The following is a 67,552-nucleotide window of genomic DNA, read 5'->3' as shown; positions in this document are numbered from 1 at the left end:
TATAATATGGGCATTTAGCACTAGTGTCTATGGGAGTTTATTTGCAGGTATGCAACCTATAAAGAATAACAAAGATGGCCGTTTCGCGCATGCGCTGTGCCCCGGCAGTGGTCTTTTCAGTGGGCGGAAACTACGGGGAGGGGGAAAAAGTGTTTTAAAGGTATCAACAAGGGTTTTTTCCGTAACGGATTCTCCCAAATCGTAAGGGAGCAGTAGGCTATCACCCGATTACAACAATTGCTAGTTGAAAAGGGGGGGGGGGGCATTTTGAGCTGAAAAGTAGCTGAAACTCAATTTATTGTCGCTGGGGGCGCTCTACAGCTTAGCAGGGGCAAAAAAACCCACTATTTTCGGGCTTCATATCGACTCGGATAATATTTTTCTTCATTTTTTTCTTCAAATATTGACTTGGTGATTATTCTGCTTGTCCTGAATGTGGTTTTGTGTTAAAATCTAAAAGTTGCCTGCTATTAAAGGGTGCACAACGGAATCGATCCGCCAAGCGCATGAATAAAAGTTATACCTCAAAATATTTATATTAGAGAGTTCTGAGCGCCGAAAATTGGGAATTGAAAAGATATGGTAATGAACCTCTGGCCCGGACTTGGGGCTTCAATTCTGAGCATTTTCGATGCTATTGGGCTCAAAAGTGGCGCTATTTTGCCATGTTGTGGAGGGATCGTTTTCAAGATGGCTACTTTTCCGCTTATGGGAAAATAGGGGTCGTCTTCTTTGGGTGAAAATATCTCGAAAGTCAATGGTTCAACCCACCAAAAATGAAAAGAAAACGAAAGATGACATGTTGATTATCATTTTCTGTGCAGCTTGAATACCTGTGAGAGTTTTGAGTATTTTTCAAAGAATTTTGAAGTATGGGCATTTAGCACTAGTGTCTATGGGAGTTATTTGCAGGTATGCACCCTATAAAGAATAACAAAGATGGCCGTTTCGCGCATGCGCTGTGCCCCGGCAGTGGTCTTTTCAGTGGGCGGAACTACGGGGAGGGGGAAAAAAGTGTTTTAAAGGTATCAACAAGGGTTTTTTCCGTAACGGATTCTCCCAAATCGTAAGGGAGCAGAGTAGGCTATCACCCGATTACAACAATTGCTAGTTGAAAAGGGGGGGGGGGCATTTTGAGCTGAAAAGTAGCTGAAACTCAATTTATTGTCGCTGGGGCGCTCTACAGCTTAGCAGGGGCAAAAAAAACCCACTATTTTCGGGCTTCATATCGACCTCGGATAATATTTTTCTTTCATTTTTTCTTCAAAATATTGACTTTGTGATATTCTGCTTGTCCTGAATGTGGTTTTGTGGTTAAAATCTAAAAGTTGCCTGCTATTATAAAGAATAACGAAGATGGCCGTTTCGCGCATGCGCTGTGCCCCGGCAGTGGTCTTTCAGTGGGCGGAAACTACGGGGAGGGGGAAAAAGTGTTTTAAAGGTATCAACAAGGGTTTTTTCCGTAACGGATTCTCCCAAATCGTAAGGGAGCAGTAGGCTATCACCCGATTACAACAATTGCTAGTTGAAAAGGGGGGGGGGGGGCATTTTGAGCTGAAAAGTAGCTGAAACTCAATTTATGTCGCTGGGGGCGCTCTACAGCTTAGCAGGGGCAAAAAAACCCACTATTTTCGGGCTTCATATCGACCTCGGATAATATTTTCTTTCATTTTTCTTCAAAATATTGACTTTGGTGATATTCTGCTTGTCCTGAATGTGGTTTTGTGTGTTAAAATCTAAAAGTTGCCTGCTATTAAAAAGAATAACAAAGATGGCCGTTTCGCGCATGCGCTGTGCCCCGGCAGTGGTCTTTTCAGTGGGCGGAAACTACGGGGAGGGGAAAAAGTGTTTTAAAGGTATCAACAAGGGTTTTTTCCGTAACGGATTCTCCCAAATCGTAAGGGAGCAGTAGGCTATCACCCGATTACAACAATTGCTAGTTGAAAAGGGGGGGGGGGGGCATTTTGAGCTGAAAAGTAGCTGAAACTCAATTTATTGTCGCTGGGGGCGCTCTACAGCTTAGCAGGGGCAAAAAAACCCACTATTTCGGGCTTCATATCGACCTCGGATAATATTTTTCTTTCATTTTTTTCTTCAAAATATTGACTTTGGTGATATTCTGCTTGTCCTGAATGTGGTTTTGTGTTAAAATCTAAAAGTTGCCTGCTATTATAAAGAATAACGAAGATGGCCGTTTCGCGCATGCGCTGTGCCCGGCAGTGGTCTTTTCAGTGGGCGGAAACTACGGGGAGGGGGAAAAAGTGTTTTAAAGGTATCAACAAGGGTTTTTTCCGTAACGGATTCTCCAAATCGTAAGGGAGCAGTAGGCTATCACCCGATTACAACAATTGCTAGTTGAAAGGGGGGGGGGGGACATTTTGAGCTGAAAAGTAGCTGAAACTCAATTTATTGTCGCTGGGGGCGCTCTACAGCTTAGCAGGGGCAAAAAAACCCACTATTTTCGGGCTTCATATCGACCTCGGATAAATTTTTCTTTCATTTTTTTCTTCAAAATATTGACTTTGGTGATATTCTGCTTGTCCTGAATGTGGTTTTGTGTTAAAATCTAAAAGTTGCCTGCTATTAAAAGAATAACAAAGATGGCCGTTTCGCGCATGCGCTGTGCCCCGGCAGTGGTCTTTTCAGTGGGCGGAAACTACGGGGAGGGGGAAAAAGTGTTTTAAAGGTATCAACAAGGGTTTTTTCCGTAACGGATTCTCCCAAATCGTAAGGGAGCAGTAGGCTATCACCGATTACAACAATTGCTAGTTGAAAAGGGGGGGGGGGGCATTTTGAGCTGAAAAGTAGCTGAAACTCAATTTATTGTCGCTGGGGGCGCTCTACAGCTTAGCAGGGGCAAAAAAACCCACTATTTTCGGGCTTCATATCGACCTCGGATAATATTTTTCTTTCATTTTTTTCTTCAAAATATTGACTTTGGTGATATTCTGCTTGTCCTGAATGTGGTTTTGTGTTAAAATCTAAAAGTTGCCTGCTATTAAAAAGAATAACAAAGATGGCCGTTTCGCGCATGCGCTGTGCCCCGGCAGTGGTCTTTTCAGTGGGCGGAAACTACGGGGAGGGGGAAAAAAGTGTTTTAAAGGTATCAACAAGGGTTTTTTCCGTAACGGATTCTCCAAATCGTAAGGGAGCAGTAGGCTATCACCCGATTACAACAATTGCTAGTTGAAAAGGGGGGGGGGCATTTTGAGCTGAAAAGTAGCTGAAACTCAATTTATTGTCGCTGGGGGCGCTCTACAGCTTAGCAGGGGCAAAAAAACCCCACTATTTTCGGGCTTCATATCGACCTCGGATAATATTTTTCTTTCATTTTTTTCTTCAAAATATTGACTTTGGTGATATTCTGCTTGTCCTGAATGTGGTTTTGTGTTAAAATAAAAAGTTGCCTGCTATTAAAGGGTGCACACCGGTAAATCGATCCGCCAAGCTCATGAAAAAAGTTATACCTCAAAATATTCTATTTAGAGAGTTCAGCTGAGGCCGTAAATTGGGGAATTGAAAAGATATGGTAATGAAACTCTGGCCGGACTTGGGGCTCCAATTCTGAGCATTTTCGATGCTATTGGCTCAAAAGTGGGCGCTATTTTGCCATGTTGTGGAGGGATCGTTTTCAAGATGGCTACTTTTCCGCTTATGGGAAAATAGGGGTCGTCTTCTTTGGGTGAAAATATCTCGAAAAGTCAATGGTCAACCCACCAAAATTCAAAAGAAAACGAAAGATGACATGTTGTTGATTATCTTTTTCTTGTGCAGCTTGAATACCTGTGAGAGTTTGAGTATTTTTCAAAGAATTTTGAAGTATGGGCATTTAGCACTAGTGTCTATGGGAGTTTATTTGCAGGTATGCACCTATAAAGAATAACAAAGATGGCCGTTTCGCGCATGCGCTGTGCCCCGGCAGTGGTCTTTTCAGTGGGCGGAAACTACGGGGAGGGGGAAAAGTGTTTTAAAGGTATCAACAAGGGTTTTTTCCGTAACGGATTCTCCCAAATCGTAAGGGAGCAGTAGGCTATCACCCGATTACAACAATTGCTAGTGAAAAAGGGGGGGGGGGCATTTTGAGCTGAAAAGTAGCTGAAACTCAATTTATTGTCGCTGGGGGCGCTCTACAGCTTAGCAGGGGCAAAAAAAACCCACTATTTTCGGGCTTCATATCGACCTCGGATAATTTTTTTCTTTCATTTTTTTCTTCAAAATATTGACTTTGGTGATATTTCTGCTTGTCCTGAATGTGGTTTTGTGTAAAATCTAAAAGTTGCCTGCTATTAAAGGGTGCACACCGGTAAATCGATCCGCCAAGCTCATGAATAAAAGTTATACCCTCAAAATATTCTATATTAGAGAGTTCTGAGCGCCGTAAAATTGGGGAATTGAAAAGATATGGTAATGAACCTCTGGCCCGGACTTGGGGCTTCCAATTCTGAGCATTTTCGATGCTATTGGGCTCAAAAGTGGCGCTATTTTGCCATGTTGGGAGATCGTTTTTCAAGATGGCTACTTTTCCGCTTATGGGAAAATAGGGGTCGTCTTCTTGGGTGAAAATATCTCGAAAAGTCAATGGTCAACCCACCAAAAATTGAAAAGAAACGAAAGATGACATGTTGATTATCATTTTTCTGTGCAGCTTGAATACCTGTGAGAGTTTTGAGTATTTTTCAAAGAATTTTGAAGTATGGGCATTTAGCACTAGTGTCTATGGGAGTTTATTTGCAGGTATGCACCCTATAAAGAATAACAAAGATGGCCGTTTCGCGCATGCGCTGTGCCCCGGCAGTGGTCTTTTCAGTGGGCGGAAACTACGGGGAGGGGGAAAAAGTGTTTTAAAGGTATCAACAAGGGTTTTTTCCGTAACGGATTCTCCCAAATCGTAAGGGAGCAGTAGGCTATCACCCGATTACAACAATTGCTAGTTGAAAAAGGGGGGGGGGGCATTTTGAGCTGAAAAGTAGCTGAAACTCAATTTATTGTCGCTGGGGCGCTCTACAGCTTAGCAGGGGCAAAAAAACCCACTATTTTCGGGCTTCATATCGACCTCGGATAATATTTTTCTTTCATTTTTTTCTTCAAAATATTGACTTTGGTGATATTCTGCTTGTCCTGAATGTGGTTTTGTGTTAAAATCTAAAAGTTGCCTGCTATTATAAAGAATAACGAAGATGGCCGTTTCGCGCATGCGCTGTGCCCGGCAGTGGTCTTTTCAGTGGGCGGAAACTACGGGGAGGGGAAAAAGTGTTTTAAAGGTATCAACAAGGGTTTTTTCCGTAACGGATTCTCCCAAATCGTAAGGGAGCAGTAGGCTATCACCCGATTACAACAATTGCTAGTTGAAAAGGGGGGGGGGGGCATTTTGAGCTGAAAAGTAGCTGAAACTCAATTTATTGTCGCTGGGGGCGCTCTACAGCTTAGCAGGGGCAAAAAAACCACTATTCTCGGGCTTCATATCGACCTCGGATAATATTTTTCTTTCATTTTTTTCTTCAAAATATTGACTTTGGTGATATTCTGCTTGTCCTGAATGTGGTTTTGTGTTAAAATCTAAAAGTTGCCTGCTATTAAAAAGAATAACAAAGATGGCCGTTTCGCGCATGCGCTGTGCCCCGGCAGTGGTCTTTTCAGTGGGCGGAAACTACGGGGAGGGGGAAAAAGTGTTTTTAAAGGTATCAACAAGGGTTTTTTCCGTAACGGATTCTCCCAAATCGTAAGGGAGCAGTAGGCTATCACCCGATTACAACAATTGCTAGTTGAAAAGGGGGGGGGGGGCATTTTGAGCTGAAAAGTAGCTGAAACTCAATTTATTGTCGCTGGGGGCGCTCTACAGCTTAGTAGGGGCAAAAAAACCCACTATTTTCGGGCTTCATATCGACCTCGGATAATATTTTTCTTCATTTTTTTCTTCAAAATATTGACTTTGGTGATATTCTGCTTGTCCTGAATGTGGTTTTGTGTTAAAATCTAAAAGTTGCCTGCTATTATAAAGAATAACGAAGATGGCCGTTTCGCGCATGCGCTGTGCCCCGGCAGTGGTCTTTTCAGTGGGCGGAAACTACGGGGAGGGGGAAAAAGTGTTTTAAAGGTATCAACAAGGGTTTTTTCCGTAACGGATTCTCCCAAATCGTAAGGGAGCAGTAGGCTATCACCCGATTACAACAATTGCTAGTTGAAAAGGGGGGGGGGGGGACATTTTGAGCTGAAAAGTAGCTGAAACTCAATTTATTGTCGCTGGGGGCGCTCTACAGCTTAGCAGGGGCAAAAAAACCCACTATTTTCGGGCTTCATATCGACCTCGGATAATATTTTTCTTTCATTTTTTTCTTCAAAATATTGACTTTGGTGATATTCTGCTTGTCCTGAATGTGGTTTTGTGTTAAAATCTAAAAGTTGCCTGCTATTAAAAAGAATAACAAAGATGGCCGTTTCGCGCATGCGCTGTGCCCCGGCAGTGGTCTTTTCAGTGGGCGGAAACTACGGGGAGGGGGAAAAAGTGTTTTAAAGGTATCAACAAGGGTTTTTTCCGTAACGGATTCTCCCAAATCGTAAGGGAGCAGTAGGCTATCACCCGATTACAACAATTGCTAGTTGAAAAGGGGGGGGGGGGGGCATTTTGAGCTGAAAAGTAGCTGAAACTCAATTTATTGTCGCTGGGGGCGCTCTACAGCTTAGCAGGGGCAAAAAAACCCACTATTTTCGGGCTTCATATCGACCTCGGATAATATTTTTCTTTCATTTTTTTCTTCAAAATATTGACTTTGGTGATATTCTGCTTGTCCTGAATGTGGTTTTGTGTTAAAATCTAAAAGTTGCCTGCTATTAAAAAGAATAACAAAGATGGCCGTTTCGCGCATGCGCTGTGCCCCGGCAGTGGTCTTTTCAGTGGGCGGAAACTACGGGGAGGGGGAAAAAGTGTTTTAAAGGTATCAACAAGGGTTTTTTCCGTAACGGATTCTCCCAAATCGTAAGGGAGCAGTAGGCTATCACCCGATTACAACAATTGCTAGTTGAAAAGGGGGGGGGGCATTTTGAGCTGAAAAGTAGCTGAAACTCAATTTATTGTCGCTGGGGGCGCTCTACAGCTTAGCAGGGGCAAAAAAACCCACTATTTTCGGGCTTCATATCGACCTCGGATAATATTTTTCTTTCATTTTTTTCTTCAAAATATTGACTTTGGTGATATTCTGCTTGTCCTGAATGTGGTTTTGTGTTAAAATCTAAAAGTTGCCTGCTATTAAAGGGTGCACACCGGTAAATCGATCCGCCAAGCTCATGAATAAAAGTTATACCCTCAAAATATTCTATATTAGAGAGTTCTGAGCGCCGTAAAATTGGGGAATTGAAAAGATATGGTAATGAACCTCTGGCCCGGACTTGGGGCTTCCAATTCTGAGCATTTTCGATGCTATTGGGCTCAAAAGTGGCGCTATTTTGCCATGTTGTGGAGGGATCGTTTTTCAAGATGGCTACTTTTCCGCTTATGGGAAAATAGGGGTCGTCTTCTTTGGGTGAAAATATCTCGAAAAGTCAATGGTCAACCCACCAAAAATTGAAAAGAAAACGAAAGATGACATGTTGATTATCATTTTTCTGTGCAGCTTGAATACCTGTGAGAGTTTTGAGTATTTTTCAAAGAATTTTGAAGTATGGGCATTTAGCACTAGTGTCTATGGGAGTTTATTTGCAGGTATGCACCCTATAAAGAATAACAAAGATGGCCGTTTCGCGCATGCGCTGTGCCCCGGCAGTGGTCTTTTCAGTGGGCGGAAACTACGGGGAGGGGGAAAAAGTGTTTTAAAGGTATCAACAAGGGTTTTTTCCGTAACGGATTCTCCCAAATCGTAAGGGAGCAGTAGGCTATCACCCGATTACAACAATTGCTAGTTGAAAAAGGGGGGGGGGGGGGCATTTTGAGCTGAAAAGTAGCTGAAACTCAATTTATTGTCGCTGGGGCGCTCTACAGCTTAGCAGGGGCAAAAAAACCCACTATTTTCGGGCTTCATATCGACCTCGGATAATATTTTTCTTTCATTTTTTTCTTCAAAATATTGACTTTGGTGATATTCTGCTTGTCCTGAATGTGGTTTTGTGTTAAAATCTAAAAGTTGCCTGCTATTATAAAGAATAACGAAGATGGCCGTTTCGCGCATGCGCTGTGCCCGGCAGTGGTCTTTTCAGTGGGCGGAAACTACGGGGAGGGGGAAAAAGTGTTTTAAAGGTATCAACAAGGGTTTTTTCCGTAACGGATTCTCCCAAATCGTAAGGGAGCAGTAGGCTATCACCCGATTACAACAATTGCTAGTTGAAAAGGGGGGGGGGGGGCATTTTGAGCTGAAAAGTAGCTGAAACTCAATTTATTGTCGCTGGGGGCGCTCTACAGCTTAGCAGGGGCAAAAAACCCACTATTTTCGGGCTTCATATCGACCTCGGATAATATTTTTCTTTCATTTTTTTCTTCAAAATATTGACTTTGGTGATATTCTGCTTGTCCTGAATGTGGTTTTGTGTTAAAATCTAAAAGTTGCCTGCTATTAAAAAGAATAACAAAGATGGCCGTTTCGCGCATGCGCTGTGCCCCGGCAGTGGTCTTTTCAGTGGGCGGAAACTACGGGGAGGGGAAAAAGTGTTTTAAAGGTATCAACAAGGGTTTTTCCGTAACGGATTCTCCCAAATCGTAAGGGAGCAGTAGGCTATCACCCGATTACAACAATTGCTAGTTGAAAAGGGGGGGGGGGCATTTTGAGCTGAAAAGTAGCTGAAACTCAATTTATTGTCGCTGGGGCGCTCTACAGCTTAGTAGGGGCAAAAAAACCCACTATTTTCGGGCTTCATATCGACCTCGGATAATTTTTTCTTTCATTTTTTTCTTCAAAATATTGACTTTGGTGATATTCTGCTTGTCCTGAATGTGGTTTTGTGTTAAAATCTAAAAGTTGCCTGCTATTATAAAGAATAACGAAGATGGCCGTTTCGCGCATGCGCTGTGCCCCGGCAGTGGTCTTTTCAGTGGGCGGAAACTACGGGGAGGGGAAAAAAGTGTTTTAAAGGTATCAACAAGGGTTTTTTCCGTAACGGATTCTCCCAAATCGTAAGGGAGCAGTAGGCTATCACCCGATTACAACAATTGCTAGTTGAAAAGGGGGGGGGGGACATTTTGAGCTGAAAAGTAGCTGAAACTCAATTTATTGTCGCTGGGGCGCTCTACAGCTTAGCAGGGGCAAAAAAAACCCACTATTTTCGGGCTTCATATCGACCTCGGATAATATTTTTCTTTCATTTTTTTCTTCAAAATATTGACTTTGGTGATATTCTGCTTGTCCTGAATGTGGTTTTGTGTTAAAATCTAAAAGTTGCCTGCTATTAAAAAGAATAACAAAGATGGCCGTTTCGCGCATGCGCTGTGCCCGGCAGTGGTCTTTTCAGTGGGCGGAAACTACGGGGAGGGGGAAAAAAGTGTTTTAAAGGTATCAACAAGGGTTTTTCCGTAACGGATTCTCCCAAATCGTAAGGGAGCAGTAGGCTATCACCCGATTACAACAATTGCTAGTTGAAAAGGGGGGGGGGGGGCATTTTGAGCTGAAAAGTAGCTGAAACTCAATTTATTGTCGCTGGGGGCGCTCTACAGCTTAGCAGGGGCAAAAAAACCCACTATTTTCGGGCTTCATATCGACCTCGGATAATATTTTTCTTTCATTTTTTTCTTCAAAATATTGACTTTGGTGATATTCTGCTTGTCCTGAATGTGGTTTTGTGTTAAAATCTAAAAGTTGCCTGCTATTAAAAAGAATAACAAAGATGGCCGTTTCGCGCATGCGCTGTGCCCCGGCAGTGGTCTTTTCAGTGGGCGGAAACTACGGGGAGGGGGAAAAAGTGTTTTAAAGGTATCAACAAGGGTTTTTTCCGTAACGGATTCTCCCAAATCGTAAGGGAGCAGTAGGCTATCACCCGATTACAACAATTGCTAGTTGAAAAGGGGGGGGGGGGCATTTTGAGCTGAAAAGTAGCTGAAACTCAATTTATTGTCGCTGGGGGCGCTCTACAGCTTAGCAGGGGCAAAAAAACCCACTATTTTCGGGCTTCATATCGACCTCGGATAATATTTTTCTTTCATTTTTTTCTTCAAAATATTGACTTTGGTGATATTCTGCTTGTCCTGAATGTGGTTTTGTGTTAAAATCTAAAAGTTGCCTGCTATTAAAAAGAATAACAAAGATGGCCGTTTCGCGCATGCGCTGTGCCCCGGCAGTGGTCTTTTCAGTGGGCGGAAACTACGGGGAGGGGGAAAAAGTGTTTTAAAGGTATCAACAAGGGTTTTTTCCGTAACGGATTCTCCCAAATCGTAAGGGAGCAGTAGGCTATCACCCGATTACAACAATTGCTAGTTGAAAAGGGGGGGGGCATTTTGAGCTGAAAAGTAGCTGAAACTCAATTTATTGTCGCTGGGGGCGCTCTACAGCTTAGCAGGGGCAAAAAAACCCACTATTTTCGGGCTTCATATCGACCTCGGATAATATTTTTCTTTCATTTTTTTCTTCAAAATATTGACTTTGGTGATATTCTGCTTGTCCTGAATGTGGTTTTGTGTTAAAATCTAAAAGTTGCCTGCTATTAAAAAGAATAACAAAGATGGCCGTTTCGCGCATGCGCTGTGCCCCGGCAGTGGTCTTTTCAGTGGGCGGAAACTACGGGGAGGGGGAAAAGTGTTTTTAAAGGTATCAACAAGGGTTTTTTCCGTAACGGATTCTCCCAAATCGTAAGGGAGCAGTAGGCTATCACCCGATTACAACAATTGCTAGTTGAAAAGGGGGGGGGGGCATTTTGAGCTGAAAAGTAGCTGAAACTCAATTTATTGTCGCTGGGGGCGCTCTACAGCTTAGTAGGGGCAAAAAAACCACTATTTTCGGGCTTCATATCGACCTCGGATAATATTTTTCTTTCATTTTTTTCTTCAAAATATTGACTTTGGTGATATTCTGCTTGTCCTGAATGTGGTTTTGTGTTAAAATCTAAAAGTTGCCTGCTATTAAAGGGTGCACACCGGTAAATCGATCCGCCAAGCTCATGAATAAAAGTTATACCCTCAAAATATTCTATATTAGAGAGTTCTGAGCGCCGTAAAATTGGGGAATTGAAAAGATATGGTAATGAACCTCTGGCCCGGACTTGGGGCTTCCAATTCTGAGCATTTTCGATGCTATTGGGCTCAAAAGTGGCGCTATTTTGCCATGTTGTGGAGGGATCGTTTTTCAAGATGGCTACTTTTCCGCTTATGGGAAAATAGGGGTCGTCTTCTTTGGGTGAAAATATCTCGAAAAGTCAATGGTCAACCCACCAAAAATTGAAAAGAAAACGAAAGATGACATGTTGATTATCATTTTTCTGTGCAGCTTGAATACCTGTGAGAGTTTTGAGTATTTTTCAAAGAATTTTGAAGTATGGGCATTTAGCACTAGTGTCTATGGGAGTTTATTTGCAGGTATGCACCCCTCAACACTACGTAAACGAGATTGTATAATTATGACGCCGTTAATTGTGAAGAGCGCCACCTGTTGTTTGGTTATCCGATATCAACATTATGGATACTGTAGCGGTAGGCTAGGCCTGTACAACAGGTAAGTCTGGACTATTTACTTGTCAAAATTCAACTTCCTTTCGGCGTACTGGAAAGATTCCCATATCTGGACTTTACTCATTTCTCCCTTCAGTGATTTATGCCACAATTCCGGTTTAAAATGTCCAAAATATATGGATTTAGCAGGGAAATTTGTTACCAATGAATTCAACAGCACCGCCATGACCGCTGTATTTCAACATGTTCAAGTTGCAGTGAATCTTTATTGATTCATTTTATTTCATTAACAGCTTTGAAAATGGAGTTGAGGCCAGACAGACAGGGGGCATAGGACTGCATATTTGCTCTCAGGTCATTTTATCTAATGCATTTAATGTTAGACACTATTCGTTTTTGAACTTTTCTCCAAAAACCTGAAAATATTTTTGCCAATCACCCTCTACTAGGCTCTAGTAATATTCAAGACCAAAAGTGTTTAGAATTATTTTTGACCATTCTCTTTATTTGGTGAACAATTTTGACCATCGTCTGACAAGAGGCATTTGCATGTTGATATTAGTGCTCGGCATCAAATTACGTCAGGAATCGACCACTAGTCTCGCCCCAACTTGCTCATAGTTGTTTCTGTGGCATGGTTAAGCTGTATTTGTCCTTTTTAGGGGAAAAAAGTAGTGCAGGTGGGAAAATTATCAGAAAAACTAAGATGACATTTTTGTATGTTTACGTTTCTAGAGTTACTTCTACAGCGACGATAGGTTCAACTACAACTATGCGCAGGCCAAAGCCACAGCAGGCAACTACAAGGAAGCAGAGGAGGTACATGTAGGTTGGACTCCCGGACCCAATTTTTGTTGTTGCGCCCTCAATAGTTGGCCAGTCATGGCGCAGTGACTCGTCATGGGGCCTGAACTAGTCATGGTGCCTTTCATTTGCAAACATCAAAAACCCAAACTGCCAAGTTATTATGAAATACCTGACTGTTAGGGAATAATAGTCTCAAGCATCCTGTGAAATCACGGCACCTGGTGTGCTGTTATTTCTAAGAAAAGTGGAATTTTGTATCAATTTCCACCGATGGTCGGCCCTGTTTGAGAGAGAAGCTCAACTTTCTGTCTGTTCTCATCCATATACTGTTGCCGTATACTTAGATGTAGAACAAAAAGATATTGCAATAGCTTGTTTTCCCACGTGCTGCATCTCTTTGGAATTCCTTGCCTGGTGCTTATTTCCCTCCAACCTATGATCTGTCCTGATTCAAGAGGAGTGTGGAGTGCTGTGGCCTCGTGGTTAAGGGCGTTGGATTCATGGTCTGCGGATAAAGCTGCAGGTTGTGGGTTCGAGTCCAGCCTGGGGTCATGGTGCGTGTGCCCTTGGGCAAGGCACTTTGTCACTCATTGCTTCTCCCCACCCAGGAGTAATAGGCTCTCAGCTTTGGTCCAAAAAATGGGCCACCGGTACCAGACGATTGAAAAGAGCAATGCTCATAGCGATTTTTGAAAGGCACATCTAGAGTTGGAGAATGTGTGATAGCTTTGCAGTGTGAGTGGTGGCAGTGTTATCACTTTTGATTTATGTCTTCAAAATTGCCGTCAATATGCTTGAACCGGATAAATTGGATGTTGTAACAGGCATGTTTTGGCTGCCATTTAAAAAAAAAAAAAAAAGTGATAGCACCCAAAAAGCTGCCACCGCTGCAATGCTGTCACATATTTTCCGACTAGAGGGGTGCATACCTTGCCAAAAATCACAATGAGCATTATTCCCCTCATTTGATACTGACCAAACCCCCACACTGATGGCTTATAAGTGGGTGCCTATGAGGGCAGAGATGGTGTGGTTGATTTAGCTGCTTTGCTCCGACTTGTAGCCCTGTATATCTGGAGTGGCTTTTAGCCTTGTTCAGGGCAAATAGGCATAAAAAAACAAGTCTAAAACCCGGATGGGGATCTTTCTGTGCCTCCTAGACCACTGTTTTGGTGGGAACACTTGGTTTTACCATGATTTAATTGGAGTGGGTTTCGTTTCTCTTGTTTTGCAGATTTTTGTGCTCATTCAGAGTGAGAAGATCAAGAATGACTACACGTGTCTCTGGTTGGCAAGATGCTGTGAGTATTACCGTCAATTGTGAATGACGTTTCCTCTTCCAACTTCCAAGTTGCTAATTATGAGAATGAATCCACCTGTTCAGCCTCAACTCATAATGTATTGACCACTCACAATTGTGACTGCACAACCAAATGTCCAACTAAAGTCACGACACGTCGCGTGCATGCATTTCATGTACTGCTGGAAAATCCAGAGTGGCATTAGGGAGATGCACATGTTGCCCATGTGTGAGGTAGACTGAAGGGTCTCTAACAATGACATAACCAGCATGCAATCATCGCCCTGATCGTATATTAAGGATGTGACTTTGCGTTTCATTTTGTAAACGTTAAGCAAATATTTTAAGAACCGTTTTAAACGTTTAGCCATTGACAGTGGCTTTTGCCTACCCATTATGTCTGATCTGCAGACCGGCGTGATTGACATGATAAATCAACAATGGTTGACATAGTAAATAGCAGGCAGTCGTTGATAAAGTAAAAATGTAACTACGTGTTCCCCAAATGTAATCAAGTACTACGGTGCTTCTAAGGTTTTGTAAATTAAGTAGGTTTGAAAACAACGTTAATTATTGTGCTATGTGTGGTTGTCTCCAAGGAAGATTGCGTGAACGGAGGTTCCGTTTGTATAATTCGGGTTTAGTTTAAATGTTTTGAAAAATTTGTAAGCGGATTTAAAGTTTTTTTGTTTAAACGTGTAACATCACATGTTAATCATATACTTGCCATGTTGGATTTGTTCTATCACATTTTAAGCAGATTGTACGACAGAAATTTGCTACATTGAACATCCCTCTTGGCTCCCAAATATTGTACACAGTTACATTGAGCATTGCTGGCCGAAAATTGCTGAAACGAGCATCCACTGAACGAACATCTTTTGTGGACCCCAATGTGTTTTCTTACAGCAGTATCCTATGTATTTATAACCTTTCTTTGTGTTGTTTTCGTTGTTCAGGCATCGTGAATCGTAAGGCCAGACTAGCCTGGGAGTTGTACCTTAAGATGGAGACGTCTGGCGAATCGTTCAGCCTGCTGTAGCTCATTGCCAACGACGGCTACAAAGTAAAACATCATCCCCTATTTTTGTCCGTTGTATGTTTGGTCAAGATTTTGGCATTAGCCCCAAATTAGTATCTAGTCACTCAATCTAAACCTGCAGCCGATTTCACAAAACACATTTGTCACTTCGTCAAAACCCAAATCGTAGAGGAAATGTCAATCTAAATATAACACACTTGTAAAAAAGAATGCACATATCCAGACGCCACTTCAGCCGTTGTGTACAAAGTCTATGGCGAGTCAAGAAAACTTTCCAAGTATTTCTGAACAAAATTGGAAATGTTTCTGCAGATTCGTGTTTGTGAAACATTTTTGCATGACTCATCTTTATTGAGATGATGTGTGAAGACAAAAGTGGCGTCTGATTGCAACATTGTTTTCACGTGTAAAATCAACGAGAATATACGAACCCCCGTCAAAAAAGAAAAAAAGAAAGATTTGTTGCACATTTACGACTTTGTGTCATTATAGCTTGAATAATGAAGGATGCACTTTTGTGTCACAAACTTTGGTAAGCATGTAGAGGGCATCATAAAATATTAGAATAGCCAAAAATCCCAAACTGCTTAAAAATATTGATTTGGGACAAATTCATCACTTTGTCAACACTGTGGCGATATGATCGAAAAGTTCAGGTTTGTCATTCGGAATTCTGATTTTTTTGCTCGACTTCAAAATATAATTGTCACGGTCTCTCGATCCTCAAATCTCATCTTTTCTATCGGTAGATGGCCAGTTCTACTATGCGACCAAGGCTTTCGGTGTCCTGGAAAGATTGGACCCCAATCCTGAATACTGGGAAGGCAAGCGAGGGGCATGCGTGGGCGTATTCCAGCAGATCATAGCTGGTCATGAACCAAGGTGGGTGTCATCTCTGTCAATCAGCAGTGCACACTGACCAATTAGATCTCAACCTTGGTCAGGTGACCACAGTACATCAATCAAACAGTGCGTACTGACCAATTACATCTCAATAAGTACAGTATATCACTCCGGTGCTCTACCAACTGAGCTATCCAGCCCAATGTTGGCGGTTCCCTAATTGTCAATGTTTCTGTCAAAGGGGCGCTAGTCAGAAGCCCTCAACCCGCATATGCCATGCAGCCGGGGATCACGCCCAAAGTCACGATGCAGACCTGGGAAATATCAAACGGGGATCACTCAGAGAGGATACGGCTTTTTATTACAAATTTTCATGAATACTTTTCAGCTTCTTAGCCCTCTAGTTCAACTTCATTGATCTTTATGGATTTTTCCTTTGTCCCCATATTCTAAAAACAGCTTTCATTTTCACTATTAGGTTTTGCCCTTCACTGACGTATAAACACTGTATACTCAGTGCGTTACCTCCCGAGTGAAATTTGGAAAAAATCACTCGGTTGGGACTCGAACCCATGACCTCCTGCTTGTTAGTGCAGACGTCTTAACCACTGGACCATCAAGCTTACAGAATTGGTTGCCTGGCCAGCCAACCAACCCCGTAAGCTCCATGGTCGAGTCATGGGTTCGAATCCCACCCAAGTGATTATTTTTCCAACTTTCACTCGGGAGGTAACACACTGAGTATACAGTGTTTATACATCGGTGAAGGGCAAATCCTAATATTGATTGACATCGCCTCGACGCAAAGTCCATCTTGTTAATAGCTTTCATTTTCATGTGCACAAAACCCAGTGAAGTTCAAGCCACTAGATTTTTGTCATTTTTTTTCCTCTACAGAGAAACACTGCAAGACATCCTCCAAATCTTGCGCAACACCGGTAACCCACAGGTGGAATACATCATCCGTGTCATGAAGAAGTGGGCCAAGGACAACAGGGCACCAGTTTCCTGAGGTGGTCCCTATCCTATAGTCTTGAGATTGTTTAAATTTGTACATTCCAAAAACCCCTGCTTGCAAAGGGATTTTCCAAAAATAAATAATGGAACGATACTGTTGATTAATTTAAGAGTGATTTAATTGTTCTTAACATTGGGAAATTTGTCTTGGAATATTTCTCTATTTAGCTTTGGCAAGGTGGTTATGCAGGAGAAAACAACAGTTCTGGAGAGAGGCTGGACTCTCATGGCATAAACAAAGTAGGCTTGCCTAGTTAAGCTGGACTCAGTAACTCAGTCAGTGACTCAGTCAGTGACTAGCTCGGTCAACAACTCAGTGACTCGATCAGCGACTCAGTGATTAAGTCAGATTCAGTCAGTGACTCAGTCAGTGACTTGGTCAGCGACTCAGCGACTCTGTTAGTGAATCACTCAGTGACTCATTGAGTGACTCAGTGGCTCAGTCATCTACTCAGTGACTCAGTGATTCACTCAGTGACTCAGTGACTTGGTCAGTGACTCATTGCGCGGTCAGTGACTCGGTCAGTCAGTGATAATAGTGACTGACTCGATCAGTTAATACTCAGTGACTCGGTCAGACAGTCAGTCAGGCAGCATTGAAATGTTCATCATAATTATGAATCTTCACGTCACAAATGTTGCTTACATGTAGGACAACTCTGCAAGTTTGTTTTCTTGGAGTTTCTGGGGCCTGTTTAGAGACAAGCCAACGGCATGAGAATGGGCCAGGAATGGTTATTCAAGGAGGGGGGTAGTCATCTGTACGTAATGTAATTATACTAATTAATGGTTTAATTATATTGATATAAATATACATGTACAAGTTTTCAGAGCACGTTTATCAGGTAATTAGGGTGTAAGGTCCAGAAGGCATGAAACAAATTGAAGATGAGTGATTTGAACTGGGCCCAATTTCATAGCGCTGCTAAGCACACAATTTCTGCCAGCAGAGCCTCTCCGTCTATCTATCACATTGTCAATACTATATTTTTTTCATGTACAATATTGGGAAAGAATGTTGCAACCTGATGCTTCTTTTTCTTCATATCATCTCAATGAAGTCATTCATTGCAAAAATGATGACTATGATAAAACATGAATCTGGGACTGAGAAATACTTAAGAGAAAATTTTCTTGACGCTCCATAGACTTTGCACACAACCGCTGAAGTGGCGTCAGGTTGCAACATTCTTTTCCAATATTGTGTGATATTCTGACTTCATTTCTTTATTTCATCTGTAAAAACATAAATGTTTACTGCCTTTCTTTAAAGGGAAGATACAACATTTGCAAACATCACAAAACGAAATGATCAAATTATCGCGAAATACCTTACTGGATTGTTGGGGAATGACAGTCTAAAGCATCCTGTAAAATTGTGGCTCCTGATGTGCTGACATTTTAAAGAAAATGGTACTTTTCCAACGCTGGTCAGCCGACAAGCATTGGAGAAAACTGGCTATTTTTCAAAAATTTCTCCCAATTTTTTATAATTAGTTATTCCGCATTTTCTTTGCAATTGATTATACACCTGTGAAGAGGTATAAGTCTGCTAGACTGATTCTCTGACCTTACAATTCCCCAAAGTCTATTAATTGCTCCGTTTTATCTTATAAGTGGGGTCACCAGACTGCAAATACATGACTGGTTTTCTTGGCTTTTCCAGCATCTACAAGCCCAAACGTGAAAAAAGTCATTTTAACAATATTTGCTAAAACATACTAATCCTCCAAATCCATTTATTTCTGAAAATTGCAGCAAAAGCAAATGTTGTACAAATTTAAGTCCGATAAATCTTATCTTGCAGTGTAAATATTGTGTAGGTGAATTTTAAAAGTAAATGTGTACTTAAAATATTGTTGAATGCTGTGCATAGTTCTTTGAATAAAGGGATATTAAATCATCACAATAAATAAAAGTGAAAAAAATACCTGTTTGTTATTGATTTGTTTGTTTTCTTGGTAGTTTGTTTGGGATTCTGAAAACAAAACTTCAGTTCATTTAAAAGATAAGTTCAGTAAATTTATGTTTGGGCATGGGGATATAAAAAGTTGGGAAGGTGACAAAAAAAAGAATAATATAATTATGGTGGGACTCGAACCTGAGTCGCCTGATTGAGAGTCCTACGCCGGTCCACAAGACCATTAACGCACTCAAATGTTATACTAGTTCTGCTTAATTACAATTGTAAGATAGGCTTATCGTGGCTTTTCACGTTGACGCCCATGCACGCTTAGACGTAAAACACAGTCTGACGATGTAAAACATTCGTTAGATTTTGGGTGTAGCTGTTCTAATTGATCTAAATTTAATTGGAAAAGGGTAAAGGGTGTCAACTGAACTAAAATCCTGAAATTCAATGAAATAAAACTCGTACAATCCTTGGTTTCAGTACGAAACACACGTGTTCAACGGATGCAGAGAAGCCTATTTCTTTTGTTAAATTCCTTTGTTGAATCTGGCGTTAACAATAAAATGTTTCCATTGAGGGAAAAGGATTAAACGCCGCGATCTTTTTTCACGCTTGAGTGCATCTGAATGGGGAATATTGAAGCGGAAAATCACGATTTACAGCACTTAGGGAGCATTTTATCCCACATAATGATACTTTTTGAAGAGGAAATTGCATACTGAATACATCTATAGTTTTAAAATGCAAAAATTCGCCGTATTTAAAAAGTCGAGGAAAATTTTTGGAAAAATTTCACCAAAACTTTCCTCATCCTAACGTAGGCGGCGCTATATATATATTTCATTCTCAGTGCGTGCATTGTTAGCGCGATAGCCGCCGCCCGATCTGTGTATCACCCGTTTACCCAATCTTATCCTAGCATCACAATTTCAATTTATCTCACGAATAAAAGTTGAATAGGTCTACAACTAAAACAATTGATAATAAAGGTCAGTGAAAAAAATGCAATCCAAATAAAAGTCAACTTTAATGGAACAAAAGAGACGCGTATAAGGATATTAATAAAAGGGCCCCGGTATATACACATGAGCAAGAGGGAGGCGGGATTTGTGTGTGTGTGTGTCGTTTGAGATGGGGGGAGGGGGAACAAGCGAAATAAATATATTAAAAGTCGTAATAAAAGGGCTATAAACTGTACATGTATACAAAACAGGCAGTCAGCCCCGCCCCCATCCCCTTGCAATGCGATACACACACGATAATGCGCTAGCCAACTCTGCATACGGTGCACGTGCGAGAATGAAATATATATAGCGCCGCCTACGTTAGGATGAGGAAAGTTTTGGTGAAATTTTTCCAAAAAAATTACCTCGACTTTTTAAATACGGCGAAATTTTGAATTTTGAAACTACAGTTGTATTCAATATGCAATTTCCTCTTCAAAAAGTATCATTATGTGGGATAAAATGCTGCCTAAGTGCTGTAAATCGTGATTTTCCGCTTCAATATTCCCCATTCAGAGGCACTCAAGCGTGAAAAAAGATCTCGGCGTTTAATCCTTTCGCCTCAATGGAAACATTTTATTGTTAACGCAAGATTCAACAAAGGAATTTAACAAAAGAAATAGGCTTCTCTGCATCCGTTGAACACGTGTGTTTCGTACTGAAACCAAGGATTGTACGAGTTTTATTTCATTGAATTTCAGGATTTTAGTTCAGTTGACACCCTTTACCCTTTTCCAATTAAATTTAGATCAATTAGAACAGCTACACCCAAAATCAAACGAATGTTTAACATCGTCAGACTGTGTTTTACGTCTAAGCGTGCATGGGCGTCAACGTGAAAAGCCACGATAAGCCTATCTTACAGTTAATTAAGTAGAACTGGTTGAGCATTTGAGTGCGTTAATGGTCTTGTGGACCGGCGTAGGACTCCCAATCAGGCGACTCAGGTTCGAGTCCCACATTATTTTATTGTTACTTAATTTTCTTCCCTTTTTTTTTTTTTTTACATTCCCGAGACATAAATTGACTGAACTTATGTTAGAAAAATGGAAGTGTTGTTTTCAGAATAAAATATAATTAAAAATATAAATATTCTTTTTGTTTAATTGTTTATTCCTCCATGATTGGATCAAGAAATTCAAAACTATGGGAGAGACAAGTTTGGAAATAACACAGTGTTTCCTGAAAAGCAGTTGAAATTTTATTTCTTTCAACTCCAAAGTAACAGTCTACATGTACATGAATTTAACTTAACACAGAGTTATCACTGACTATGGTATTATTCTTGAACTAGTTGCAGAGCATTTTGTTACACAAACTAAAACAATCATATTTAACCAAAACATTTCACGCATGTCAGTACTGCATGCGTACAGTTTTACAAACCAAAGCGCTCAAGATACTGGCGATCTTGAGTCAACTTTCATGACAAAAAGCAATGCAATCGGTTTCGAGAAGATAACTCAAGAAGTACTTAGTGCATTAAATTGAAATATTGCATAACGATTCAACCTGATATATGTATCAAATCTCTTGAATTTGGATATCAATTGTTGACCAATAATAAAAATATACACAAGACAATGTGGCATGTAAGCGCGCAAAATACCAGGCGAATTTGAGTCAATGTTTATGGAACAAAAACAACACACTCGTTGTTGAGACGACTTTTCAAGAAATGCTTGTTGTATTGGACTGAAATCAAATCTCCTGATAAGTTATCATAAACAACACATCACTTGCGAATTTGGAGAGAAACCGTCAAAAATATAATTAATATACTCCGGAAATGTAGTGTGTTAAAGAACTAGCTTGCTACAAATAACTGGAGATTTTAGTCAACTTTCATGACACAAAAACAACTCGGTTTCCAGAAGATAACTCAAGAAATACATATTTGCATGAAATCGACATTTAATAAATTGATTAAACATACAGATGATTGAACAAATCTGTTGAATTTAGTGAGGAATCGTCAAACCGAGAGCGTTTTTGTGTCATGAACTTGAGGCATGGTTTTTCGTGTTGACAATACTTTTGTACTTACGTACACAGTACAGTGGTGACCAATAGCGCGCCCTCTTGTGAAAGAAAAAAAAATGACATAAATTGGCGGGATTTTCTCCGTGTTTCCCCAGTACATTATTTTGGTTATATTGTTTTTATTGTCGGACGATCCCACTCCAAATTCAACAGATTTGTGATATATGTTACCTTTAATCACAATACGAAATATCGATTCAATGCAACACGCATTTCTTGAGTTATCGTCTGGAAAACGAGTGTGTTGTTTTTGAACTATGAAAGTTGCATTCCTGCTTTCAGTTTAAAGACAGAACATTCTTTACGATGGTGACCACTATTTGTGTAGCGCGCCCTCTCTTGAAAGAAAATTAAGTTTAGTTAAATTTGGCAATTTTTTCTCCGTTTTTGACATAAATCGGTAAAATAAATTCTAATCTTAGAATTAAGTGTAGAAATTGAGTATTTTTGTGTTGATTTACGCTGGTCGTCTCACCGAAAGTTCATTATTTTCGTTTGCAGATATTTCATTTTATTGGCCTTGTTTAAGTAAAAAAGAATCAGTTTAACCCCTAGCATTTGCTTTTGTTTATAATTTTGGGTAAAAACGGGAATAGTGAAACTTGGGACTTTCCACAAGTTTGAATTTGGTGTTAAAATAAACAAACTGAGGTTATGACCTTCGTTCATAAATGGAAATACATGTAGGTTATTTCAATTTCACTGGAAGGCAACGATCCCACCCAGCAAAAATAATAAACTGATCCACTTAAACCCCGCCCCATGATATTCTGACCAACACAGCCGTGATTTAATGTGGTCTGACACGCGTGCATTTGCGTACGACGCGCGCGTCTTGAACACGCATTGCAGCATTGGTTGAGTGGGTCACGCGTTGCTAGTGTTCACATGGCAGTGGGCGCGGCTTAATGACTCGGTTTGCTACATCCACGATCACCATTTACAATGGAATTTATTTCCATTTACAAGTTCGATTTGAAATTCAAAAAAATAAAGGGAATTTCTCCTTTGTAATGATCCACAAAGTTTAATCAATTTTCAACTGAAGAAACCCAATAGTTTCCAATATCATACAACAAATTAAAATCAATAATTAAAATTACAAAATGAAAATGTTTCCAGATGGTTTTCTCTGAAACCTTCGCATTTTTACAGGTGCTTCCAAAACCCATTCAAATCCAACAGGGTGCAGTTGACCAATGAACTGACTAGGAAGTCGAGAACTAGTGTTAGCCATTACAAGAGTCCTCCAAAACCAGCGTCAAATTGGGACGAGCCAATCCATGTACAACATGAAAACAAAATCTGGACAATTCCTTTTCTTAATTTTCATTTTCATATTAGGGTCACATCAAATGAAAAAATAAATAAATAAAAACATGAAAAAGAAGTAGTCAACAAAATACTAAAATGAAACATAAACACTCAAATTAGTCGACCACACATTAATTTCTAATATTGGATTCTCATTGTTTCAAGTCACTATGTAACATTTTTGATGTAAGAGACAATACATGTAAAGTACACATGTACAAAATTATTTACTACGTAACCACGCTGACAATTATATGAATCTTCGAGAATGAAAAATTGGACATGTTTACAAAGAAGATTTAACTGTCACTGAAATTATTATTGAAACCCAACAAATCTCAACAGATTTTTGTTGAAGGACACATTAGGGTTCGAATCCAGCTGCTGGCCATATGCTGTGTCCTTGGGCAAGCCACTTTACCCCACTTGCCTCTCTCCACCCAGGAGTATAAATGGTTCCAGCATTAGCTGGGGAGTAACCTGAGATGGACTAGCATCCCATCCAGGGGGAGTAGAAATATTCTTGTTTCATGCTACTGAAACTGGAGATAAATGCCAGCCTGATGGGCCACATTGGCTTGTGACAGACTGAACTTACATCAAGGTACATGCATCATGAGTAGTTATGCATAATTGTTAGGAACTTACAAGTTAGGGATCTCTTATACACGCACACCTTGCAGAAAAACTGCAAAAACATTCTTACTTTTAAGTTCGACAAATCACTCTGTCGCCCACTAAAAGTAGGCACCAGATCATTCAGAGTGAAAAAAAAATACACTTAGATTGAAAAAAAAAGTTTGAATAGATTTTTCTCTGTTAGAGTCTCAGGTGTAAAGAAAAGAAAAGAAATTTCACTCCGAGAGAAATATGGGAAAGACTGTTGCATCCTGATGTCATTTTTTCCTCATATATTATCTCAATGAATTAGTCACTGCAAAAATGTCGAAAAGACATGAATCTGGGACTGAGAAACGTGAGTCCAATTTTGTTAGAAAGTGGTCTTAGACTCTCCATAGACTTTGTGCATAGCCAAAGAAGTAGCGTCTGGATACTGCATTCTTTCCAAAAGCGTACCATTACTACTACCTTGGGTTTTCATCTCGGGTTTAACACGTTTTCTCACAAATGCCATCCAGAAAAGGAAAAATAGGGATTGATTTCCCTACTGCCTTTATACATTGAGTGTCAACTGTACATAAAGTTCAGGGATATAACTACACAAGTAAAAAAAAAAGATACTAGTAAAATAAAGACCATCAATCTCGACTTGAGACAGTTTTAGCTTCAACGCAAAATATAAAGTACTTTTCCTATTAAGACAAACAAATCAATGCAAGATTGAACTGGCAACTCTCAAATGAAATGCCCAAAGTTCAACCCTGTCTAGTCGACTCAAAAGTTTGCTCTATAATCTCTGAAATCTGGACATCTATGATAACTTTCCCACTCTTTTCCCTATCAGACATTGTAGTGTGAACCATTCTCCACAGCTAAGTTCTGTACAAAAATAGGTTATTTATTTATATATGATACATAAACTACGTCTACCGAAACAGAAAACAATTCTAATTTTCTCTACGATTGAAAAAAACAAACACCACAATGATCAGTTGCTTAAGATTTCCATTATAAAATAGATAAAAGGTACGCAAGAATTATTTTAGCTCCATTTATACATAATATTCAAGTAATGTAACATTCGGTATTTGTATCATTATGATATAATGAATTACAATATCAAGAAATTATTCTTAAATTGTTCAGTTCCTGTGTGTTAGGGAGCGTCTTTAAAATTGGAATAATTAGCCATGTCTGAATTACTGGGCTACGACTACGGCTTGATATTACACATGAGCCATAGCTGAGTAATTCAGACACGGCTATCCTTGTTCTGTATCAAACAAATTACATGTCAATGGAAATGCTAGTTCCTGATGGCAACCTAGTATTTTCCCCATTGTGCTGCAAACGGTACCAGACTACTCTTGAGCAAACCTTGATCAAGGCTGTGTTCAAATTACTTGACTACGGCTTGCAATCACACACACGTCTATGGAAAGCGGCTGAGGTCACTTCCCATAGACTCCTGTACTTCCTAGCCGTAGCCACGTCTATGGAAAGCGGCTGAGGTCACTTCCCATAGACTCCTGTACTTCCTAGCCGTAGCCACGTCTATGGAAAGCGGCTGAGGTCAATTCCCATAGACTCCTGTACTTCCTAGCCGTAGCCACATCATTTGGAATTCACTGAATCTGGGGAACTTTTCAAGAGTTCCAAGTTGTATAATGCCTCCTTTTAAATACCAACAGACCGGTAATTTCTCATTTGGTATAATCAAAGGGAAGACATATTCTTAGTTGTTTCAAGAAAGAAAACACCAGACTGCCAAGGCTTACAAAGAACTAACAATTAAGAGATCTCGTCTATGGAAATACATAGCTTAATATGATGGAATTTAAAAAAAAAAAAAAAGTACACAATAAGCCTTTTCGGAGTTCCAACTGCGCATTCGTAACCTGTGACAACGCGCATTGTTTGTCTCAAATGGCCTTTGACATCATCGCGCCACTGACTTTACAAAAAGGCTGTTTGTGCATTGTGGGTACTGTCAAAGGGCATTTGAGACAAACAATATGCGTTGTCACAGGTTACGAATGCGCAGTTGGAACTCCGAAAAGGCTTATTGACATTATGCTGATATACATTGGACCACTCTCCAGAGGGCGCTATTCAATGTATCTGTTCACTGTACACAGAGTTCCATTGTGAGTAACCAGTATTGTAGTACTCATACTGATAGAAATGACTCATACTCAGACAAAGTACTCATACTCATACTTGTCATGCCAGAATATGCGTACTCGTACTAGCACTCAAGGCAAAGTACTCGTCTTTGTATTTGAATTCATGATGACAAAGTACTTCAATGTGTCCTTGTGCCCATGGCAACGTACTCGTACTCAAACTCATGATGACAAAGTACTTGTACGTGTACTCATCGCGAAGAACTCACGCTCATACTCAACCTCACGATGACAAAGTACAAACTGCAACACTATAAGTAACGCTACCACCTACCATGATTAAACCGGTTAGATAATTTCCACGTAGTTAGCCGGGAAGTATCCCGTGTGACCGTTTAACTCTCCATCGATCCAATTCTCGTCGATCTTACTGACGATGCTGATGATGTCGCCCTCCTGAAACCCCAGTTCGCCCTCGTTTTCGGCCTCAAAGTCGTACAGTGCCTTGCAGCGTTCCTTCGTTGCCGTTACAGGTACTGAGAAATTGGAAATAAATATCACAAAATCAATTGAAAAATAGCAAATTTATTCAGTTTGCACAAATTTGCAAGGTACCAGTTACAACTAATATACATCACATGACAGTTGACATGATGGTTAGTTGGTGACCTGTTTTTACTGAGCAATATTTTCTGTCCAGTTTGAAAGCCTATAGGTTGCAAACCAGCGAATAAACTGCCATAGACCTCAGTGATAAATACCTGCACTTCTAAAGATCAGGACAAATACTCACAAGTCTCTAAAAAGTGCTTGAGGCACACATCAAATTAAAACTTATTTCATCATCTTTCATTTCATCAAGTTTCGGTGGGTAATCCAATGAGTTTTGGGAGAAAATTCCATCCAAAGATGATCACCCCTGAAAGTAGTCCTGAAGTCCATCGCCATTTTGAAAAACGATGTCTATGCTCCATTGCAAAATAGAGCAAATTTAGGGCCTACTGGTAATTTCATGCCAATTTCGTCCTCATCACGGCATGGACCCTTCTGTTTTTTTTTACAAACCCTCGGCTTACAAAATGCTCCAATACTTGTAGCAAACAAATTGAGGGCATTCAAATCGTGATTTGGCCAGGGAAGGCAAATTGGGGCCTATTTACTGGCCTGCAACCTTAAGCAAACTGTGTGCTGAGCTGGAGCATGAGATCCCTGTTGACTTACCTGGTGCGTTGTAATCCACCGTTGACGGGTACGCGTCGGTGTCGTCTCCGTCACTGGAGTCTCTCTTCGTGGAGTAAGAGTTGAAAGTACTTCTGGGTTTGCGTTCTGATTTGGGTCGACTGCCTGCCTCCTCAACCCTGGAAAACATCACAGAACATTGAGAAGGATGCTAACTGACAAGTTTGGGTATTATAGTCAGTCAGTCACAAGGCCATCGCAAGGCCATCACAAGGCCATCACAAGTCATCACAAGTCATCACAAGTCATCACAAGTCATCACAAGTCAATCACAAGTCATCACAAGTCAATGACAAGTCATCACAAGTCAATGACAAGTCCATCACAAGTCAATCACAAGTCATCACAAGTCAATCACAAGTCAATCACAAGTCATCACAAGGCCATCACAAGGCCATCACAAGTCAATCACAAGTCAATCACAAGTCATCACAAGTCATCACAAGTCAATGACAAGTCAATCACAAGTCAGTCACAAGGCCATCACAAGTCCATCCCAAGTCCATCACAAGTCATCACAAGTCCATCACAAGTCCATCACAAGTCAATGACAAGTCCATCACAAGTCAATCACAAGTCAATGACAAGTCCATCACAAGTCCAGCACAAGTAAAGTCATCACAAGTCAAGGGTGTAGGTGGGGATGTGGGGTGTAGGTGGGGGTGTGGTTGATCTGTCGCAAATGGAAGAGTTTGAGAAAAGGGATATCAAGTCCAAATTTTAGCCAAGGAAACTAATTCTGGTTAAAATAAGAGCATTTTGAAACTTCACTTTCAAAATCGAACACTTTACTACACGAGAACAAAGAAATGTCTCCACAAGGATACAAATTTTAGAAGGTGTGTGGGTGGGGATGGGGATGGAGGGATGGGGGGATGGGGTGGGTGGGGTGTATGTTCTGGACCTCTGATGTTAGGGTTGTTTTCTTTCTGATTTAAGTTTCACAAATCCGTTGACGAGAAGCATCGATTTAGAAAAAAGTAACCCCTCCTTCTCTTCGTTTTTTTTTTTGATTATCAAAAATGGACACTTGTTGTGAGTTGGGGGGGGGGCAGATTTCCCCTGTTGGCATACCTTTCATTGAGTGTTGAGAGAAGGCTTTCCAAAACCTCCGCAGACTGTTTGTGGTATTCTAGCTGAGCCTCAGCTAATGCTTGAAGCTGTAACACCTGCTCAACCTGTTAAAGAAAACCAATCAATTAGTCCGTAAATCTCTGTTCATCAACATCTTACTCCAGAAATAGTTGGATGGATTTGCTACCAACTCAAATAGGCCCATTTATCAGACTTGCAACAGGAAATTTGATACCTTACCATGTCTATTAACCATGTTTATTGAATCGAAATGAAACACAATACGCCATAGCTACTTTTGAGAAATAGGAAAGATTTTCCCTTTTTATTTCAAAGGGCCCCATGACATGAATTTCATTTGGGAACATAATTTGTACAACTTTCTACTCCCCTTTAAATGTATGAAAACTATTTCACATCCATTTTTGGATAAATGTATTGAAAAGTGTACTTTTTAAACATTTAATATTGTCCATGCTTTTCCTGACAAATGAGGGTGCTGTTGCTGTGATGTCATTTCAGGAAGACACTGTTCAGTTTAGGTGTTTTCTGTTCAAATTGTGAACCCAAAATTTGCTCATTGAAAACATTTGTGGGAAAACTTTGCTCATTTGCTTACTACCATGCTCTGACAAAACAAACAAAGAAACTTTACAACATCAAAATATCCCAAATTTTGGTGTTGAAATAGCTATAACATTAAAGTTTCCGCCTAAATTGACATCACACTTTTGCTCAAGAATATGAAAATTCTCACTGGCATAAAAACCAAAACAGCACCTAAGTACCCTTAAAAATTGCAAAATGATAACTGAAAATTATGAGGTTAAATGGGACACAAAGGTACATTTTCAAGAATTGTATAAAAAAATTACATTAAATGGCCATTTAAAGAATATCTTACACAACAGAAATAAATAGGAAACCGTCAATCTCTTCACCCATACAATGTCGGTATAAATTATTCTTCCATGGTTGAACTGAGAGAAATATCAAAATAAATGCGAAGAAATATAAAGTGAAAACTTGTTCTTGAGAGGTATCTCATTGAGTAGTAAGATGCTCTAGTGCATCTTGGCTCATCTTTGCTCCGATTTGTCAGGTACTTACATCACTCTCAAGGAGGTTCCTCATCCCGTTCTCAGCAAGCTCCTGAGATTCGTGAAACTTCTCTTCTGCAAACTGGATTTCTTCTTCAGGAATTGTGCTTCCTGCAACACAAACAAAAACAAGATTGATGAGAACAAAAGTCAGACATATTGGCTCAGAATTATCCAAGATGCCAGTATTTTCCTGGTGTGGAAATGTAGTATAATTGCTGCATCATGCAAGCATGCATTAACCCTAACAGAACTCAACCCATCAAACCCCAACGGCATGTTTAGTGGGAATCTGTCAGGATGGGTACAGTACCCTTAAACTGACAGTCTTTTACATTGGGTTGGCACACCTCCAGAATCAAAGATAGAAATATGTGTCAGCAGTTTCCCATATGGTGTTGGAATTTGCCAGGATGGGTATGGTTCCTGGTACATCATGCTAGGGAGTTAGAGTTAATCCGTCACCATGTACACAATGAGTCATAAAGAAAGTGACCAAATTAGAAACATATTTCAAAAAATATGTGGCTCGCTCTGTTTAATAAAAATAGGGGTAAAGTACTTGTGATTGACTAGTAACTGTGAAAATTTCACGTAATTTGCATACTCTATTCCCAAGTAATGAATATTTTGATACAATGATCCAACATTCAGTTGTCCACCACTGATCATTTATCATTCTGCAAACAAATAAATACCCATTAAATACCATGAAACATAAACGTTTTCCCACCTCCATGAATGAATGGAAAAACGGACAAAAATCGCCATCAATATTTCAGAAAAAAAGAGTGGACTTGTTCCTCGTAATCGAAACACAAAATCTGACAGTAAAAATACTGTTTCAGTCTTGACTCAAATGATTGAAATCTCATTTGTATTTGAATGCCTGTGTGTAATCTGTAATTCTCACTCAGCTCAATAGCTTCCAATGGCATTCCATGGAGCTACATTTTGAATACTTCATTCGTCTATTAAATTTGATTGCTTTTTAAGATTTTTTTGTATTAATCCAGGTTTTTTTTTCAAAATGGCGGGCGGAAGTGATTCAACAACTGCTTCACGAACGAACAAATCATACACAAACATTTCTTCCATGAAATGCTGTTATTATCCTCGTCCAAGATGTTTAGATTGTTTAAAACGTGGCCCATGAACGCCAACTTTTGTGAAATCGATCGTAAGTTCATTGCGTGGCCGCGCAATAAGTTTGTTGCGTGTAAGTCCTACGCATGGCGTAAGTTACGCACTGTTTTGTGAAATCAGCTGCATAACAAAGTTCCGTACTTATTACAACTCACACATATTTAACACTTAGACATTCTCAATTTCGTCCTCGGAAAAGTCACTTATCTACACTTTTCCAAGTTTGAGTCCACGCAAAAATGATTTGGGTCAATTTTTTTCATCAATGCAATTGAATATTGACCAACAAAATGCAAAAACAGGCTCATTAATATGTATGAGATGTAATGAATATTCATGATACCTCCATATATACAAATTCATGTTATTTCTGACAGAATCAACTACAACCGACATTAACTCTTTGCCAGTAATTGTCCTTCTTTAGTAGACAATAATTTACAACAGTAACAAATTACATTCTAAAACTTGTAACACAATATGTCTTTTGATGTTAAACTAAAAACACTCTTAAAATCAACCATTTTTTTGGTCAATCTGAAGATCTTCCACTGCAACTTTTCTTTTTCTTTTTGAAGATCTTGTTGAGGTTTTATTGATAACATAAATTGTCGTATTTCATCACCCAGTAAAACAGACATTTTTGGTCTTTGGACTGTTGCTTGATTTGGATGTGCTTAAAATAAACTGGAAAAAAAATGAAATGAAAACGGAATGATAATCTCCAATCAAGAAAACATAGCAGCTGGCTTAAACATGCAGGCAAAGTGAAAATGCTGGCTACGTTTGTTCTATGACATGCTGTTAGTGTTTCAAGCAGGATGTTTGAAAACAAAACATGCAAGTTTCATGAGGACGTTCCCGTGAAATGCCAAACAAAATAAAGGAAGTAACATGCACAAGCTAGCATCAAAACCAAAACAAAACCAAAACTGCAAAATGACAAAGTGAACTCTAATCCAGTTTTGATTTTCAAAAAAAATGACTACCGAACTTTAGAAATCTGGGATAATATATTTCAAAATAGCGGTGTTTGGTATAGCAACGTTCCACTGTATATGAGAATGTAATTTCCAGTAACCCTGCTTAACCCTTCTGTTAGTGAGCATAAGCCATGTCTGAATGACATGGCTACGACTAACACTAGCCCACATGGGAAGTGGCTTCATCTGCTTCCATAGGTGCAACTAATGTATTAGCCGTAGCCACTTCATTCTGACGTGGCTTTACACTTTTTCCTTTTCCCTTCATTTTCGACTCTGCACTCACGGCGAAATCTACAAATATATAGCACTACTGCCTACTCTATAGCCCAGACTGCTGGCCAAATTTGATAGGCTTTAGGCCGACAATCCATGTGTCCGTTTTTGATGTGCGTATTGCGTTTTGCATACCAGTTGCGTATCTGCGATGCGTACTCTGAAAATCCACGAGTACATATTTCTCGGCACACTTGACCGACGTAAAAGCTCATATTCCCACAATGACTGGTCTTAACACAGCAGGGATAACGCAATGCGCAATACAGGTACATGGACCTATGTATGTATGCACATTGCTTATCAAACAACTGATTTCTACACATCAGGCAGTGCGCACTACGCATGACGGACACACAGATTTTTGGCCTTATACTGTATTTTCTGAATCCTCAATCAATTCTGATCTATTTCACCACAATATTTTCTACGAAATGCTACGCTACAAAATCGGTGTTGACGTACCGCCTGCTGCTGAGAGGAACCGACGAAAACGTTTTTACGGGTACATGGAAAGTAAAAATAGAAACATGATGTCATCATAGGATTATAGACCAATGGGCTCTTCCCACAAGTACCCCCTCAACGGTAAGAAAGGGAGAGTTGGAGTCGGGGAGACGACCGGGAGAGACATTTGAACGCATTGCCAACGACGCCTGACGTCACAGGTAGACGCTATGGCTTTGTGCATATTGGGAATGAAAGTAGTCAGGGTACCATGCGCTATACGTAGTGTGTCCTATCCACTGGACTATTGAAAGTGATCAAATAGCTCCCTCTCCTGTTTGCGCATGGAGACCATTAATCTAAACAGCCATTGGATTCCTTTGTATTCAGTTTGGTCGTTTTTTTTTATCCCGGAGGCTGTCTAGACAAATCCTGAAGGGGTAGACGTTTATTAGGGACATGTAACTGATTAACTAACTAAAACACACTTTTATAAGATGGAATTTTGCGTCGGGGTGATATAAATCAAATTAGGTTTTGCCCTTCACTGACGTTTAAACACTGTATACTCAGTGTGTTACCCACTGAGTATACAGTGTTTAAACGTCGTGGAAGGGCAATTAACCTAATTTGATTTAAAACACACTTCAAAATAGAACGTCATGATAGTACGATACACGTACAGGCTTTCAAGCAGACCCAGGTGAAGAAGTAGGAGAAAAGTAAGGTCAAAATTTACAAAAACCAACAGGACAAAAGTCGGATTTTGGAGGACAGACTCAGGATAAAAGTAGGACTGTAGTGGGCTTTCTGGGGTAGTTTTCGTTGATGCTCGCCCACGTCCACAGCATCATAAGCCTCATTTGGCATGTTCTGTACTCACAACACTTGTGCTCCATCCTCAACTAAGCTCTTGGAAGTACAGTTGCAGTACTCCTGCGCCCAAGTAACACTGCCATGAAAGTTTTCAATGAGATTAAATTTCTTCGGAGTTGTGGGACAAAAATCAAGAAAAAAGTACGAAAAAATGGAGTACGGTAAAAAAAAAAAAAACTAGGAAAAGTAGGAATATTTAAAAGCCTGCACGTACATGTGGACTAAGGTTAATCTATTACATGGACATTTATCACGGTTGTAAATCTTAAGCATCTAGCATTCTACATACACACATTCACAATATTGTTGTAGGGAAAGTACAAGGTAATATTGTGCATTAACAAAGGTCAAATACACTATCTATTCTCATTTTTGAAACTCACAGACAATTTCGCTTATTGTTAGTTCAAAAGTGTACTGAGCTATGGGTGTATACTATGGGTGCTAAGCAAAATAAAGGACCATTCATGACGAGTCTAGGAACTAGACTATTGACATACCGACCAAACCTGCTAATGCTGATGAGTATGTAGATGATGCACAGTGAAAAATGAAAGTAAAACATTAATACAGTAAGTGGTGAAAAAAAAAATGATGTTGAATTCAAAGGTGTGGAAAATTTTTCATAGCGACGTTAATTTTAAGGATTTCATGATTAAACTCTTCTATTAGAGACAGTTAGGCCTATCGATCAAAGTAACAAAGTTCAGTTCCCGATGACAATATCCACTTTTGGAAACAATATTTGGCAGATCAGATATTGGCCGCTGAGTGAATATGGTTGACACAAAGTTCAAACTTTTTCTCGACTGTCTAAACTAAGTCCTCAAACAATCTAAACCACAATTGAAGGCTTGCAAGGAACACTATTTTAAATGCAATTTTTGTTTTTCTTTTAGTGCAAACAAATATTATTCGCATTATACAGTATGTCCAAAAGAAATGTCCGTCTGACTATTTTTTTTAAAAATACAAAACCATGAAGTCCATTTTGAAAAAGTTTGATTGTGCAGATACTCCTTAGCCTTGGCCTCAACCCCGATGAGTTTCATTTAATTTCAGTCACGCATCACTGCACACTTGTCAATTGATCACAACAACATTTTGGGACACTGTGACCAAGTTCCTTGCCTTAATCAATTTCAGTGCTGTGTTAAGTAAGCTGTGTAAAATCATGCATGTTGTGAAAAGGGCTGCAATTGGGATTGGAATCATTTGCCTGGCTATCAGTCATCATGGCAAGACCTCAGTTTAATGCTCAAGGGCAAATGATTCCAATCCAAAACCACATCAGACTTTTTTTCACAGACACTTTTTTGGGACATACTCTATGACAGTTAATAATGATAAATCAGGTCAGGTTAACAATAACACTTTGGAAGTCTGATGGTTTGTTTTTGTTTTAGTTATGATATTTTAGTAATGTAAGATGATTTGATATGATGGAGTTGAGATAATCTGTCGCCTACCTTTTGCTTGCTTCTTCTTTTTGTAGTCAAAGTCAAGACGTCGCCCCTGTAACTTCTTCCGATGGTGCTGTAGAAATCAAACATTGGGGAGAAAGTTTATGTACTGTTTGACAAGAGACATTTGCACATTGCTGTAAGGCTCCTTATATAAATTATGGGTCAAAGTGTGACAATTTTCGAGTTCCTGTTATCTCTGAACGTTGTCATTTGCCGTTCAAGTATCATTAAGAATTACTTCAACAATTTGTTGGGTAGGTTGTCTGCTTCACATAATCACTCTTGGTGGACGACTGCATTAACCCTAACCTTTCCAAATCCTCCCAAATCCTCTTTGCAAAATGGAGGATTTTGCAGGATTGAGGCTGTTTAATTGGCAAAAATGTGTGGCTGATTTTGCAGGATGCAGTGTGTCAAGGTCTTGGGCCGGGCCTTGTGTTTGTTTATGCTCAGCTGTGCATAAATTATACTTGAAGTCCTCCGCACTGCTCCAGGATGTCACTGGCTCTGCCTCAACATATTGACAGTGATTGCTGGAGGATTTTGTAGGATTGAGGCAGTGATCATTCTTCCACGGATCACATTCAAGAAATAATGGAGGATTTTGCAGGATTGAGGCTGCATGCAATTTTGACATGGAGGCAGTTGGAGGATTTTGCAGCATCATCGCAAAAATGCCCAGGGAGTTAGGGTTAAGAAGACTTTAAACAATTTTGTATTCGTTGTGTAGGTAGTTTGCTATTCATAATCACTCTTGGAGGACGACTGCATTAAGGAGTGCATCAGAATTATAAAATCACAGATGTCAGATGTAACAGGGACAGGAAAAAAGTGGACCCCAAATTTATCGAATGGCAAAAAGTGCACAGGCATAAGTTACAACCCAAATCAACCAGTAATCGATCACTTGTCTTGTATCAATTTTTTTCCAGATTTGCCACAATTTGTGCTTGAATTTCCCCGCAGGTGGCTGTGCAACACAGTCCTGCTTCTATCAAAATCAACCAAATTCTGTCAGATTCTGTAAGATGGAACTCACGTTGATCTCTTTCAGATCTTTGTTCTTGAGATGATCCAGGGGATCCAGGAAGTTCTGTCTGACGTTCAGATCGAAGGCGTCCTTGACTTCAGAAAGTTGCCTCAGTGATTCTCCCATCTCGACCATCGCCATACCTGTATCCAAAAAATAACCAAATTTTGTTTTTGTTTTTTTATTGATACCTATAAAAAACACAATTTTATTGTTCTGTTGTTTCCACCAAAACTAAACAGCTGTGCTAAGTATACCCTGGAAGCTAAGATTGTCTATGAAATGCATGGTCTATGAAATGCATTATTAGACAGAGTAAAAAAAAAAAGGTTTCCCGTCTGCTTTTTTTTTTCCTCCACCATGAGGTGAGGTATATGTTTTCATCGGCTTTGGTTTGTCTGCAAACAGGACAACTCAGGACAACTCAGGATAAATGCGGAGGCACTAGGCTCACGTGAATCGTGCACTCCGGACTCCTTCGACCAAAACATTTGCGAGCCTCGTCTTTAAGAACGCGTGCACGTAGTCGTGGCGCGACCTCAAAAATGGCTTCTAATTTTGTTTGCCGGATTACGCTATATGAGAATGTAATTTCCAGTAACCCTGGTTAACCCTTCTGTTAGTGAGCATAAGCCATGTCTGAATGACATGGCTACGACTAACACTAGCCCACATGGGAAGTGGCTTCATCTGCTTCCATAGGTGCAACTAATGTATTAGCCGTAGCCTCTTCATTCTGACGTGGCTTTATGCTTTTCCATTTTCCCTAATTTGTGCTTGAATTTCCCCGAACGTGGCTGTGCAACACAGTCCTGATTCTATCAGAATCAACCAGATAATGGGTGATGTTAGATTTTGTAAGATGGAACTCACGTTGATCTCCTTCAGATCTTTGTTCTTGAGATGATCCAGGGGATCCAGGAAGTTCTGTCTGACATTCAGATCGAAGGCGTCCTTGACTTCAGAAGTTGCCTCAGTGATTCGCCCATCTTGACCATCGCCGTACCTGTATCCAAAAAAAAATGCAAGATTTTATTGTTCTGATGTTTCCATCAAAATGAGAACAGCTGGGCTATGTATACCACGGGAGCTGGGATGGTCTATGAAATGCATTATTCAGCAGAAATATTTGAGAGAATTGTGCCTAAAATTGATGATACAAGCATGGCATTTGGCACACAGTCAGAGTATGTCTTATTAAAGGGCCATCACAGATTTGCCCTTTGAAAAAATCTAGGTAACAAGCAATATTCAAAATTTTCAAAATGGCTGCCATTGGTCATTTTACTACCTATAGTGGAATCTGGCGACCAGAATTAGCAGGTTTTTACTGCGGTGGTGTCTCGCTCACACGCATACTGAACGTGTTCTTAAAGACGAGGCGCGCGCATTTTGGTATTCTTATTGGTTGAAGGAGCCTAGAGCACGCCCCCTACCTGAGTGCGACTCGCGCAAACATTGCGCCACCGCAGAAAATGGCTGCCATCGGATTTGTCTATATTTTTTCAAAGGACAAATCTGCGATGGCCCTATGGCCAAATATCTTTCTCGTGACATACTCTGACTGTGTGCCAAATGCCATGCTTGTATCATCAAAGGCACAATCCCATCGCCTATCTGCTGTACTAGTACATGTAGCTACAATATTGTTGGAAACAAATAAACAGACAACTGACAAATTTGCCAAATAAAGGGCGAGTAAAAAAACCGAAACACAAACGGCTGGACCAATTTTTGATTGAAGTTTTTCCTGTAGCACTTTCAAAATCCAGGATATATGAAAGCCCAGTTATTAAACTTTCTTTTAGTACAAGAATCATTCAAATCACTCATGTACTTTTCAAGTTACGAAATTTTGAACACAACCACCGTTTTAAAGTTCTGTCCACATATCACAAAAATAGGAAGTGTTCTTGCAGCAAAGTGATAACAATTCTCACAGGGATGCATGCAAATTGTTTTCATTTTACTGAAAAAACACTTTTTGTGATCCGTGGACAGAAATTTTAAAACAGTGTTTGTGTTGAAAATTAAGCAACTTAAAAAGTACATGAGTGATTTGAATGATTCTTGTACTAAAAGAATGTTTAATAATTGGGCTTTCATATCCTAGATTTGGAAAGTGCTACAGGCAAAACTTTATTCAAAAATTGGTCCTGCCATTCGGGTTTCGTCTTTTTTGACTCACCTGTATATTGCAAATGCATGCATTTATAAATAAGAAAAAAATAAAAAAATAAAAAGTGGGTGCAAAAAAGGCAGCGGGCAGCTACGAGAAACTGGTTTATTTCTTTACTTGGCCTTGCATATATCTGAAGTGTTGGGCACTACATAAATTACACAATACTCATGGTACTATGTTGGTGGATTGGAACACTGATTAGAGCACCTTTTTGAGAGCTTTATGATCAGTCTACCACAGAAGGAAAGAGAATACATCTTGTAGTTTGCTCACTAAACGTTGAATCTTCTCCTAATTCTCTGCCGTTCTTCAGCATGACTTCTCCCAGGAATCCTACGGGTTGTTGAGGCTTGGTTCCTCCCTTGTTCTGACCAAGGACTTTGCTCATGGCTCTGTAGACTGTTCAGGAAAGACAAAACGATTGATTAGGGTCAGCACACAAATAGAAGATCTATCTCTATTTGGTTTGTTTGAAGTGAATACTTAGACCCGATTCAAACCGGTGTTCTATAGTCACCCCAAACGTAATTATTCCAAAGGTTACAATTAAAGGTAATATACGACATTTGCAAACACCAACAAACAAAACTACCAAATTATTATGAAATACTTTACTTGACTGTAGGTGAATGACAGTCTCAGACATCCTGTGAAATCATGGCACCTGGTGTGCTGTCATTTTTAAGAAAATGGGAATTTTTGTATTGATTTCAAAAGATGGTCGGCCGACCATCATAGGAAGAAACTGATTTATCCAAATAGTGCCCCAATTTACCCAATTTATTTAGTCCACATTTTTTTTGCAAGCGGTTACACATCCGTGAATGGATGCAAGCCAGCTAGTCTGGTTCTCTGAGCTCAGGGAACAACACAAGATCCGGCCCAAGACCTTGACACAGTGCATCCTCATAAATCAGGCACACATTTTTGCCATATAGCCTCAATCCTGCAAAAGCCTACATTTTGCAAATAGAATTTTGGAGGATTTGGGAAGGTTAGCGTCAACGATGTTGCAATTTTGGTTCTTACCTGGATTGGGCTGAAGGTATTCTATTGTCTTGTTCACCAAATCATCCACTGTGTGACCTGCCACGTCAATTTTCTAATGAAAAAAAAAATACATTACCCAAAGACAATGAGAAGAATTCAATAAGCATAAACAATCTCAAGCAATATTTACTAATACTAAATGTGTTAAAACTTTTTTCGCTATGGCAGGAGAGATTCATACCCTGGACTCCGTTGCGTGTACACAACAGAGTCCAACCTGGGCTAGGACTAGGGCTAAGTTACACTTACAGCAGACAGGGCTCTGGAGTGCTCTGAAACGTGCAAAACAAAACGGGCACAGAAAATGTCCTCAGTATTTCACCAACCAAGTTTGGAGACTCAATTCAATTTTCAAAGGAGATTTTTCTTCAATATTTTGCACATGAGAGGGAAGTCAAGTGATTTCAAAATGGGACTAAATACTAGACTGGTACATGTCCAACCATCATGACCATATGGTCCAACTATTTGAAAAGACTGACCTCTTCATTCAGTGTCAATAGTCTGGTGGCTTGACTACGGAGAAATGTGTAGTAAATTGAGACTAGTTCCCGCTTCATGCCACACGTTTCTTTAATTCTTTTGGCATGGTTGATTGATGCAGTACTGAAGCTGTGTTGGACTGGTTGTTTCAGGTGCCAGTCTATTTTCTTGCTTTGCATGTTTTCAATACCATAAGTTTTGGGACTCTCATACACAGTATTGAGAGTCCCAAATTTTCGGACTACACTTACAGTAGTCCGAGTAACTTGGACCATGCTTGGACCCAACTTATCGTCTTTTTAACATTCAGATTTCACCCTCAAAATGGCCTCCCAATTACTAGCTAGGCCACCTGAGGTACAAATAGACATCGATGATTAAGATGGTTGTACTGAAGTTTATTTACGATCCGGAAGAAAAGTGAAATTTCCCGTTCAATTCTGACAGCTCCCCTCGCGATCATGAACACGTTAAATTTCCGACTCATGTTAATGTTTGAACGACGTGATGTAGTCTTCATGCCCAGCGTACATTCAATGGTCCCCATATCCCAAGTGCGATTCCGTTACCGAGCGCGAAGCATCGATTATGAAAATGAGTAGACTGGATCTCGCTTGTGAACACAAGTGGATTTCAAACGGTAAAAGACAATCGGGAACTAGCTTGAACTGGTTTCCGCCCATAAAAGCTGTCCTAGCTCCCGACTCTCTATTATCGTTTGAAATGTACTTGTGTTTACAAACGAGATCCAGTCTATACTCATTATCATAATCGATGCATTGCGCTCCGTAACGGAATCGCACTCGGGATATGGGGACCATCGAATGTACAATGTACGCTGGGCATGAAGACCACATCGCATCGTTCAAACATTAACACGAATCGGAATTGAATGTGTTCACGATCGTGAGGGGAGCTCTCGGGATTGAATGGGAAATTTCACTTTTCATCCAGATCATAGGTAAACTTCAGTACAACCATCTTAATTATTGATGTCTACTTGAACCTCAGGTGGCGTATCTAGTAATTTGGAGGCCGTTTTGAGGGTGAAATCTGATGTTTTTATTGGGCAATGTTGGGTTTTTGGAAATCAGAAAGTGCTGCCTTTTTCAGATGTCTCTTTTTCGTGAAATTTCCAGATTCGTTTGCACACGTTCGCGTATCAAAATTTCAACATGAAATTTCACGAAAATTACACATCTGAAAAAGGCAGCACAAACATGACAAAAGACATGAAAGAGGGTGAGCATGGTGAGTAATTTCTAAACAAAAATAAAGTACAAACTAGGCCTAAATGTGAATATCAAAATTTGACAAAGTTCGACATGTTTTTGTACATGATGGACTAGTCCGAAAATTTGGGACTCTCAATACTGTGTATGACTATGAGAGTCCCAAAACTTAAGGTATCTACATAGTGTATATCGTGCAAAAGTTTGTGCTGCATAACAAAACCAGTGTGAATCAAATTTGCAAGCTTCTTACTCACTACAGTCATGACAGTTTCTTCAATAATCCCCCAAACTTTTGCCTCGCAAAGTTGCTGTTGTGAGCATTGCATCACCAAAAATTCAGCTTTTAATTCTAATTTTGCAGAGAGATATCGAAATCCCAACGTGAGACATCACGGTGATTAGCCCCATAAATGTGGCCTATTTACTGGACTGCCTCCGTAAACATAGGCCACACATCCACTAGCTTGAGTAACTCCAGCTGACATGCTCCATATTCATTCACATGCTACATGTGAATGAATATGGAGCATGTTAGCTGGAGTTACTCAAGCTACACATCCACATATGTACAAAAATCGTGTCGACTTTGCCAAATTTTGATTTTCACATTTAGGCTTACTTTGTAGGTTTTTTTTGCTTTAGAAGCATTCTCACCCTCTATATAGGCTAATCAGAAAGTGCTGCCTTTTTCAGATGTATATTTTTCGTGAAATTTCCAGATTCATTTTTACACGTTTGCGTATCAAAATTCAACATGAAATTTCACAAAAATTAGACATCTGAAAAAGGCAGCACTTTCTGACTAGCCTATAAAGAGGGTAAGTATGCTTCTAAAGCAAAAAAAATCCTACAAACTAAGCCTAAATGTGAAAATCAAAATTTGGCAAAGTCGACACGATTTTTGTACATGTGGATGTGTGGCCTATGTTTACGGAGACACTCCAGTAAATAGGCCACATTTATGGGGCTACACGTTGATGTGTACTGCAATGCATTGTGCAAAAAGACTCCTCAGCTATAACATTTTCATCATGTAGATAAAACAGCGCCCTCTTGTTGATCTGAGTGAATGCAAAATGTTTCATTTTTTAAAGCTATAGTCCATCATTTGTAATTAGTGCATTTTGTTCGTTTGAGGCAACAAAAGTGTTCAAAATCTAATAAAGGATACTGAGCAACTAACCTGATGAAGTTTCAGCTAAGCTTCAGCTGTACATTCCGAGAAAAACGGCATTCTAAGATCTCAATTTTAAATCAAAAGTTTAATACTGAATCATGTTTTGAATTGTTTTGTAATTGCAGCTATACGCGGCGTCGCGCACTGATCCGACGAATTATAACAACCGCGCGCGCGTGTGCGTCGTTCCAATACTTGTGTGCGCTGCGCTGAATAACAAAACGAACTACTAATTTAAATTTTCCTACGGTGCTTCTTAAGAATCACCGTTGGAAATGCCTTCTTTCGTTGATTACTTCAAAATGACAGCTTCCCAGAAAGAATAATTTCACAGGGAGTTTAGTTCCCTTACTATCTTTCAACCAAGTTTGTTTTTCAACAGTAATTACGCCAGTTACTTTTCGGATGGCTGCAAATGATGGACTATAGCTTTAACAGAGGGCGTTATGTTCATTTGGCCATCGATTAAAAAACAAGTCCTCTTTCTACTGTCGCGCCGCCACCCTCTAGTGTCGTCCCACTTACCGATGATATCACATTTAACAAGTCCTCTTTCTACTGACTCATCGCCTTTTTTAACATTTGGACATATCGCCACACCATGTCCAAATGTTAAAAAAGGCGATAAGTTGGGTCCAAGTTACTCGGACTACATCTACATGTATATCTATCACTACCGTGCGTGATATATTACTCATGAGCTTCTAGTGACGTCATAGTCATGCATATTCATTACGCGCTCTACTGTCGTACCATTTTATGCTACCGGGAATCAGACATACATTTCTAAAGCATGGAGAATGACGTGGATGGTTTTTGAACTGCCAAAAACTTGCCTTAAAATTGGATTTTAGATTTCGCAGGTGACACGCTTGCAACTATAGTATTTTGATGTATGTGTTGTGTGGGCATTAATTAGCCAAATGGTGAGTAAAAAAACGTCAGTTGTAATTTTGCACGTTTTTATGCACTCACGGTCCCAGTCTGATGATGGACATGGTGGAAGTGTGGCCTTTATTTGCGGAGGTAGTCTAGTAAATTGGCCACATTTATGCCGGCTAGGGTCCAACTCCAAGTTAGGCTACGGTCCGCGGACTACACTTGAACCTTCAAACACCATGACCTACTCCTAGAACTATGAGGCTCCACGTAGTGGAGCCTCATAGGTTCAGAACCCCGCAAAATTGTTGTCAGCACAAAACACTAATTAAGTACAAAAACGTCCATCCCAACCAAGCTTTTTCCCACAGAACCACTGCACAGTTTGCCCCTAAACTCCGTACAATACCTCATGACATACTCACGTTATGTGCACCCAACAAACATCGGTGGATTCTGTCTGTTTTTCAGCAAAAATGATGAAAAATATGCCCTTTCCGCACTGAGCCAACCTAACACTTGAAACGAGCACGCGCGCAGAATGATCGCAGTCATTTTCGGTTCGATCGCTCGGAGCGCGCCACGGGGGGTATAATGTATTAGGAGCGGAACGATAGTATGCGCATGCGTACAAGTGCAAGTACGTACCCCCCCGCGGCGCGCTCCGAGCGATCGAACCGAAAATGACTGCGATCATTCTGCGCGCGTGCTCGTTTCAAGTGTTAGGTTGGCTCAGTGCGGAAAGGGCATATTTTTCATCATTTTTGCTGAAAAACAGACAGAATCCATCGATGTTTGTTGGGTGCACATAACGTGAGTATATCATGAGGTATTGTACGGAGTTTAGGGGCAAACTGTGCAGCGGTTCTGTGGGAAAAAGCTTGGTTGGGATGGACGTTTTTGTACTTAATTAGTGTTTTGTGCTGACAACAATTTTGCGGGGTTCTGAACCTATGAGGCTCCACTACGTGGAGCCTCATAGTTCTTAGCCCCATAAATGTGGCCTATTTACTGGACTGCCTCCGTAAACATAGGCCACACATCCACATGTACAAAAAACGTGTCGACTTTGCCAAATTTTGATTTTCATATTTAGGCTTTCTTTTTACGTTTTTTTTGCTTTAGAAGCATTCTCACCCTCTATATAGGCTAATCAGAAAGTGCTGCCTTTTTCAGATGTCCATTTTTCGTGAAATTTCCAGATACATTTGCACACGTTTGCGTATCAAAATTTCAACATGAAATTTCACAAAAATTAAACATCTGAAAAAGGCAGCACTTTCTGATTAGCCTATCCCTATATAGAGGGTAAGAATGCTTCTAAAGCAAAAAAAAACCTACAAAGTAAGCCTAAATGTGAAAATCAAAATTTGGCAAAGTCGACACGTTTTTTGTACATGTGGATGTGTGGCCTATGTTTACGGAGGCAGTCCAGTAAATAGGCCACATTTATGGGGCTACATAGTTCTAGGAGTAACCTAGCCCCATAAATGTGGCCTATTTACTGGACTGCCTCCGTAAACATAGGCCACACATCCACATGTACAAAAAACGTGTCGACTTTGCCAAATTTTGATTTTCACATTTAGGCTTACTTTTTACGTTTTTTTTGCTTTAGAAGCATTCTCACCCTCTATATAGGCTAATCAGAAAGTGCTGCCTTTTTCAGATGTCCATTTTTCGTGAAATTTCCGGATACATTTGCACACGTTTGCCTATCAAAATTTCAACATGAAATTTCACAAAAATTAAACATCTGAAAAAGGCAGCACTTTCTGATTAGCCCATATAGAGGGTGAGAATGCTTCTAAAGCAAAAAAAATCTACAAAGTAAGCCTAAATGTGAAAATCAAAATTTGGCAAAGCTAGTCGACACGTTTTTTGTACATGAGGATGTGTGGCCTATGTTTACGGAGGCAGTCCAGTAAATAGGCCACATTTATGGGGCTAGGAGTAACCATGACCATGATTTTGAACACCCGAATCCCACCCGACATAATTTGCTGACCTATCTCGAACACTCTATCTAGCAAGAGCTAGCATCATCACGATAACCCCAGTCCAACCGAGGGATTCCTTCTGCCAAAATCGCTTCATTCTCCACAGCTGCGGCTATTTCCTTATCGAATATCACCTTCAGTTCCTTCCACTTTGTCATGTTTGTGAACAACAATTTTGCTCCATCTGGCATAGTGTCTGGTTGTTGTGTATTTGTTGTGCAAGTCTGTGCAATTCATAACAGTGCCCTCAATAGTCAGTTGGCGTCCAGCCTAGCCCAGGTTGGACGTCGTCTACATTGCATTGTACACAACGGAGGAGTCCACTGGGCTAGCGTCCAGCCCAACCCCTCCACCCCAGCTTTTCCAACTTTCCAAGTTGGTGGTTCCGCAAATATTAACAAGAGATTGCGGCGGTAGTTAACCGAGTGGCGAAACAGCGAGCCGTTTGAACGGAGACTAGACAGTATTGTTCATGTACCCTAACGTGGCGCGGCCCCTAACGTGGCGCACTTTTATTTTTCGCCTGTAGCGCCTAGCTAGAGCAAAAGTTTTAACTGAAATTTCCAAGAAAGTGAAATTTCATCAAGTTCTTAACACTCCCGTTCATAAATCGCGAGTTTATTTACCCGTTACAAGTTAAAAGAAAAAAATATTTTGGCGTGATTTTCCGATTTTATTTTCAAGTGCAAAGTGAACCCTTTGAAAATGCCCCGAAAAATAAGAAAATAATTTTCTGACAAACATCTGGCTGGGTTTGTAAGTAAATATAATAATGATTTATCTGAATTTATCAAGTTTACAGAAATTCTTAAATGTTAATTTGGATTTTTCTGAGATTTATTCAAGTGCGCCACGTTAGGGAACACTCCGCCAATTTGTGCCCAATTTCCGGACGCGACCGTTTTTGCATTTCGGATTAAATTTTATGAAACCGAAATTGTTCACAGAGGTTAAATAGTAAACATTAATAAGGTAAAAGTACCAGCATTTCACTGCATGAATTTGAGGTTTATCAACAAAGAGGTTTGGCAACACTACACGAGGAAAGTTGGGTAAGCTTCGAAGTGCGCCACGTTAGGGAACACGACTACATGCGTCGAGTGAGCTACAAGCGAGGTTTTCCAAATCCTAGCTTCACTCCAATACCGGATCCAGCTCTATGGCAAACCCCATGTCCGAAACCGGTTTACGGAACGAAGCCGGAGTTTGGGAAACCCCGGTATGTCTCATCATGACCTCGGTGACTTTCGGTCGTTTTGTAAACATAGGCTTCGTGCCCGGTTCGGAACAAAGCCATGTAAGGCCCCTAATCAGACAAGTGGCTTTGTCATTTACGTGTATGGTATGGTCCCACTGGTATGGGGGAGGGAGGGGGAAGGGGGGCATGTAGTCGTTCAACTATCCCACCCACCCCCATCGTCGCTACGTCATTGCTTCAGAGATTATTATAAATCGAGGTGGCTCGCAATACAGAATGGCAAACTCTGGTGTGATTTGTCCGGATATCAACCGGGCTAGTTCAGGGTGAATCGTGCGCTTTATGCGGAGGCCACAAACTAGCAAATGTAGGAAGTCTGGTCGTTCCATACAAGCCTTTCTCGTTGATATGGGGGGGATTTTAAATCACTTTACATGCTTTTTTGGAACTGTGTCATTATTTTAAGTAGTGAACGTTTGATTTTTAGGTCCATCATCACCGGTCATGCATTCTAACATTTCTGGAAATGATTATTCGAACTGGGAGATATTAAAGTGTAAAAACCTTTTCCACATTTAGAAGGCCACGATTATACACGGGCCGTATATGATGCGTAAAGTTCATGGAACTTTATTTAACTGTATTTTATTTCCTCAAAGTCCCAATCAAGGAGCAAAGCCTACCTCAGGGGCATAACTACGGGGACACGGGGCATATACCCCACCCCCTGTGGAAGCCGGCCCCAGCCCTCCCCCGCCCCATTTTGAAAACCTGAATTAAAACATTAACTGTTGTAATAATACGTTTATTTTGCATTTATTGCAGCCTTCGAAAAAAATAACGCACCCCAGGTGCCCTACCCTAAGTAAAACCCAAGGTTCGCCGCTGGCTTGAGTACGATTTAATTCCTCATATAATCCCGAATATATCCACACAATTTAATAGACTGAAGCGCCAACTGTACATTGAATGAATCACGGCCAGTGTATACGTCACTTGTCTATCCACCAATCACAGTTTGTCGGTGACAAGTCGGTGACGACAAGTCGGTGACCACAAGTGAGTGGTCTGTGACTGACAGGTTGTGTGTGTCAATCATAAATTCCATGTTTGGATGTGTCACCGACATCCATACAATATCCACCAATAAGAAGCGGCCATTTCAATCTCGGTGACTAGTTTTTTATGGTGACTTTATAGCCTCAACGACATTAACATTGCTTTCATATCATTAATATGAAGCGAGTCGGTGATGTGTGATTGACAGCGCACAGGAGCCATGCAATCACAATCCAGGTCCGAGTTTTTAGTCACTGCTCAGGAAATCGATGGCACTATTTAAGACATGTGGGGCCGTCCACCCTTCATATCAACCACAGGTCACCTTCAGACGACAACCAGAGAGAGAACTGACTGCAAGAACAAGATTTTGCTCGGTGAGTGTTTGAAACAATCATTTTTCTTCTGAAGACATTTGTTGTCTTTTGCCCAAATGTGTTTGAATCAATGCGGGATTCAGATTTTGTTGAATGTTGCTGATTCAATGATTCTCCAAACAGCGAGCGCGGTGGTAGGCTTGATATTTTCCCGTCTTTGTGTGCTTGTGAAAATGTGGTAGCTTGAGGACTGAAAAAAAACCCCAAGATTTTTATTAACAAATTGTTCTTTTTCATTTCACTATGACTCTGATACACGTCTGCTAACAGCAAAACCAGCGCGCTAATTCCGATCCAGAAGTTGTGCCTTTTCCCAACGACCACTTTGAAGTTGATAAAGTATTGCGATAATTTACAAATGTGTTTGAAATTAACTTGTTCAGACGGACTTTGTTTGTGCATAACATTCACTAAGCCCGTCTGAAAGAGTTAATTTCAAACACTTTTGTAAATTATCGAGCTATTTTATTTCAGCTCTTATAATATAAACAGTTGGTGCGGATGCAGACCACGGTTTTGCGAGTTCAAATTTCAAGGCAATAAAAATGAGGAATTCCTGTCTGGCAATATTTCCGCTACTACTTCCATTGTGCACTCTCAAAAACAAATTGTCCAAATACTTACTGGTTTCTTTACTTCTTGAACAAAAATCATTTGGATTCTTGTCGATATGGATAATACACTACGAAGTCACATTTATGGGCTTTTTTATTTAGGTTCGACTGTTAGGTTGGACTGTTTTCTGACCGCAGTTTTTCGCAAGTATAAGACATCAAGTTCCCTGCTGTGATTCAGAACAGTAAAGATGTATTGATCATTCAAAATAATATTTCAGAGGAACTACAAATCGGTGTTTCACATTTTCGGTTTCCAAAAAAAAGTCTCTCAAAACCTGGACTCTTTATAACCTGGCCAATATTTTTGGCATGATCAAGCACACTCTTATTTTCTGCCTCCTTTTTTCCCTATTGACTTTATCGTTTAAATTTCCAAACATGAAATCCTAGTGCAATGTACTCATATTATTTCCGGATATCACTCAAACTCAATCAGAATGAAAAGTTATGCGGAAGTTGGTCACGGAAGAACGTATACAGGTATCCGGACACCTCAAAATGCCGGTCTTATATGTGTTATTATTTGTGGATATTCTCAGTGCCTTTGAACTTTGTTGTTCAACTGGCATTTTGCTATAGTTCACAGTGCGCCATTCCGGTTTCATCAAGTTACTTTTAAGCATTGCAGGATAAAAGTGTCACTGGTCAGAATAGACTAGAGGGCGCAAACACAAACGCACTGGATCATGATGATGCACACAGTTTTATACAAGTTCAATAGCTGGATGCATTTTGTAGAATTCATGGATAGATTTGATTTTTGGAGAACGCATTTGAGATAAATAGTCAACCCAAATTACATTTTCACTGTACAGACATTTTTTTGGCCGTATTGTACTTGTGGAATTCAGCTATGCCTCCCCACCAGACTCCAAGTTATCTCCTAGAGGATTTTTAATGACTCATATTTTTGTTGGTATTTTTTCAGCCAGCAATCCGCTCAAGTGTTGAAGAGTGCTTCCGCGAGAGAATTCAAGAACTGTGCTTAGGTGAGTGTCTGTTAAAATTTTCTTCATTCAAGCATCAGAATAGAGCAGTGATTTGGTAGGAGACTGTTCCTTTTTTTCTATGCATTTAATATTTTTGATCAAAATTAGAAACCAGAAAACGTCATTCAATTACCTCTACGAAAAAAAATAATCCTGGCCATGATGGTTAGGCTTCTCAATTATCCCTTCTAAAAAAATATCCTCCAAGCCATAGTCTCCTCAATTATTCCTTCTAAAAATATCCTCCTAGCCATGATTTATCCTCCTCAATGATCACATCTAAAAAATATCTTCCAAGCCGTGATGCTTTGTCTGTTCAATAATCTCGTCTAAAAAAAATTTCTCCAAGCCATGATGATTACTATCCTAAAATATTATCCATTCTAAAAAAAATAGCTTCCAAGCCGTGATGGTTTGTGCGTTCAATAATTTCTTCTAAAAAAAATTCTCCCATTCATAATAGTTAGTTTCCTCAATTATCCCTTCTTAACAAATATCCTCCAAGCCATGATGGTTAGTCTCCTTAATTATCCCTTCTAAAACAATATCCTCCAAGCCACAATGGTTTTTATTTCAATAATCCCTTCCAAAAAATTCCTCCTAGCCATGATGTTTAGTCTCCTCAATTTTCCCTTCTAAAATATCCTCCTAGCCGTGGTGATTAGTCTCCTCAATTATCCCTTCTAAAATATATCATCCAAGCCATGATGGTTTTCATTTCAATAATCTCTATCAAAAAAATCCTCCTTGCAGTGATGATTAGTCGCCACAATAATTATCCCTTTAGGAAAGATCCTCCTATCCATGATGGTTAGTCTCCTTAATAATTATCACATCTAAAACATATCCTCCTTGCCAGGATGATAAGTCTCCTCAATTATCCCTTCTAAAAAATATCCTCTTAGCCATGATGGTTTGTCTCCTCAATTATCCCTTCTCAATATATCCTCCAAGCCATGATGGTTAGTCTCCTCAATTATCCCTTCTAAAAAAGTATCCTCCAAGCCATGATGGTTTTCATTTCAATAATCCCTTCTAAAAAGATACCTCCTTGTCATGAGTGTGAGTCTCCGCAATTATCCCTTCTAAAAAATATCCTCCAAGCCATGATGGTTTTCATTTCAATAATCCCTTCTAAAAAGATACCTCCTTGTCATGAGTGTGAGTCTCCGCAATTATCCCTTCTAGAAAATATCCTCCAAGCCATGACACAGCAGTTCCACATGCATAGCGCGTACACACAAAAAGGTTCTGTAATGCGTTAGTGCTTGTGTGTATTTGTGAACTCCAATGATGCCGGTGACGTCACACAACATGGCGCCGTCCACATACAGAAAAAACATCGATGTTTCGTCCCAAATAATGTCAAAATTAGACACTTTAGAAATATGTTTTATTATCATAAATGAGAGGCAATGACGGGATATGATGTTTTCTTTAGGAATAAATGAGAAAGGGGTATAATTTATATGCTAAGGTGTGTTTTAGGGGAATTTTTGCCAACATTTTTGCAATGCGGGATGAATTTATTCGCGTATCGAAGACTTTTAAAAGCCTTCAATAAAAGCGAAACGCAGTTTTTCAGAAGAAATCTTTATGTTGATACCATTATTCAGTTATGAAAATAGCCAAATCATACTTTTTCTTGGTCGGGTCGACATTTTAAAATAAAATATAGACGTTGAAAGTCAGACTACAATTCCAAAGCTTCGCTGAGAATTCGGGCTGCTGCATCGCTGGTTTACGATCTAGTATCCCACTAATACATGCAAACTGGCGCGCGGGTACCAACTGGCCTAGCGCCGCGTGTGTTGTGTACACAAAAGCGCCGTACAACATGTACACATGTACATGTACATTGTACATGTGTACGTACGTAAAACCATCGCATTCGGGACGATCGCAAGACATTGAAAAAAAAATGCATAAAATGCAAAACAGATCACATAGAAATAAAGAACCATCTATATCTGTCTTTAGAAGAAAACACTCACTGTGGACTAAATAAACACACAATCCGAAATTCACAAATGTTTAGTGTACAGTGAGTGAGTGTTGTACAGCATATTAAAGCAGCACAATCCAAAACCAAGCATGAATTTGCCATCAGTATAGCTAGACACTCTTTCCTCTTAATTTTCTGGGGGAAGCTGCTGACAATTAATTGGATCTATAGCTTAAACAAAACAATAACAAATAGGTTTTTGTTTGGCAATAAACGCATTCTTTATTTCACAACCAATCCATATCATTTTTAAAAAAAAGTTTCATTTACAGAAGTGAAACTTCACAACAGCCATATTTTACAAGTAAATAAAGTGCACATGTAATGCAGGCATGAACTCAACTAGTGAAATCAGGTTTGGCAAGTTATAAAACTATGAAAAGTCTGAAAAATTAAGTAGGGTAGTTGCAGTTGATTCAAGAAAGTGATTCAAAAATTCAACTTTATGAAAGGGCAAATGGATTTAAGCATACCCTCACACCTGAAGACAGTAAAGGTTTTTTTATATTTATTTATTATTAATATTTTGTTGGAGAAAGGAGCTTGCAGTTCAACTGCACTATGTCATAAGTGGTGGTGATGGCAATTTCAGGTTTCAAATTTTCGCTTCATTAAAATTTCACATACGTACGTGTACACGTACCTGGATGACCTGCCCCCCCAGATTTACAAAGCACTACATCGCTTCACAATTTGATGCAAACACAGTCCACTGTGAAGTTCTTTTCCAGTGTGAATGCATCATACATCGTCAATTTTGTTAAATATTTTAGAAAAGTTTTCACAAGTACAATCGACGACTCTTTGTTGACTTTTCGACGACTACTGTACTTTGAATAAATACATAACATGAAAATACATGAACATGTACATGTAGTCACCTTTTGTCCTTTGAATACACTACGACGTGTCGCACTTACAGCATATTTTGTAAAATGAATCACAGGATGCGTCATCCTAGGGATACAACGATGCATCGTAGGTTACAATAAGTTTCATGAAATCAGGTACAGATTGTCATCGTCACTACGAACGACACTCTCGCACCCGTGTGTGCGCTGTACGCGCGCGTGTTTACAGAACCGGGATATTTTGGGTTTTACGAACTGATATCCGCCACAGTGCGGCACTTTTAGAGCGCACCCCGTACATTTTTGTTTTCACGAACTGACACCCAAGCATGATGCGGCAATATCCGTGTACTTGTGCGATTATACATGTACAAATTTTTCATTAAAAAGCGATTTAATTGGTAAAATTAAGATCAGTGTCAGTTCGTGAAACCGAAAATGCATGGGTGCACTCTAAAAGTGTTGCACTGTGGGGGATGTCATTTTGTGAAACCCAAAATATCCCGAATCTGTAAATACTCAAGTGTGCGCAAGTGTCAGTTTGTGGTGACATTGACAAGATATATACCATCTGAAATGGCAATAAGGACAAAACAGAAACTGTCCTGATCAAAGATTACCTCCAGTTATCTCCGAAATTCCCAAACTATCTCAATTCTCTCAACCCCCCCCGGCAGTAAGATATTCATTATGAAATGTTTAAGTCAACTATGTTATTCAAGCATCTGGGACAGGGAGGCAGCGAACACACTACACCTACCACTCCCAATTCAGATCACACTAAAAGTATTTGTACATGTACTCCACACCATGGACTATTTAGAAAGGTTCAGAGTGGGGGTTGGGCTGTTTGAATGAACATGGCCATGTCATGGCATGGTCAGGAACTGATACGGAGTTCAATTGCAATGGGTGGGTAGTACAGATCAGATGCGGAGGAATCCAAAGCTCGTCCATTATACGAGGCCATGCATGTCGTTGCCATCTTCAATCCAGAAATAGGAAGAAACTCTTCAAAACCTGAAAGCACAACAAGAATATAACAAATGGAACAAAGTCAAAGGGATACTTTGAGATGCATGGTGACAGCAAATACACCAGTCCTTTTCTGGTGTTGACGTCAATTTGAACATGTGCACATTAGGTTAAATGTGACGTAAAAAAAATGAAAAGGACAGGTAAAAGGAAGCGTCTCAAAAGTCTCTGTTGAAAATTATTGCCAGGTTATTTTCAAGATTGTTGTCTGTGCCTTTGCTGGGATTTTTCTTGCATTGAATATGAGTGTTAAAAACTATAGAAGATAAGAAAGTTTCATATGTTATCCTTTTCTATAGGCACAGACATACATGTACAATGTACATGTAAACATGTACTTGTACATGATGTATGTACATGCATGTACATACATGCCATGATCAATTTCTAAGTAAAATAATATCAAGATGCTCACCGATGAAAATTGTCAAATTTTCTGAAGGTATCCTTCTTCAGGGCAGGGTACGTCATCTGCGTGTCATGGTGGAATGCCGTACACTCCGCATAAGAAGAACTGTAGGCAAACCTCCTCCACAGCGTCCGAGAGACAACCAATAGGTCTAGATGGCAAATTAAAGTACACATTCAAGTTCATGTACAGTAACGTGACGTTTGTGTTTGTACACAACAAGAACAAGAGCATGCATTACATGGGTTTCGAGTAAACTCCGTACCCAACCACCACAAGACTGTTACCGACTCGGTCCCTAACAGACGGGTCTGACCGTCTGAGACAGCATGGCCAACTCAGTTCCACTTCCAGGTCAACTTGGTCCCAGGTACAAATGTATAAAAGTCGGTCCAATGTCAACTAAGGGGGTAAGTCTCAAGTCATTTTAGTCCCAGGTCAAATTTGAAATTAATGGAAAAAATACTCTACAAAAAAAAAAGTACAATTATATGACTGAGTGAGGGCAAAAAAGAAATAGCATAATGTATTGACGGCCCTGGCAATGTAACCTACATGTAGGGCCTACATGTCAAATCCTTTGTTTACGCATTTAGAACATACATGTACAGTACACAGTTTCCTTGAGAAGTTTTCAAGAACAATGTCAGGCTCCTGCCTGCAAAGAATGACCTCCATTCCTCCATCATCATTCATGTTCCTGCATGATGCATGCCATTGCCAGCAAATCCTGACCACGCTGACTAAAATTTACATGAAATTTAAAAATCATAATGAAATTGGAGGATTCAGGACTGTTACTGTTAGGATTAAGGAATGCATTGTGATTATTTATTACGAATACGATTTTCTGGGTAATTGCAACTAGCAAGGCACACTGGGCAGAAATATTTCTTAGATGAAAGTCTTCTACATACACGAGTCGTTGCGTCGTCCAAAAGTGCGTGCTATGGGATAGCTCAAGGCGCCTACACTACGACTGTTTCATGTACGACATTACTGTAATAACTTCCTGTCATGGCGCGGCGTACGTACACAAAATCCTTGTGTCGCAGGCTAAAAACAAGGAAAAACTACAAAAACTACATCTTCTGAGCAGAGTAAATACATAATCTATAGGCTTACCTTTGAGATTTCCGTCTGAATCTCCGAAATCATGCCAAAACATGGCCACGAAGGTCCCCACTCGTCACGCCATGACACATGTACACTTCGTACGTTGCGACTTGACGAATTCCTGTTTTATTCACCATCAATATTGGCTAAAATCTCACGAAAGCATGTCGTCCCAAACCTTTCGTCCATATCAACGTGAACCTAGATAACTCATTTATTGATAGATTGACCAAGTAGGCTATGCGTCACAAAACTGCATTTTACTTTATAAATGATGTTTTCTCGAAGTGGAAATGACGGCACGAAAACGCTAAATCGTACTAGTCGGAGTAGCTTGGACCCTAGCCCCATAAATGTGGCCTATTTACTGGACTGCCTCCGTAAACATAGGCCACACATCCACATGTACAAAAATCGTGTCGACGGAGCCAAATTTTGATTTTCACATTTAGGCTTAGTTTGTAGGTTTTTTTTGCTTTAGAAGCATACTCACCCTCTTTACAGGCTAATCAGAAAGTGCTGCCTTTTTCAGATGTATATTTTTTGTGAAATTTCATGTTGAAATTTTGATACGCAAACGTGTAAAAATGAATCTGGAAATTTCACGAAAAATATACATCTGAAAAAGGCAGCACTTTCTGATTAGCCTGTAAAGAGGGTGAGTATGCTTCTAAAGCAAAAAAAACCTACAAACTAAGCCTAAATGTGAAAATCAAAATTTGGCTCCGTCGACACGATTTTTGTACATGTGGATGTGTGGCCTATGTTTACGGAGGCAGTCTAGTAAATAGGCCACATTTATGGGGCTACTTGGACCCAACTTATCGCCTTTTTTAACATTTGGACATGGTCTGGCGATAGTGGGGTCCAAGCTAATACCGCGACCTGGACAACATCATCCTGTCACTGTCCCAAAAACCAACATTTCCAACAAAAAACATCAGATTTCACCTTTAAAACGGCCTCCAAATTACTAGATATGCCACCTAAGGTACAAGTAGACATCGATAATTAAGATGGTTGTACTGAAGTTTACTTACGATCCGGAAAAAAAGTGAAATTTTCCGTTCATTTCGGAGAGCTCCCCTCGCGATCTTGAACACGTTAACCTCTACATGCCCAGCGTACATTCGATGGTCCCCGTATCCCGAGTGCGATTCCGTTACCGAGCGCGCGCGACGCATCGATTATGATAATGAGTAGACTGGATCACGTTTGTAAACACATGTGCATTTCAAACGATAATAGGGAGTCGGGAACTAGCGCAGCTTTTATGGCGGGTACCAGTTCAAGCTGGTTCCCGATTCCCTTTTACAGTTCGAAATGCACATGTACAGTGTATGTGTTTACAAACGTGACTCATTATGTTGTTTTTTGGGATGGGACAGTGACAGGATGATGTTGTCCAGGTCGCGGTATTAGCTTGGACCCCACTATCGCCAGACCATGTCCAAATAAGTTGGGTCCAAGTTACTCGGACTAAAATCGTACCAGGTCACAAGTCACACGCTGCATAAAAAACACACATTATCATAATTTGTGCACGCTAGATGGCAACTGTCAACCGTACATAACTTCATTGATGGTTTGTAAAGCCTTATTTGGTAATCTGTTGCATATTCATTTTAATAAACCAATCAATTTTTATATCTTTCGCGGGGTATTTAAATCCACCAACGAAACAAAGGGATCGCTAGCGCTGTGCGTAAGGTTTATTTACATCGCGCTAGGTTGTCACGTGGTATTACCACTAACTCCATCTCGCCAACAGAGGGCGTACTTTTTTATGCGTGAAACTGCCGGTGTAGCGTGAATATCCGACTCCATGAAATGTGGACTCATTGGTAGTACTGCGCACGCGTGAGTACGATACTATGCTATTTTTAGGATCGTTTCGTGAGAGTGACCTGTCACGTGCGAGGGATCAACCAATAATAGGGAAATAGGGGTCCGATTTTCATAGGAGTCGGATTTACGTGTGACACCGTGATGATGGTTATAGTCACTTCAATTTTCTCTTCTAAAAATATCCTCCAAGCCATGATGGTTTTCATTTCAATAATCCCTTCTTAAAATATCCTCCTAGCCGTGATGATAAGTCACCTCAATTATCCCGTTAAAAAAAACCCTCCTAGCCGTGGTGATTAGCCTCCTCAATCATCCCTTTTAAAAACAAATATCCTCCAAGCAATGATGGTTAGTCTCCTCAATGATCACATCTAAAAATTATCTTCCAAGCATTGATGGTTTGTCTGTTCAATAATCTCGTCTGAAAAATATTCTCCAAGCCGTGATTTTTTTTATTTCAATAAGCCCTTCTAAATAAAAATATCCTCCTAGCCATGATGAGAAGTCTCCTCAACTATTCCTTCTCAAAAATCTCCTTGTCTCCTCAAAAATCTTCCAAGCCGTGATGGATTGTGTGTTCAATAATCTCTTTTAAAAATATCCTCCTAGCCATGATGGTTTGTCTCCTCAGTTATCCCTTCTAAAAATATCCTCCTAGCCATGATGGTTAGTCTCCTCAATTATCCCTTCTAAAAATATCCTCCTAGCCGTTATGATTAGTATCCTCAGTTATCCCTTCTCAAAAAATATCTTGCAAGCCGTGATGGAAAGTGTGTTCAATAATCGCTTCTGAAACATATCCTCCAAGTCAAGATGACAAGTCTCCTCAATTATCCCTCCAAAAACTATCCTCCGAGCCATGATGGTTTTCATTCAATAATCCCTCTGAAAAATATCCCCCTAACCGTGATAAATAGCCTCCTTAATTATCCCTTCTAAAAAAATATCCTCCAAGCATTGATAGTTAGTCTCCTCCATTATCCCTTCAAAAATATCTTCCTAGCCGTGATGATAAGTCTCCTCAATTATCCCTTCAAAAGAATATCCTCCGAGCCATGATGGTTTTCATTCATTAATCCCTCTGAAAAATATCCTCCTAACCGTAATTATAAGTCTCCTCAATTATCCCTTCTAAAAAATATCCTCCAAGCAATGATAGTTAGTCTGCCCCCATTATCCCTTCAAAAATATCTTCCTAGCCGTGATGATTAATCTCCTCAATTATCCCTTTAAAAAAATATCCCCCTAGTCATGATGGTTAGTCTCCTCATTTAGCCCTTCTAAAAAATATCCTCCAGGCCATGATGGTTAGTCTCCTTAATGATCACATCTAAAACGTATCTTCCAAGCCGTGATGGATAAATTGTGTGTTCAATAATCTCTTCTACAAAAATATCCTCCAAGCCATGATGATTAGTCTCCTCAATTATCCCTTCAAAAAATATCCTCCGAACCATGATGGTTTTCATTAAATAATCCCTTCTAAAAATATCCTCCTAACCGTTATGATAAGTTTCCTCAATTATCCATTCTCAAATATCCTCCTAGCCATGACGGTTAGTCTCCTCAATTGTCCTTTCTAAAAAAACATAGCCTTCTAGCCGTGATGATTAGTCTCCTCGATAATCCCTTCTTAAAATATCCTCCTGGCCAGATGATTAGACTCTTCAATTATCCCTTCTCAAAAATACCTCCTTGTCATGAGTGTTTGTCTCCTCAATTATCTCTTCAAAAATATCCTCCAAGACGTGATGGCTAGTCTCCTTAATTATCCCTTTTGAAAATATCCTCCTGGCCATGATGATTAGTCGCCTCAATTATCCCTTCTAAAACAAAATGCTCTCTGATGAATATTTTGAGTTTCTGAGACACATTCGATTGACACTTGACAAACAGATGGTATGTCTGGGAACAAAAGCTTTTGCCTGAGGCAATGTCCACAACATTACAAAAAGTGGGAACGCCACCATTTCTTTGTAAAATTATAATTCGAAGTAAATTTGACCGTGATGAATCGTTTGAAATAACCGATGACGTCATGATGCCGTCACAACTTTTTCCTTAATATTTTGGACCAGGGTTCAAGTTCATCTTTTTTCCTTGATCCGTTTCGAAGGAATTAGATTTGTTTTTAATTAAAGGTTAATTGTTTGCATAAATCTTTAATTTAACCGGGATAACCCCGGAAGGAAAGGTCAGACGATTTTGTTTTCGAAAATCAGAAATGTTTATCAAGGTATAATCTATCAGATTATAAAGTGTAAACATGATTGTTCTTTTTGTCAATAAGCTTGTGGCATTGAAATCGTTTGTAATTTGATACCTGATGGCGTCATTATGACGTCAGAGTTATATACTCACTTCGGAATCAGGGTTGGTGTTTGGTCAAGGTTTCCAGTTTATACCATGTACCGTTGAGAAAAAAAATCGTACAGAATTATTGCCTGGAATAAAAAAAGAAGGAAGAAAAAAAAGGAAAGAAAGGGATAAAATAATTCTTACCATTTCAAAACCGTGATCGGGTCGTACACGATCACACAAACATATCAGGTTTTTGTTGTTCGGAATGAGGAATTCCTGTCTGACAATATTTCCGCTACTACTTCCATTTTGGACTCTCAAAACGAAATTGTCGAAATAATGACTGTTTTCTTTACTTCTTCGCAAACTCATTTGGATTCTTGTCGCTATGGATAGCGAACTAAATCTTTGGAATATGTTATTGTCAACAACACGGTTGTACAGGTTCGACTGGTTTTGAGCACATTTTGGCTGCATTTTATTTCAAGGGTACATTACATCAGGTTCCCTGCTGTGATTCAGAACAGTTGAAATTGATCGTGATTCGTACTTATTCCAAATACTTTACGCACTTGTGATTTACATCAGGTTCCCTGCTGCGATGTTACTTTATTATTTTAATTGTCAAACATGAAATCCTGGTTCGATGTACTCACACTTTTTCCGGCAATGAGAGTCTTTTTGACATTTTTTGACATGAGATCGATTAATTAAAGCAGAATATGTATGCTCCTTAATTGTGACTCCTGCAACTTCAAATTCGAGCAATGTTGAACAATTAAGAGGAACATAGGATCTTTTGCCCTTGGTGTTTTTTTTTTGTTAAAAGCAACAAAATTGATCAAAATCTGAAGTATAGGGTGTATATCTAGTAACCTGTTGCAATTTCAGCGCATTCTATACTTTTGAGAAAAGAGAAAACGCAGTTTCGAAGGTTTGCGGAAATGTAATCGGGAAAAATGGACCGCTCGACTAAACTAAATAAAACTAAATGCTGGGGGAACTCACTTAAGAAAACCTAATTAATCTAATGATCGAATAGGGTAAAGACGCGAGGAAATGCAAGAAGTGGGACAGTGACTCAAAATGTAGGTTTCCTCAATAAACAAAAATAAGAAAAATAACTTTATTGATACTAAAGCAATGACCAAAAGCCAAACCAGTGTAACCTTAACCAAGACCAACACACAGTAAAACTATTAAACGAAACCCAGAATTGAAACAATTAAAAACACAGTGCCAAAGAAAGTTACAGATTAAAATCAAAATGGCTTTCAAACCTGTTAAATAAAACAACAAAAAATACAATCGATTAAAATACACTTCTTCAATCAAATTTAAGAAACACAAAGTCTTAAACATTGAATCCAAACTAAGTTTATAACAAAAGATACTTCCAAGTCCGATCTTTAAAATACAACTTTAGAAATGAAATTCCAAAGAAATAAAGGAATAATATGATTGTAAACAACTGATTCTTCTCAGAACCACACAACTCAAAATTATTCACATGGTGTTACCGCAAACCTTATATTCTTTTTTACATGTTTACCATGCAAACATACACGTCTCATTTAAGAGTAAACGTATGCACAACTGGATGCCGTTGCTTACACACGCAAAAGAGTGTGCCAGCCGGCACACTATTTTAAAAACAGCAAAGCCTTCATTTTACTTATTTTATTTTACGCTTAATCAGGCGGAATAATTTTAAAGGTTGTTTGAAACCAGTTCTATTGTGAAGTACACTTTCTGTACATTTGCAAGTGATCTTAACTAATTTTAACTTGTTTTTTTTGTATAGATGTTTCTCAAAAAAAAAACCACCGCCCGTACGTGAGTCTAGTCAGGGCCGTTGATGAACGAATTCCTACCGGAATAAATAATCAATCCAAATCACATTTCACCCGACAGAGATTTTTTGCGGCGTTTTACTGATACAATTCAGCTATGCCTCCCCCACCACCCCCCAAGTTATCTCCCATCTGACTTTCAATGACTCGTTTTTGTTGATATTATTTTCAGCCAGCAATCTGCTCGAGTGCTGAGGATTCCTTTCGTGAGAGAATTCAAGAACGTTACACTGATTCAGGTGAGTATCTGCTATTTGACATATCCTCACACAACTGTCAGAATTGAGCGTTTATTTAATGGCAGACTTTATCTTTTTGTGTGCATCGATAAACGTTGTTGTCAAAACTGTAACAGAGAACGTCCTTGAAGGAAATTTATCATTAATATAGGTTTTCCGATCGAATTTGTCCAATGTGCATTCAAATTCAATTTCCTTTATTCAAAGTAAGGGATGCATACCCCTTGCTATTCAAAATAGATTTGTTTCTCTTACGAATTGTCGATGTGTATATGTGTTTTGTTTATTAAGGTAAAAACAACTACTTTGATCCGATTTTGGGCGTCTGCATGCCAAAGGAATTTTCATTTTTTGCGCACAATTGAACCCGCCCTGCGAGAAGCGAATTATTGTCTGACAGCCAATAATTTAAAGTTTGTGAAGCAATAATTCAGTAACTAAACTTTGTCGGATTTTTTCCCGTTCCATTACTAATTCAAAAGTAAATATATTATATATTTTCAGAAAAATAGCAATTGAAATCAAATTGTGGAGGTGAAACTCGAAGATAGTACGGGAACTGCATCTTTAAACTAAAGCAATGTTGATAATACAGACACTCAAACTGTTGCTAGATATGCCATTTTTTGTATAGCAACACCATCAATTTAGATTTCATTCTCAGACAATCAGATTCCTCGTCAAATTCACCAGGGTGCCTCGAACTAATGGCGAAACACGCTAAGTTTAATTGTCAAAAAGCAAAATAGTACCCAACTTGTCTGAACAATCCAAGCTTGAAGAAAAAAAAAAAAAGCAAAAAAAAAAAAAAGCCGCGTGGCCGCGTCAATTCCGGAACTTTGGTCTGACAAGAGACCGATTTTTTTTTTTTTTGGCCTTAGATTCGCAAAAGTAAAAAAATAACTTAATGAAAATAAGTATTGATTGCATCAATTGCTAGTTATTGTTTAAGCGGATTAGTTAGCATGTATACACATGTAATGTTATATTCTTAATCATGTTCTCATGATTTACTAAATTGTGTCCGCAATTACCGTTCTAATTCTTTGTTGTTCGTTGATCACGTTGTCATTCGTGACTGTTTATAACGTCAGTGAATCATAGTACAGTTTTCCCATCCAATTTCGCAACTTACTCATGAAGTCGCAATGTTTACTCTTCAAATGGTCGCAGTTAGAGCGTTCGATTTTTTGGGATATTTACAACAACAAAAGGCGTGTGGACAGCATTTTTCGTGCTAAAAAAATCATTCTATTTTTTATTGGAGTTTTCACCGAGTAGGCGTATTTGTTATAGAGGAAGTATTCATTGTCAGCGAAAGTGCAGTAAAATCAGGAGTCATCTTAATCTGGCATTAGCGATTCGCTAAACGTCAATCGCATTGGCGATAAGAAAGGAAATTAAATAATTCGCTCTTTTTATTTCCACAGAGTGATTACAACAATAAACAAACTGCTCACTTCGGTTTACATATACAGATCTCTCTTTTGAGTGCTCAGAATGTATTTTCTTCTATCACTTTAACATTTTACATTTTTAAACTTCTGTTTTGAAATTTGTTAGGCATTCAATATTTTCTTCGAAATAGCTGTAAATTCCTTGATCAAACTTTTTCAAAAGCCATGTCATTCATTTTAAACTGTTTTGCAACACTATAACACAACATCTTAAGCAACTTATGTCATTGAACACGTGCTACTTTTATAAACGTACGCATCAAATTGAATTCTCGAGCGGGACTGAAATCCAAAGCGCAAGAAAATCAAGGCACAAGTCACGTTTTGATGCCTACTTTTTTACTCGTGAATGAAAATACTCTGAAAAATCGCGAACTTTCGCTAAATTCAACCGGGTGTTCAAAACGCTTGCCCATTTTTTTAAATATTGAATGAGCAAGGTGTGACATTGAAATTTGAATGACTTACTACTGCGTCGTAAGTAGATGCAGGCGATTTGAATAAACGTTTCAATAGAAATATTGGACTAATCTCAAGCATCAGTCAATGTCGTGAGAAATCCAACAATGTGCCATCAAAACAATTTGTGCCATCAAAATTAAATGAGAAAAAAACTCACGAGTTTATCTAAATTGAATAATAAAATATTATTTCTTACTAAAGTATAAAAGGTAATCAGTGTTCCTTCGTATGTTTTTCAGCCTTCACTGAACTCCTTGTGATCTCTTCTTGGACCTGATCTTCAAGAACGAACCATCGAGGTGGGTGTGGTGATGTTTAATTAATTATTCTATAAGAACCTGGGAAGGGGCAAAATGTGCTCCGCCCCCCCCCCCCCCAAAATACTACAGCTCCAATGCGCTTTATCCTATCGGCATGCAATTTGGAGATCTTTATTAAACAATTCAATGGGTTGCCATGGCAACCAATTTTAAAAATTAAGCTTTTCATCAATGTTAGCTCCAGCCCCCTGATACGTCACTGTTATCACGAAGAACACATTCTCTGAACAGCGATTTCTTCAATCTCATGTTTTGTTTTGTTTTCAAATCCGATTGTCATGAGTTAGACTAACTCTGCAGTTTATCTGACATCAATATTTTTCTCGAAAAAAACGGTTGCAACCTGACGCCACTTCCGCGATTGTGTACAAAGTTTATGGAGGATCAAGAAAAGTATTTCCTAACAAAAATGGAAATGTTTCGCAGTCCCAGATTCATGTCTGATCATCATTTTTGCAATGAATGACCTTCATTGAGATGATATAATGAAGAAAAAAGTGACGTCAGGTTGCAACATTTTTTCCTTTTTCTGTACTCGTCTTTTTTTTTTTAAACTATTTTATTTAAAAGAAATTCTCACCTGATTTGTTTCAGTTTAATCATTGTTATTCTGTACAGAATGAAGATCTTCGTGGCAACCGTTCTTTCAATCGCCCTCCTTCTGGGTAACTCCGTCAACCTCCGAGCTTCCGTTACTGGGCCGGTTGCCTCGGACGGTGATGGTCCTGCGTCTCAGACGGGCCAAACATGCTGCCAGGAAACAGCTGCAATTGTAGGAATTTTACAAGGGTCAAAGGGTGATGCAGGTCAAAAAGGAGAGCCGGGTGACGACGGCAGAGGCCTGCCGGGCAAGATGGGACCAAGAGGTTTTGTGGGGCCAACGGGGAAACTGGTGTCAAAGGTCAAAAGGGTGATATCGGCCCTCGGGGTCAGCAGGGAACACGTGGTGTCAAAGGTCATGCAGGCGAGCCAGGGCTAATCGGGCCGATTGGCCCTCAAGGTGACACTGGGCCTAAAGGTTCTGTCGGGCAAACCGGTCTGACTGGGGTCAAAGGTCAAACGGGTGATATCGGCCCAGGGGGTCAGCGGGGAGCACATGGTGTCAAAGGTCATGCAGGCGAGCCAGGGCTAATCGGGCCGATTGGCCCTCAAGGTGACACTGGGCCTAAAGGTTCTGTCGGGCAAACCGGTCTGACTGGTGTCAAAGGTCAAACGGGTGATATCGGCCCCGGGGGTCAGCGGGGAGCACATGGTGTCAAAGGTCATGCAGGCGAGCCAGGGCTAATCGGACCGATTGGCCCTCAAGGTGACACTGGGCCTAAAGGTTCAGTCGGGCAAACCGGTCAGACTGGTGTCAAAGGTCAAAAGGGTGAGCCAGGGGAGACACCAGACGACTCCAACCAGCGGGTAGCATTCACCGTGGTGAGGACGAGCAGCTCGGATACGCTTAGCCGCACCCGTTTGCCCTTCCAGGCGACCGAGACGCTTCTGCCGGGTACCAGCTTCGATCTCGAGACCGGCACGTTCACGTGTGGTGTGCCGGGCACCTACGTGTTCATGTTTTCTGTGCTCAAATATTCTTCCAGCAGCGAGCTGCGCGTTCGTCTCCGGAAGAACGGCGTCGTGGTTGTCACTGGCTATAGCAATGATTCAAGTCACAATGATCAGGTGTCAGGGAGCGCGGTGGTGGTTCTGCAGCGTGGAGATACGATGTATCTCACAATGTACGGTAGGGCGTTTAGTAATTCCAATCACTACACCTCATTCAGTGGCTTCCTCCTTTACCCCGAATAAACAAAACACAACAATCCCGACACATAAAGATACACGAGCATCGTGTTGCTGATTTTTTAATCGCTTTCAATTTTGCCGAAACAATAACTAAATGAATTAAAACAAATAATGTTCAATGACAATGTCACAAAAATTAAGATATTATTATTAATGTTTTTGCATTGCGCATGCGCCGATCTGTATACAAAAATGGATTCACCATTTTTTTAAAATTCTTGCAAAACAAAATATTTAGCTTTATGCATGAGTATTGAGATATAGTGAAAAGTATGCGTTAAGTTTGTTGACAACGATTTTTTTTGGGACCCATTGTAGGCCTATCGGGAAGTATTTTGATGGAATATTTTTTTCAAAGCAAGCTGGGTCATCATTTTTTTTTAGAAACAAAAGGTTTGCAATAAAGCAGTGCCACCATGTATCCAGAAATGTTAACAACTAAAAAAAATTGTGTTTATGGTGTTATCTCGACCAACCTGGATTTTTTAGGCCATGTTTCTGACCGCCATTTTTTTTATTGCCACATTTGGTCAACATATAAAATAACATGTTTTTTTTTCCAAAAACAAATGCAACTTGTTTGTAGTATTGGGTATTTAAAACAGATTAATTAAACACAATCACTGTATCCTAATTGAAGCAAACAAAGTATAAAAGACATACAGAAAAACAAACAAAATATTTTGCTACTACCTACCTGGATAATTTTAGGGCATTTACTGTAACATGTTATTTTCTTCGCCTTATGTTCCCTGTATGCCCAGCACAGATAATGTCAATTAAATCAATCCCATGTATGTATCAATTTTTATTTCAAGTCACGAAAAAAGTCTCGAGTGATTGAATCTGATTTTCTTATAGACTTTAAGCTTGGCATTTGGATTAACAATTGTTTGAAATATTCTAATGCTATTCACAGCAATTAGAACACACTGGTTTTTATTAAATGATTGCATTATTTTAAACGTTATAATATGTGAGAATTATGTAAAAGTAACAATTGACTGGCTATGAAAACAGTATGCATAAAACCTCATTCTGAGGATTACCAAAAGCACCACCATTGTTGATAAATACTCTCTTTTTTCGCTTGGCTTCGTTATGAAAAATAACCCATGATTTTAATTAATTTTAGTTGAAACAGAAACGTGCCTACAGTAATGAAAAAAGTAGAGTTGACTGTTGTTTTTAAAGCCCGCAAAAGTGCGACAAGTGTTTCTTGATTAACAGACTCCAAATTATTTGAAGACTTTTATTGTTCTTAATCAGTATTACTTGATTGCATTCAAGAAACTCACTTTGAAAACATCAGTGAAAGTGTGAGCCCGTTAGATGGTAAAGAAACAATCTCAACGAAATCAATCAAAACAAAGCACAAATTCCATTCAAGTGAGGAGGGTCTTTCAACTGGTTGGAATTGTCCTTTGTCACTTTATCATTTCAAGTGAAATTTCTTTGTATTGACTTTTATTTGGATGCCATATTTGGCATCCCTGCTGACAGCATATCCTTGGATAATGTCTCCAGCCGGCACATGTACATGTAAGCTGAACAAGTACGCTTCCTGGGAATAGGTAGACTCCTGCAAGAAATCAAAGAAAAGGTTATAATGGACCCTTCCTGCATGTCAATCAACAGTGCACATTGGCCAATCAGATCACCACTTTTGATCAGGTGACCACAGTAGCTCAGTCAGACTGGGTCACAAGCACTGTTAGATCTATTGCTCACCCGCCCCCATTTTTTGCACCAGCAGTTAACACCCCCCCCCCCCAGTATTCTGTAAATAGTGCCCTTTTTACACAAGTAACTTTTAGTTTTTACACAAGCGTCCTTAGTTTTGTTTAAAAAGTTTCTTGTTTCGCCAGCGGCTTTTAAAGAATTTTTGGTATTTCGTGTAAACGTCAGCAATTGTGCCGCCATGAAAAGCGCCACCCATTGACCTACCGCCGTTTGCGAGTTAACCACGCCCCTTAGACAACTCTATAAGCCGTTTCGCGGATACCGCCATATCTTTGAATTATTGTTTTTGAGGGGGGGGGGCAGGCATTACAATGAAAATATGTCTCATCATGCAACTGTAGCTGAGAATGATGGCATGGCTTTTCAATGTAATGCCCCCCCCCCCCCCCATTTCAAAGATGGCGGTATCCGTGAAACGGCTCATGGAATTTTTGTACGTTAACTTTTGTTTGTCTCAGATTTTGGCGTTCTGCGTCCATTTGTATATCATGTTTAGACAATATTTTACAAGCTGCGTTGACGCAATTCCACCGTGATAGGTTAATTGTCCGATAGTGGCCATTATCGCCGGTTTGTACTTACATGACAATGAGCTGAGCCTCCTGGGAATGTTGGCAAAGCAATTCACGGATCCGCATCTGTCTGTTGGTCTGAAAGAAAAAAAAAGATTTCAGGCGAAAAAATGTTGTGATTTATTGATGTTTACTAGAGTCAAGTTCCATGCACTTGGCAAATCAAATGAACTGAGAGTTGTACGAAAATGGATTGAAAGTGATCAATCTCATTATTGAAAATCAGCCTCCAGAATGTCAAAGGTTGGACCCAATTAATAGATGTTGCAAGACTGGACTTAAAATCACACAAACCAGGGACTAAGCGTAAAGTGGATACTGGTAAAGCTTTAAGTGTATTGCCTCCATGCATGGACAAAAGAGGGCGCTTTATAGTAAAAACAAGCAGAAACCGGAATGAGGGACACTTCACTGGTTCACTCATGCTGGTTATCGTGTATTTGGTACCAGCATTTATAAGCCACGATGGCGCCCAAAAGGCCCTCGTTTATAGCTTTCTCAGTGGAGGGGGGGGGGGTGCTTGAGCGAAAGAAGGAGATTCTACCTTCTCGTTGAGCGTGGTGACTCCTTCCTTGCTGATCTTCCAAGGAAACTTCTCCGTGGTCTCCCCTGCTTCCTCATCCAGCATCCAGGGTTTGGACAGCTCCTTGAACCGTCTCAGGCTCTACTCCTTGAGATTCTTGTTCAGGTCCGGGATGACCTCCACGTCCAAGCAGTTGATGCGGAACTTGCTGAGCATGTTGGCCATGTTCATCTTCGCCCTGTCCATTTGCTTCTTCTTGTCCGCGGTGGCAAAGACGCGCAGCTTGCATTTCCCCAGTTGGATTTCAAGGAGATGAGGTGAGGGATGAGTAGGTCAAGCCTGGGAGGGGGGGGGGGGGGGGTTCACGAACAAAAATTATTTGAAACATATATTAAAATAATAAGGCCAACCAAGAACAAAAAGTGTGGTGTTTTCTATTACATATAAAAAAACAACTGTGTGGTAGGGTAGGTAAAAATCTGTTTTGGGGGATTAGACATTTCTATAGCCTACAAATATAGGGGGGGATGATAGTCA

General features: G+C 39.8%; 2 protein-coding genes and 1 long non-coding RNA gene across 5 annotated transcripts; 1 reads left to right on the top strand and 2 right to left on the bottom strand.

Annotated features, from left to right (window-relative positions):
- The first annotated feature begins 11,584 nt into the window (after window positions 1-11,584).
- Window positions 11,585-16,510, top strand: LOC119734444 (intraflagellar transport protein 56-like). The gene is made up of 7 exons (XM_038207951.1): window positions 11,585-11,599; window positions 11,891-11,932; window positions 12,314-12,397; window positions 13,620-13,686; window positions 14,645-14,751; window positions 15,477-15,609; window positions 16,468-16,510. Exons 1-5 carry the CDS (start codon window positions 11,585-11,587, stop codon window positions 14,725-14,727), a joined length of 291 nt encoding a protein of 96 aa, XP_038063879.1. The 3' UTR covers window positions 14,728-14,751; window positions 15,477-15,609; window positions 16,468-16,510.
- An 8,985-nt stretch (window positions 16,511-25,495) lies between these two features.
- Window positions 25,496-37,814, bottom strand: LOC119739322 (endophilin-A1-like). Its single transcript, XM_038214211.1, has 7 exons — window positions 37,700-37,814; window positions 35,254-35,387; window positions 34,218-34,284; window positions 29,031-29,131; window positions 27,921-28,024; window positions 26,829-26,965; window positions 25,496-26,143 (listed from the first exon to the last, which is right to left on the bottom strand). The coding sequence occupies exons 1-7, from the start codon at window positions 37,812-37,814 to the stop codon at window positions 25,956-25,958; spliced, it is 846 nt and encodes a 281-aa protein (XP_038070139.1). The 3' UTR covers window positions 25,496-25,955.
- A 13,600-nt stretch (window positions 37,815-51,414) lies between these two features.
- Window positions 51,415-55,678, bottom strand: LOC119739310. Of its 3 annotated transcripts, none has more exons than XR_005272562.1 (4): window positions 55,398-55,678; window positions 53,916-54,027; window positions 52,797-52,941; window positions 51,415-52,366 (listed from the first exon to the last, which is right to left on the bottom strand). It is a non-coding gene; the product is annotated as an uncharacterized LOC119739310 (long non-coding RNA). The 3 variants fall into 3 exon arrangements; XR_005272560.1 differs by lacking the exon at window positions 55,398-55,678 and adding an exon at window positions 54,947-54,985; XR_005272559.1 differs by lacking the exon at window positions 55,398-55,678 and having other exon boundaries at window positions 53,916-54,261.
- Between the last annotated feature and the right edge of the window lie 11,874 nt (window positions 55,679-67,552).

Source organism: Patiria miniata, unplaced genomic scaffold (genome assembly GCF_015706575.1).
Source record: "Patiria miniata isolate m_02_andy unplaced genomic scaffold, ASM1570657v1 HiC_scaffold_10, whole genome shotgun sequence".
Lineage (NCBI taxonomy): Eukaryota > Metazoa > Echinodermata > Asteroidea > Valvatida > Asterinidae > Patiria > Patiria miniata.
This window is presented reverse-complemented; position numbering and strand designations above follow the sequence as displayed.

Coding starts and splice junctions, on each gene's coding strand:
- LOC119734444 (XM_038207951.1), top strand. Junction 11,933..12,313: donor GACTGCATATTTGCTCTCAG/GTCATTTTATCT, acceptor TTACGTTTCTAG/AGTTACTTCTACAGCGACGA. Junction 12,398..13,619: donor ACTACAAGGAAGCAGAGGAG/GTACATGTAGGT, acceptor CTTGTTTTGCAG/ATTTTTGTGCTCATTCAGAG.
- LOC119739322 (XM_038214211.1), bottom strand. CDS start 37,814: ATGAGCAAAGTCCTTGGTCAGAACAAGGGAGGAACCAAGCCTCAACAA. Junction 35,388..37,699: donor AGGAGAAGATTCAACGTTTA/GTGAGCAAACTA, acceptor TTTTGGATACAG/GTATGGCGATGGTCGAGATG. Junction 28,025..29,030: donor GGAACCTCCTTGAGAGTGAT/GTAAGTACCTGA, acceptor TTTCTTTAACAG/GTTGAGCAGGTGTTACAGCT.